The sequence below is a fragment of the Macaca mulatta genome, chromosome X, assembly GCF_049350105.2.
Source record: "Macaca mulatta isolate MMU2019108-1 chromosome X, T2T-MMU8v2.0, whole genome shotgun sequence".
NCBI classification, from domain to species: domain Eukaryota; kingdom Metazoa; phylum Chordata; class Mammalia; order Primates; family Cercopithecidae; genus Macaca; species Macaca mulatta.
The window spans coordinates 26,287,927-26,360,015 of record NC_133426.1 but is presented as its reverse complement, the minus strand read 5'-3'; the positions used below and the strand labels follow the sequence as shown (position 1 = coordinate 26,360,015).

Sequence of the window (72,089 nt, the reverse complement as noted above, 5' to 3'; positions counted from 1 at the left end):
TAAACTTTTTTTCTGCACAGAATTATGATAAACAGTGAAAGATGGGTAAGTTTGAATAGAAAACATCTGTAATAATAATAACATGGTATTTTATTATCTAGAATGAATAATTTTAACAAAACAAAGAAATCAGTTCACAGAAATAAAATTCATTAAGGAAATTAGAAATGAAGAAAACGAGATTGTATTTAAAAGTATAGATGGCTTCAAAGACATGGGAAAAATAGTAAAATAACAATTGTCTAAATTTAAAATAGGAATATCAATTGAATGGAAAGTAGGCTAGGGTACTAAAAAGGAGAGCAAATATATTTCACAATTAAAATTAAGGCCAAATTGTTTAGAAATATAAAGTTGTGAAAGTGAAGAGGCAAACTAAAATATCAACTTTATGTTTCTAAAATCATGAATAGCATCAAAAAAGAAAATATCACTGAAGAAAACATACATTAACAGCATGTAAATAAAGCACACCATCATTATATTAATAAGCTGAAAGAACGGTTCTTCAGGCATGATACATTACAATGTTCTATTAATTGTTCTCTTTGCCTCCAAAATCACTCTCCTCCAACATATAGATGATATGTTTGCCATTGTTTTGCACGTCACTCTTCCTCATCAAAATCTTCAATGACTCCCCGTTGAACCGTGGTATTTTAGAACTAAAAGCATCATTAAGTCCATCAGTTCCACTAATCGTTATCTTACACATGACAGCAATGAGAAACATCAGTTGCAATAGATTGTCTATGTGGTATAACTGAACAATGGACGTTAAAATCGAATCCTGAGCTCCCTAACAACCAGGTCAGTGTTTTTCTGCCACAGTGAGCTTTCTGCAACACAGCTCCCTTTGATCTTCACTTTCATTGATCTATTATTTGAAAACACTGCTCTAGATGGACTAGTTTTCTAGGTTGCTGGTACAATAGCATGTTTGGCTGTAAGAGTCACACACTGTCTATATTTTTCTGCATTTTATCTTTCTTTCAAGATAAGATATGGTGAAGAACTGTGCACAATGTCTATTACATAGAAAGCACTAGTGAAGTTAACTATATTTAAAGACAAAATATAAAGCCCCATTCTTCCTCTATGAAGCTCTGTGATCTCCCTCCTTTCTAAGTTTCTTTAGAAAATGTGGCCTGATGTATTCATTTGACTTTTGGCACTTGCTCCCCTGTATTACATTTTGTTTTTTTTCTCTAGTTATAAGTCTGGTGTTATCCAAGTAGATTGTGATTCCTTAATGAAGAATATGATGTGTAACACTCTAAACATAACAACTGCTCAGTAAATGCTTATTGAACACAATACAGATTAAAAGTGTGCTTTTAAACTCCACAATAATCACTATATAGTTAGTTGTGATAGCATGATAATGAACTGGAAAATAAAGAAATTACTCAAAGAATACTCTAAAAATAGTGTTTATCTACATGTAAAAATATCTTTAGTATATTTGAGAGTAAACAAAACCAAAAAAGGTAATCTGCTTATTCAATTGGAATATTGTTTTTATTTTTATTTATTTAATATATATATATATATATATATATATATATATATATATATATATATATGTATATTTTGAGATGAGGTCTCACTCTGTTGCCCAGGCTGGAGTGCAGTGGTGTGATCTTGCCTTACTGCATCCTCTGCCTCCCGGATTCAAGCAATTCTCCTGCCTCAGCCTCCCGGGTAGCTGGGGTTACAGGCGTGTGCCACCACACCCTGCTAATTTTTGTATTTTTAGTAGAGACAGGGTTTCACCATGTTGGCCAGGCTGGTCTCAAACTCCTGACCTCAGGTGATCCGCCCACCTTTGCCTCCCAAAGTGCTGAGATTACAAGCGTGAGCCACCACGTCTGGCAGAATATTATTTTTATTACAGGGATAGCTAATAGACATTGTGATTCAATTCCAGACCACTGCAATAAAGTGAATACTACAATAAAGCAAGTCACATGAATTTGTTATATATCTGGTGCATCTAAAGGTTGTGTCTACACTATGGTGTATTCTACTAAGTGTGCAATAGTATTATGTATAAATATATATATAAATACCTATAAGTACTGTATTGTGAAAAAAACGCTAATGATTATTTGAGACTTCAGTGAATCATAACCTTCTTGCTGGTGGTGGATCTTGCCTCAATATGAATGGCTGCTGACTGATCGGGGTGGTGGTTGCTCAAGGTTGGCGTGGCTGAGACAATTTCTTAAAATAAGACAATTAAGTTTGCCACATCAAATGACACTTCCTTTTAAGAACGACCTCTCTTTAGCATGCAATGCTATGTGATAGTATTTTATCCACAGTAGAACTTCATTCAAAGTGGAGTCAAAATCTGCTACTTCTTTATCAAGTAAGATCATGTAGTATTCTAAATTCTTTGTTTTAATTTTAACACTGTTCACAACATCTTCACTGGGAGTAGAATTCATCTCAAGAAACCGCATTCTTTGCTAATCCATGAATAACAACTCCTCATCTATTCAGGTTTGATCATGAGATTCCATCAATTCAGTCAAATCTTCTAACCTCACTCCTAATTCTAGTTCTCTTGCTGTTTCCACCACATATGTGTGACCTCCTCCACTGAAGTCCTGAATCTCTTAAAGTCACCCATGAGGGTTGGAATCAACCTCTTCCAAACTCTTATTAATGTTGACCTTTTTGACCTCCTCCCATGAATCATAAATGTTCTTAATGGCATCTAGAATGGTGAATCCTTTCCAGAAGGTTTTCAATTTGCTTTTCCCAGATCCCTCAGTAGAATCACTATGTATGGCAGCTACAATCTTATGAAATTTATTTCTTAAATAACAAGACTTGAAAATAAAAATTACTCCTTCATCCATTGACTGCAGAAAGAACATTGTAGATGTGCAGCCATATTTCTGGATTCTCTATCCTGTTCCATTGATCTATGTGCCTATTTTTGTACCAGTACCATGCTATTTGGTTACTGTAGCCCCATAGTATAGTTTGAAGTCAGGCAACTTGATGCCTCCAGCTTTGTTCTTTTTGCTTAGAATTGCCTTGGCTATTTGGGGAATTTTTTTTGTTGTTGTTCTATATGAATTTAAAATAGTTTTTTTCTAGTTCTGTGAAGAATGTTATTGGTAGTTTAATAGGAATATCATTGAACCTATAAATTGCTTTGGGCAGCATGGACATTTTAACAATATTGATTCTTCCTATCTATAAACATGGAATGTTTTACCATTTGTTTGTGTCATCTCTGATTTCTTTAAGCAGTATTTTATAGTTCTCTGTGGAGAGATTTTCACCTCCCTGGTTAGCTGTATTCCTATTTTATTTTTGTGTGTGTGTGTGGCAATTGTGAAGGGGATTACATTCCTGATTTGGCTCTTGGCTTGACTGTTGGTGTATAAGAATGCCAGTGATTTTTGAACATTGATTTTTGAATCCTGAGACTTTGCTGAACTTGTTTATCAGTGTAAGGAGCTTTGGGCTGAGACTGTGAACTTTCTAGGTACAGGATCATGTCATCTGTAAACAGGGTTAGTTTGACTTCCTCTCTTTGTGTTTGGATGACACTTATTTCTTTCTTTTGCCTGATTGTCCTGATCAGGACTTCCAATACTGTGTTGAATAGGAGTGGTGAAAGAGGGCATCCTTGTCTTCTGCCAGTTTTCAAGGGGAATGCTTCCAGTTGATCTTCAACAAAGATGACAAAACAAGCAATGAGGAAAGGACTCCCTATTCAGTAAATGGTGCTAGGACAACTGGCTATACCTTCCTTACACCGCATACAGAAATTAACTCAAGACAAACTAAAGACTTACATGTAAAAGCCAAAACTATAAAAACCCTGGAAGACAACCTAGGCAATACCATTCTGGACATAAGAATGTGCACGGATTTCATGACAAAGATGCCAAAAGCAATTGTAAGAAAAGCAAAACTTGACAAATGGGATCTAATTAAACTAAAGAGCTTCTGCACAGCAAAGGAAAACTATCACAAGTAAACAGACAACCTACAGAATGGGAGAAAAGTTTTGCAAACTATGAATCTGACTAAGGTCTAATATTCAGCATCTATAAAGAACTTAAACAAATTTACAAGGAAAAAAAATCAAACAACCCCTTTAAAAAGTGGGCAGAGGATATGAACAGACACTTTTCAAAAGAAGACATATGTGAGGCCAACAATCATGTGAAAAAAAGTTCAACATCATTGATCATTAGAGAAAGGCAAATCAAAACCACAATGAGATACCATCTCACACCAGTCAGAATGGCTATTATTAAAGTCAAAAAATAACTGATGGTGGCGAGGTCGTGGAAAAAAAGGAAAGCTTATACACTGTTGGTGGGGTGTAAATTAGTTCAACGATTGGGGAAGAGAGTGTGGCGATCCTTCAAACCCTAAAAAAAGTAATACCATTTGACCCAGCACTCCCATTACTGGGTATATACCCAAAGGAATATAAATTGTTCTATTATAAAGGCATATGCATATGTATGTTCATTGCAACACTATTCACAATAGCAAAGACATGGAATTAACCTAAATGCCCATAAATTGTAGACTGGATAACAAAAATGTGGTATATATGTACCATGGAATACTATGCAGCCATAAAAAAAAGAATGAGATCATGTCCTTTGCAGCAAAAAGGATGAAGCTGGAGGCCATTATCTTTAGCAAACTAACACAAAACAGAAAACCAAATACCACATGTTCTCATATGTAAGTGGGAGCTAAATGATTAGAACACATGGACACATAGAAAGGAACAAAACACACTGGGGCCTGTTGGAGGGTGGAGGGCCAGAGAAGTGAGAGAATCAGGAAAAATAACTAATGGGTACTAGACTTAATACATGGATAACAAAATAATCTGTACAACAGTCTCCCATGACACAAGTTTATCTTTGTAACAAACCTGCACATATACCACTGAACTTAAAAGTTAATTTTAAAAAAAAACCTAGGCTAGACAAAATTTTTTTAATAAAGAAAACAACCTTAATCTCATTGTGTATCTTCATCAGAGCTCTTGGAGGACTAGATGCATTGTCAATTAGCAACCATAATTTTAAAGGAATTGTTTTTTTCTGAGCACTAGGTCTCAGCATTGGGCTTAAAAGATAAAGTAAACCATCCTCCAAACAGATGTGTTGTTATCCAGGCTATATTGTTTCATTTATAGAGCAATGGCAGAGTGGCATATGGCATAATTCTAAGGGTCCTAGGATTTTCAGAATGGAATATGAACATTAGCTTCAACATAAAGTCATTAGTTATGTTTGCCCCTGACAAGAGAGTTGGTCTCTCCTTTTAAGCTTTGAAGCCAGAGATGACAGCTGTCTATGAAAGTCTTAGATGGCATATTCGTCCAATAAAAGACTGTTTAATCTACATTGAAACCTTGAAAATTCATTGTTTAGTGTATCCACCTTCATCAATGGTCTTAGCCAGATCTTTTGGATAACTTGCTGCACCTTCTACATCAGCATCTGCTGCCTCACCTTGTAGTTTTAAGTTACGGAGATGGCTTCTTTCTTTAACCCCCATGAACCAACCTCTACTAGCCTCAAACTTTTCTTCTGCAGCTTCCTCACCTTTCTCAGCATTTATAGAATTGAAGAGAGTTAGGGACTTGGTCCAGATTATGTTTTGGCCTAAGGGAATGTTGCGGCTGGTTTGATCTTGTATTCAGACCACTAAAACTTTCTTTATATCAGCAATAATGCTGTTTTACTTTCTTATCATTCATGTGTTCACTAGAGTAGCACTTTCAGTTTCCTTTAAGACCTTTTCCTTTGCATTAACAACTTGGCTAATTTGGTGCAAGAAATCTAGATTTTGGCCTATGTGTGGGGGAAATAAAGAGAGATCAGGCTGTTACTGTGTCTATGTAGAAAAAGGAAGACATAAGAAACTCCATTTTGATCTGTACTAAGAAGAATTCTTCTGCCTTGAGATGCTGTTTATCTGTAACCCTAGCCCCAACCCTGTGCTTGCAGAAACATGTGCTGTGTTGACTCAAGGTTTAATGGATTTAGGGCTGTGCAGAATGTGCTTTGTTAAAAATGTGTTTACAGGCAGTATGCTTGGTAAAAGTCTTCACCATTCTCCAGTCTCAAGTACCCAGGGACACAATGCACTGTGGAAGGCAGCAGGGACCTCTGCCCAAGAAAGCCTGGGTATTGTCCAAGGTTTCCCCCTACTGAGACAGCCTGAGATATGGCCTCATGGGAAGGGAAAGACCTAACCGTCCCCCAGCCCAACACCCGTAAACGGTATGTGCTGAGGAGGAGTAGTGAAAGAGGAAGGCCTCTTTGCAGTTGAGATAAAAGGAAGACATCTGTCTCCTGCCTGTCCCTGGGAATGGAATGTCTCCGCGTAAAACCCAATCATACATTCTATTTACTGAGATAGGAGAAAACCACCTTATGGCTGGAAGTGAGACATGTTGGCGGCAATACTGCTCTTTACTGCACAGAGATGTTTGTGTAAAGTCAAACATAAATCTGGCCTATGTGCACATCCAGACACAGCACCTTTCCTTAAACTTATTTATGACACAGAGTACTTTGCTCACATGTTTTGCTGCTGACCCACTCCCCACCATTACCCTATAGTCCTGCCACATCCCCCTTGCCGAGATGGTAGAGATAGTGATCAATAAATACTGAGGAAATTCAGAGACCAGTGCCATTGCAGGTCCTCACTTGCTGAGCGCCGGTCCTCTAGGCCCACTTTTCTTCCTCTATACTTTGTCTCTGTGTCTTACTTCTTTTCGCAGTCTCTCATCTCTACCTTGCGAGAAATACCCACATGTGTGGAGGGGCAGGCCCCCTTCACTATGTCAGCTTTTGACATGCTTTCCTCACTAACCTTCATCATTTCTAGCTTTTGATTAAAAGTGAGAGATATGTGGCTCTTTCTTCCACTTGAACAGTTAGAGGCCATTGCAGGATTATTAATTGCCCTAATTTCAATGCTATTGTGTGTCAGGAAACAGGGAGGCCTAAGGAAAGGGAGAGAGACAGAGGAATAGCTGGTTAGTGTAGCAGTCAGAACATACACATTATTTGATTAGGTTTACCATCTTATGTAAGTATGGTTCGTGATACCCTGATATGGTTTGGCTCTGTCTCCACCCAAATCTCAGTTTGAATTGAAGCTCCCATAATTCCCACATCTCATGGGAGAAACCCAGTGAGAGGTAATTGAATCATTGGGGCAGGTCTTTTCTGTGCTGTTCTCATAATAGTGAATAAGTCTCATGAGATCTGATAGTTTTACAAAGGGGATTTCCCCTGCACATGCTCTCTTGCCTGCTGCCATGTAAGACATGTATTGCTTCCCTTTTGCCTTCTGCCATGATTGTGAGGCCTCCCCAGCCATGTGGAACTGTAAATCCATTAAACCTTTTCCTTTATATATTACCTATTCTTGGGTATATCTTTATTAGCAGCATGAGAAAAGACTAATACATGCCCCAAAACAATTACAATAGAAACATCAAAGATCACTGATCATAGATGACCATAACAGATATAATAATAATGAAAACATTTGAAATATCGTGAAATTTATTCAAATGACACAGAGAGACAGGAAGCGAGCACTTGTTGTTAGAAAAATGGTGCCAACGGACTTGCTTGAAGCAAGGTTGCCACAAACTTTAATTTGTAAAAACACAATACCTGCAAATTGCAATAAAGCAAAGTTCAATAAAATCAGATTTGCCTATATATTTGTGTTAGTGCATTGAGCTCACCCTAGACGTTTTGAATAAAATATGCTCTAATTCTAGATTAACAAAACTCATATTTTATGAAAAATAAAAAAATATTTACAATATAGTTAATTATGAAGACTTTCTGTATGAGAGTGGCAATAACATTACTTGATTGTAATTCCATTATTTTGAAGCCCCAGCTTAAGAAATTCAATGAATCAGAAGAAAGAGCAGCAGGTCAGAAAGTAGCATGTAATTAAAGGTGTTCAATACAATCTATTACCACTTCATTTAGAGGGCAGGATCATAATCTATACCTTGTGGCTTAAATGCATTTCTAGATTTGTAGCCCATTTGTACCATAATTTATTTATTTTACTTTTCTTTTCTTTTTTTTTTTTTTTTGAGACAAGGTCTCCGTCTGTTGCCCAGGCTGGAGTGCAGTGGTATAATCTCGGCTCACTGCAACCTCCACCTCCTGGGTACAAGTGATTCTCCTGCCTCAGTCTCTGGAGTAGTTGGGATTACAGGTGCCCTCCACCACGCCCAGCTAATGTTTGTGTCTTTAGTAGAGATGGGGTTTCACCATGTTGGCCAGGCTGGTCTCGAACTCTTGACCTCAAGTGATCTGCCCGCCTCAGCCTCCCAAAGTGAGATTACAGGCATTAGCCACCATGCCTGGCACATAATTTTTAATATATAAATTTAAACATAATTAAGCTTAAGTCTAAAATAAACATCAGACAGATTTACATGCAAACAACTGATATATTCTTTGTATAAACCTGAGCATATTTTGTACATACAAGTTCAATTGAAAGAGAGAACAAGGTGATAATTTCAGGAACACAGCACACACACTTCTAAAATCCTGCAAATTCCAAATGAGTTCTCATTATAATGTGTATATCAAATGCTTGTATTTGTCTGTCATAAAACCTTCATATTTGGGTTTATACCTAATATTCTATTCACTAATAGAAACATGGTAAAGATACCAAGAAACTAGTTTTGAGGTATTATTAATAAAATAAATTATGAGTAAAATATTAGGATTTTAACTGACCCCTCCACCCAACCAAAACTTATTTGTGAAATTAAAAATAAGTACTATTTTCATTTCCAAATTATTTTTACCCTTAATATTTTACCCTTAATGTTTTAACTTTTTAACAAGTGTGAACTTCAGAATGTTACATCAATTATCAATTCATGGCCTCATCTTTTAATTTTGGTCTTTCGTGCATATGTTGTAATTTATTACAATTGGATACCCCTGATATATCTTTTTAATAATATAAGTATTGTCTTTAATGTTTCAATGAAAATGTTATGGAACAACTCTGAAATATTAAGAGAATAATTGGCTTAATGCCTCATCCTAAAATGACCAGCATTTTAGTTACTTGTGATTAATGTTCTCATAAAGATATAAAATTAGATACATTTTTGGAGTTCATATAAACTTAATTACCTCTACCCTCAGGCAGCTCTTGAAACTCCAAGAATGAGCAAGATTTTCAGTGCAGAAGATGAAACTATCATAATGGCTGATCATGGTCGACAGGCCAATAGAGAACACACTGAAAACAAAAAAATGTAATAAAAAATATGAAAGGGAAATAAATCTTGGGACCCCAAACTCACTAAGCCAAAGGGAAAAGTCAAGCTGGGAACAGGGACAAGCAAACCTGCCTCCCATTTTGTTCCTAAATAAGATATCTACAAAGATTTAAAAACAAAACAAAACAAAACAAAACTACATACCTCTCTCACAATTTGCCCACAAGGAAATTCCTTGTGGACTCCAAGAGCTTTACCCTAAAACACTTCTGTTGAATTTCACCCTGGGAATGTAAATTGATAGCTTATCTTCACAGGTAGAGGACAAAGGACAGAACTCAAAGAGCCTGCTCACCTGAGACAAATGCATATCTGATTGCTTCTTCCTCTGCCCTATGTTTATGTTATCTTATGTAAAAATGCAGATTCACTGACCTAGATAAATGCATAAGTGACTATTCCTCTACCTTCCTCTCACATGTAAATTGTGTTTTCAGTAAACTGCTGATCAAAGACCAGAAAAAATGCAATGGCTGGCCTCCAATCTACCCACACCCTTTTGAAAAAAATTTCTTCCTCTTTCCCGGATACCTGTTCTTTTCTCTTTAAATATTAAGGTCCCCAGACACTCTGGAAAGAGCATGGACCACAATTTTTCCTGTGGTGGTGTATTCTTTCTTAGGCATGTCTTTAACCTTGGCATATAAACCTAAAATGATTGAGACTCGCCTAGGTCATTTTCTTTGATTTACAAAAGTAATTGAAGGCCTGAGGTCCTTGATGAGAGCAACAGAACATTCAGAAAATATGGGGAAAATAACTAAGAGAGTAAATTTCAAATGTCTCATTATCAAAAATTATAATCAAATAAAGCAATGAATACTTTAATTAGCTTGTTTTAATCATTCCATGTATACATATATCAAAACATCACATTGTACCTCATAAGTATATACAATTATGATTTGTCAATTAAAAATAATATTAATAAAAGATGGCAAAAGGGAAAATGCCAAAGAAAATTGATATAAATTATCAGTGAATAGACTAAGGTACTTCTGTTTCACCACCATGGCAGACCTGTTGCCTAACTGTACATGCATTCCATTCCCCATCACAATCCTTTCCTAATGACATACTGTATTCCACATCCAAAAATAGAGGCTGACAATATCTCAGTCTTTCTTGAAGTTATATATTGACATGCCCACCAATACTGAGGAAAAATACTTGAGTGGAACGTCACTGATGGCATTCTTGAAAGAAAAAATTCCTTCACTAAAAGGTAATTTATGAGGAGAAACTCCCTTTGTGACAGATGCAGCTGTGGTGGCCGTACTGTAAACGTGTGAAGATAAAACAGAAGTGAATAGCCAACATGTTTAGAAAGGTAGTCCAAGAGATCACTAGGGACTGGATTTTTGAAATTATAATTGACCTAAACCAACCTTACATCATCTGGTTTCCAGTCTTTTTCTAATACAAGATTATAATGAACATTTGCACTAATGAAACCGCCTTTGCAAAATTATGACCGAGACAGTTGACCTTACTTAACCAACTCCATCTTGCTTCTAACCTCCAAGCTGTCCTTGTTCATTCCTGGGCATAGGCTGAACTAACTTTGGGAGAAACTTACTTTATAGTTCAAACAAAAACAAAGGTGTGCCCTTTTCCAAAGCCTGGGGACTAGATTGCCTTTTTAGGACTAACAATAGCCACAAGATTAGAAATTATGGTTTAGGAGTCATGCAGCTGGAGTCTACAACATTCTGACCCTCCCTAAACTGCTCCTGAGATCAGTGCTTGAGATATTTTGCAGACCCTGCGTATGACGGATCAGCTGGTACCACCCAGACTGATAAAGTGGCTCATCTGATCTTGAGGCCCCCCACCCAGGAAGTGACTGAGCACAAGAAGACAGCTTCAACTCCCTACGATTTCATCTCTGACCAATCAACACTCCTGGCTCACTGACTTCCCTAACCCACCAAGTTATCCTTAAAAACTGTGCTCCCTGAATGCTCGGGGAGACTGATTTGAGAAATAATAAAACTCTGGAGCTGGCTCTGTGTGAATTACTCTTTCTCTGTTGCAATTACCCTGTCTTGATGAATCGGCTCTGTCTAGGCAGGGGGCAAGGTGAACCCTTTGGGCAGTTATGCTAACTTCTATTTAATTATGCATGTTAAGAAGGAATCTTAAGGAACGTTGAGTACCGATTATCAAAGATTTATTCATTCCAAGCATTAAAGTTGTTCTTTATTTCTGGGACTATTGAGGGAACTATGAGGTGAAGATCAAGAGTTAGAGGAAGAAGCGACTATGGAAAAAAGGCACAGAGAGATGCAATGTGGCTGGCTTGGAAGGTGAGGTCGAGGTCTAGAAATCAAGAATAGTGAGTGACCTCTAGAAGCATCTCTCCAACAGTGTATGTACAAGGGTTCCTTTTTCTCCACACCCTTCCCAACATTTGTTAGCTCCTGTCTTTTTTTATAATAGCTATCCTAACAGATGTGAGATGAGATCTCATTGTGATTTTGATTTGCATTTCAGTGATGATTAGTGACACTGAGCACCTTTTCATATACCAGTGGCCCATTTGTACACATTGAAGAAATTAAAGACAAATACATGGAAAGATACTCCATTACTCAGATCAAGGGTTCTAAGTAATAAGTCAGAAGAGTAATGAAGATTGAAATATTGAATGAGAAAAAGAAGTCTCTTAAGGATATGAATCAATAATAAAAATTATATTTTCAAGCACCTTTTCTCAAATGTGAGGGAAGAATATACAAACAAGTTTCTTGCAATTAAGAATGAGTACTTGAAAATTAATTGTATCCTACTGCCTCCAGTTCAATGCGTAAAATATCATTGATTGTTTATTTACCGTATTTTATTTACTAATTCATTTTAATGAATACTAATATGTTATTTATGGAGAGCATAGATTCATACTCCAGCTCCATTATCCATTCCAACACACACTACTTCTTCATTTCCCCATGACATCTTGAATTTTAAATCATGGGCTTACTTACACAGGGATTTTCAGGAATCTATTCCTCACAGCTTCATTGTTTTAAATTTTCTTGGAGAAAATTCAACCTCTGTCTTTTGTTTTTATTATTGATCTCTTTGTTTTTATGTTTAAATCTATTTAATTAAAATTCTGGAGAGACAGACAAATAGTCTTCTAACACTGTATACTTTCCCTGATGACATGTGTAGAGTAGTAAGCACAATGACAATTTATTTATTAATAATGCTGATTATAATAAATATACTAATCCAATTACACATTGTAATTTTGCTTTATTATGTTTGGTAACATTTTTAGCATTAGAAACTGACAATGTATTTTATTCCCTATGTGCTTAAATTAGCAATGTGTTTCATTTTCAGTATTAGATTTTATTGCTGCTGTAACAAATTACTATAAACGTAGTTATTTAAAGCAACACAAATTTGTTGTTTTACAATTCTGTACTTTGGAAGCTAAAATCAAGTTGTCAACAGGGCTACATTCCTTTCTGGAGGTTGTTGGAGAGAACCATTTCCATGTTTTTCATCTTCTAGAGATCAGTCACATTACTTGGTTCCTGGACTTTTCCTCCATCTTCCAAGACAGAAGCATTGAATCTCTCCATACCTTTCTTCCTTAGTTACTTCTTCCTCTAACTTTCTCTTCAGCCTTCCTCTGCCACTTATCACCTTTGTGATTATACTGGACCAAACTGAGTGGTCTAAGAAAATTTCCCTACTTTAAGGTCAAATGACTGGCAATCTCATTTCTGCCGTATCCTTAATTCCCCTTTTGCCATGTAACCTAACGTATCTACAAGTTCCAGGAATAATCTGGACATCCTTAGTGGGGCCATTATTACACCTACCACTTTTCCCTTAAACCTAAAGTTCTTTTGGATTAAAAAAAAAAAGCAAAAATTTTAAAATGGGGCAACATTAAAAAGCTTCTTCACAGGAAAGAAAACAACCAATACAATAAAAATGCAGCCTACAGTATAAGAGAAAATATGTATAAACTATATATCTGATAAGGGGCTAACATCTAAAATATATAAGAACCTTTAAAAATGCAATTGAAATAAAGTTTTAAATGGTCAAATGATGTGAATATTTTCCTAAAGAAGACGTAAAACTGGCTGGTAGTTGTATGAAATAGTGGTAAACATCACTAAACGTTAGAGAAACACAAATAAAAAACATAATGAAACATCACCCCATACCTGTTAACATGTCTATTGTTAAATTTAAAATAAAGTGCTGTTGAGGAGTTAGAGAAAAGGATACCCTTGTTCATTGTTGGCGGGAATATAAATGAGAACAACCACTATGGGAAACAATATGAAGATTCCTCAAAAAATTAAAAATATAATTACCATTTGACCCATGAATTCTACTTCTGTATATTTATCCAAGAGAATTAAAGTCAGTATCCCCTAAGAGATATTTGCAATCTTATGTTCATTGAAGCATTATTCACAATACCCAAGATGTGGAAACAACCTCAGTATTCATCAATGGATAAATGGAAAAAGAAAGTATGGTATTTATATAATGTATAGCATGGTGCTATTACGTACGCCTCCCAAATTCATATTTTGAAACCTAATATCTAATATGATAGTATTAGAGAATGGGGCCTTTGGGAGGTACTTAGGTCATGAGGGTGGAGCCCTCAAAAATAAGATTCCTTTATGCTCTTTAGGCTCTTCTGCCATATAAGGAGACAGGGAATACACAATTGTCTGTAGTCCCGTAATTGGGTCCTCACTAGACGCTGAATTTTCTGGTGATTTAAATTTCTTAGCCTCAAGAATGTTAAGAAATACATTTCTGTTTTTTATGTCACTAGATCTATGGTATTTTTGTTGTTGTAGCCTGAATGAACTGACACATAGTGATTGTCGGTAAAAATACTGTACCTGATACTTGAAATCTGCTAAGAGTATATATAGATTCTAAGTATATTCAGCACACACACACACACACACACACACACACACGCACACATACACACAGGATCACTCTGTGAGGTGATGGATATGTTAATTAGTTTGATTGTGGTGATTATTTCACAATGTATATGTATATTAAGCCATCAAGTTGTTTTGTATCTTCTTTGGAAAAAAATATCTGTTGAAGTCCTTTGCCCATTTTTAAATTGGGATATTTATTTCTTTGCTATTGAGTTGTATGAGTTCCTTACATATTTTGAATACAAACCCCTCACCACATACGTGGTTTGCAAATATCTTCCCCCATTCTGTAGGTTACATTTTCATTTTGTTGGTTGTTTACTTTTTGTTGGCCTTGTTTCTGGGCTCTCTATTCTGTTCCATTGGTCTATGTGTCTGGTTTTTTACAGTATCATACTGTTTTGACTACTATTTATTTGGAATATATATTGTTGGGATTTGTTTTGCACCCTGTGATCTCTTCTGGATAATGTTCCATGTGTACCTGAGAAGAATGTGCATTCTGCTGTGGTTGGATGGAATGTTCTGAATTTGAATATGCCTGCTAGGTTCATTTAGTCTATAGTGTTCAATTCTTCTTTTTCTTTATTGATTTTCTATTAATCTATCTAATGCTGAAAGTGGCATACTGAAGCCCCCTATCATTGTTTTGCTATTTATTAATACCTTCAGCTCTGCTAATATTTGCTATATATATTTAGGTGCTCTAATGTTGGGTCCATATATAATTACAATTGTTATATCCTCTTGATGAATTGACTGATTAATCATTATATAATGACCTCTTGGTCTCTTTTTACAGTTTTTGAGTAAAAGTCTATTTTGTCTAGGTATAGCCACACCTACATCTTTTGTTTACCATTTGCATGGAACATCTTTTTCCATCCGTTCACTTTCAGCCTATGTATGACTTTAAAGCTAAAGTGGATCTCTTGTAGACAGCATATACAGTTGACTCTTTAACAATGCAGGGGTTAAGGGTGCCAGCCCCCTACACAGTCAAAAATTTGCATACAACTTTTGACTCCTCCCAAAACTTAGCTACTAATAGCCTACTGTTGACTGGAAGTTTTACCAATAACATGAACAGTTGATTAACACATGTTTTGTGTGTTATATATATTGTATACTCTATTCTTACAATAGAGTAAGCTAGAGAAAAGAAAATGTTATTAAGAAAATCATAAAAAAGAAAAAAATATATTCTCTATTTATTAAATGGAAGTGGATCATCATGAAGATCTTCATTCTTATAATCTTCACATTGAGGAGGCTGAAAAGGAGAAGAAAGAGAAGTTGGTCTTACTGTTTCAGGAGTAATAGAGGCAGAAGAGGTAGAGATGGTGGAAGGGGAGACAGAGGGGCAGGCACACTTGGTGTAACCTTAGGGAAATACATTGCAATTTCTGTCTGAACTTTTTGCCTTTTCATTTCTCTAAAATGTTTCTATATGATACCAATCCTTCTTCCACTATTTGCTTTAGTTTTAGTGCTTGTATCATAGAAAGATCTATGTTATAAAAGAAGTCAAAAACAGTCTTGAATAATCAGAACCCTTCTGCCAGATAGTCTGATGTCAATGTGTTTTCTGGCACTGCTTCTTCTACATCTTCTTCCTCATTATCTGGCACTGGTTAAGAAGCCACTTATCTCCATCAACATTTACATTTGTAGTAATTATTGATAGGTAAGCACGATTGTCATTTTAATCATTTTTCTGACTGTTTTGCAGTTTCTTTCTTCCTTTCTTGATGCTTTCCTTTGTGATTTGATTTCTTTGTTTTTGGTAATGTTATGTTTTGATTCCTTTCTCTTTATCTTTTTTTTTTTTTTTTTTTTTTTTTTTTTGAGACGGAGTCTCGCTCTGTCACCCAGGCTGCCTTTCTCTTTATCTTTTGTATATCTATTACAGATTTTTTTCATTGTGATTACCATGAAGCTTCCATAAAATATCTTATAACAATCTATAATAAGTTAGTTACAACTCAACTTCAATTATGCATGAAATCTCTATACTTTTACTTTCCCTTGCACATATTTTACTTTATTGATGTTAGTATTTACATCTTTTTATAATGTGTATCTGTATTATGCCATTTGCTAATTGCTATAGAGAAATACCTGAGACTGGGTAATTTATAAATAAAAGAGGTCTAATTAGTTCACAGTTCCACAGGCTGTACAGGAAGCATGATGCTGGCATCTGCTCAGCTTCTGAGGAGGCCTCAGGAAACTTACAATCATGGTGGAAGGCAAAGAGGGAGCAGGCAGGTCGCATGACTGAAGCAACAAGAGAGAGAGATTAGGGAGTGGCTATACACTTTTAAACAACCAGATATCACAACAACTCACTCACTATCATGAGAATAGCACCAAAGGGATGGTGCTAAACCATTCTTGCAAATATGCTCCCGTGATCCAATTACCTCCCACCAGGCCCCACCTCCAACATTAGGGATTACAATTCAGAAGGAGGTTTGGGTGAGAACACAGATCCAAACCATATCAGTATCCATTAACAAATTTTTGTATCTATAGGTATTTTTACACTGTTTTCTTTTGACTTTTATACTAGTGTTAAAGTGATTTATGTACCACCATTATACTATTAGAGCATTCTGAATTTGAATATTTATACTTTCTTACCTTTATCAGTATGTTTTATATTTTCATATATTTCCATGCTACCATTTAGTGTTCTTTTGTTTCAACTTCAAGAACTCCTTCTGCATTTTTGTAGGGCAAATCTAATTGTGATGAATTTGCTCAGCTTTTGTTTGCTTGGGAAAGTCTTCATCTCCCGTTCATTTCTGAAGGACAGTTTGCCATTAAAATGTTCTTGGTTGACAGGTGTGTGTGTGGAGTGGTTGGGAAAGGGTATCAGCCAAGTGGGAGGAAGACAGTAGGTGAGGCATCACATTGAGTTTGTGAAAGGGCCTCTTGGTGAAGGGCCAGCCAGTTAGTAGGATCTTTGGCTGTTTAAGAACTGTGGTGTGGTTGCTATGAGCTTCCACCCCTTTCCCATGCTCCTGCCTCCCCCCATATTATTCTGTTCCCAGTTCCTCGGTGATCTAGGTAGGGCAAGGCAGAAGTGGATCTCTTGAGCAATATCCTACAATGCTGAGGAAGCTAGGTACTCTCCGTCTTTTATTTCACCCACTTGTTGGGGAAATCATAGGACAAAGAGACCTCTCTTGGCACTGTGCAGGGCCACCTTGGGGAGGGGTGATGTAGGTAAAGAGAAACTGTTCTTATCTTCTTCAATGAACTCTTTCCCAGACTTTTTGCTTAATGGGGTCCTGGAATCTTCTCTCCACTGGACTCCAGGTTCCCACACAGGTATTCCCATCTGTGGATTGTTGTCAAAAATTGATGTTTCTGTCGGGTTATAAAGGCTGGAATCTTCTATTCAGCCACCTTGCTTATGACACTTTCTGATAACTTTTATTTTTTATATTGTATAATTGTGAATTGATACAGTTGCTTACTTTGAACATGTTTAACTTTTCTATAAAAAATAAAATTATATGCATCCAATAAAATTAATAAAATCTATAAAATTTTACTCATGTTTGAAGATTTTTGAGAAATATTGGTGAATTTTTAAAAATCTAGTCAAAAATATTTAAATAGTGTGATCTCAGTTTTGTAAAATACATGGTTAGCCTTGGAAAAAAAATAGGAATGTTAAAACATCATGTTGTGCACCTTAAATATATACAAAAAAGAGAAAATAGTTAAGATAAAATTTCAAGGAAAGAAGAAATGTCTGGCTTCCTACACAATGGATGAAGTAGAAATCTTAGAAAGGGGCTGAAGAAAGAAAACAAGCCATGCATTCACAGAAAGGAAGAATAATATTATTAAATTTACATAATATAATATGAAAAAACATCTGAGTCCATATGTTTGTACAGGTACAAAGAAGAGACCACAACTCTGGGGGGAATGCACAGGATGGAGATGCCTATTAATGCCAGGAGAGAGGAACTTAGAAAGAAGAAGGTTAGAAATTTACAATCAACTTCCTGTTTCTCTAATTTAATCTAGTACCTATGCTATGGCATTGTTCTCATAAACTGGGAGATCATCAGAAATTATAGTAAATAGTGTAGCTGCAGCTAGTAGCTAATTCACTCCAATAAACACCGTCAGATAACTCAGGATTGTTTCTATAATGTTAGTTGTGTGAGAAATTAATGATGAGATAATTTATGTCTTTTTCATATGTTTACCTACCTTCATTTAATTTAAATCCAGGGCATTCAGATACTTTCTGTGTTACTTGTCTACTAAAAAAAAATGGCTACTGGGTTTGCTTATGTAAAATAGCATTTCATTTATAAATTTTAAAATGTGACATTTCAAACTACATAAATACAAGTCATTTAATTAAACTCTCAAAAGGCTTTTAAATCATAGGAATGCAGTACCTTAATCTAGTGTTGTTCAATATGTGGACCCTAGACCAGCTGCATCAGCATGACTTGGGAATATGTTAGAAAAGAAAATTCTCAGACTCCTCCTTGGACCTACTGAATGAGAAACTTCAAGGTGGGATCTTAGCAGTCTGTGCTTTAATAGGCCTTCTAGGTGATTGTGATGCTGGCTAAAGTTTCAGTAGTACAGCTTTAATCCATAAGGATCCAAATGATGGGCAAACGGCAGGAAAAGGGACAACAGAAGACATGAATCTAACTTTTCTTTCTAAGTGATTTTGAAGCAGCATTGTTTCTTTCGGAAAATACCCAAGGTTTGTTGTCTCGTGCTAAGGAAATTGAAGACGTGGACACACACAAGAAGGTTTAAGAGCAGAAGTTTAATAGGTGAAAGAAAGAGATCTTCCTTGTGCAGAGGAAGGGGGCCAGAGTGGGCTTCCGGGTTTGGGGCGAGGTGGTGTCTAATTTACATAGGGCATTTTGGATTGGTTGGAATAGGTGTGCCATTTACATAGCATGCGAGGCGCCTGGCCATCCCACCCTGATCCTTTATTATAAAGATGGGGCCTCTACTTCACCGGTGCCATGACACCTGCACACATGGAGACAAAGAAAAGGGAAGAGAAAACCTCCATGTTAAATGTACCTGGCTTCCAGGTATCCCTTTTCTATTGGCACAGCTGCTGGCATTCACCTATGCAAGCTTCCAGCTTGCTTATCTATGCTTGCAGCTTGATTTTTCAGGCTGTTTTTGTTAGAAAGGAAATTATATAGGGGCTGCTTTTTATTAAAAGGAAATTCCACCAATAACTCTTTTATCCTTACTAACTGCCTAGATAATTTCTTATTAACTCCTATATCAATTTGAGATTTTATAATTAGAGTAGAGGTCCGAATCCTCAACTCTCCTAGGGTTCCTAGCCAAGCCTGAAAATAAAACTGGGGGAAACTTCATCCAGGCCTGTTTGTTCAGATTCTTTCCTGTGTCTCTGTATGACCTTTAATCTCCCCATGTATGGACACAGATCACCTGTCCATACACCTGTCACCTGAGCATCTTTAAGGGGAAAGAAGAGGTCAGAAACTGACCTTCTTATGTTTTATGGCTTGCTTTTGGAAAGGGAAACACAAGTTTTATAACCCACTTCAGGGGGAGAAAGTAGGGAGGGAGAATGGGAGGTCAGCGACAACTTCTTCCTTCTGGGGCCTGCCCAATTTCTTTCAGCTTAAAGTACTCAGCATGCTAAGGTGCTATGCTTTGGATTATTATAGCCCAAGCTTTGACAGGCTTATCATTCCTTATATTTCAGATTCACACCTGTGAAATACTTAATTTTCATTTTTTCCATTACTGAGCTGAGTGTGGACAGAGCAGATTCTATTAAAAGCAAACAAAAAAACAAACAAAAACACTGCTGTCTTCTTTTTCACTGCTGAGATGCAGAATGGGGAAGTTGAAAGCTCTTCCTTACAATACACTGCTCTATCGCCACAGAATCTGGCAAATTATGAGCACTGGGGCTCTAGAAATTTTTTCTGTACTAATGCACAAAGCTATTTCACACCATCTGGCTGTGAGCCAAATTGCCTCAATATCAAAAGCTGATGGTTGGGTGGACACATTAAGGCTGGGTATATTGGCACTGTTCTGTGATAAATGTCCCATGGGGCAAGCTTGAGATATGTCTTATTCAATTCACAGTTATTAATGAATCCATTTCCATTATTATGAAATCCACCTGCAAAGGCTAAAAATCCAAAGTAGTTTTTTTTCTTTTTAATAAAATGTAATGTGGATATAGCCTCTTTCAAAATGCAATTTCACAATTTCTTACAAAGCAAAAAATAGTCTTACCAAATGACCTAGAAGTCTGACTGCTTCTAGGTAGCAGTTAGGTAGATACCTAACTGATTTGAAAACTAATGTCCACATGAACACCTGTACATGAATGCTTATAGCAGGTTTATTTTTAATCACCAAAAACTTGAAGCAACCTAGATGTCCATCAAAAAAAGAAAATAGATAAATAAAATGTGTTCCAACCATATGGTGGAATACTATTCAGTGATACAAAAGGGTGAGTTACCAATATAAGCAAAGACATATATGAATCTTAAATGCATATTGCTAAGTAGGACAAAAGAGTTGAAAAGACTACGTACACCACAATTCAATTTATATTACATTCCTGAAAAGGAAAAGCGGTAAAGATGACAAGCATATCAGCACTTGCTGCCAAGAATTTGGGAATGGAGGAATGTTGAGTAGGTGAGACATAAGGGATATTTTAGGGTGGTAAAGCTATTGTGTATGACACTGTGGTGGTGGGTTCATGACCCTGTGCATTTGACAAATTCCATAGAATTTTACAACGCAAAGAATGAGCCTTAATGTTCGCAAATTTTAAAAATATTTAAATGATTAGGGAAATCCCAGGATGAAATGCATACTGTTATAGAGTCTGCATCTATGAAATAACCTTATTGAAGGGAGTGCGGTTGGGAGTGGAAGGTGCTGACTCACATAACTTTGGAAGTGGGTAGAGAATTTAAGACTAAAGACAAAAGCAACTGTACTCTAGTACAAGTAATAAAATTATTTATCCTGGGGTATGGGTTACCAATTCTGAAATTACCATACATATATAGTGGAACTGAAAAATTAAGGACATGGATGTCAGATGGTGGGACCGAGGTTTTTCACTATTGGAGGGAGAGGATACAGATAAACAAGAGGGAAAAGCTAGAATAATCAATGTGGTATTGGATTAAAGTTTGAGACATTAGTATAAATTGTGTTTCATTACTGTACATACAAATGAATACACACAGAAATATTTATAGATATGTGTGTGTGTGTGTGTATATATATATATATATACACACACACACGCACACACAGGTTAGTACATGCACATATATTTCCTTGCTCTGTTAGCTTAAAGGGCCTGAAAATAATAACACACATGTAACAATGAGCACATCCAGGGCCCAGATCTTGGTTTCCAATTTCATTCCCAAGAAAAGGAACCAGGGCTCCTCAGAGAAATAGCTGATTATAGAATTGAGGCTGGGAAAATACAAGATGAACCTGGTACATTTTATGGTGCCAAAAAATAAGGTAGTGCTAAAAAAAATCCACGATACGGTTATGTCAAAGTGATACAGGAGCTTACTGAAACAGCTTCCAATGGCCAAAGCCAGAACAATTTGAACAACAAAATACACAATGTAGTATTAAAGACACCGCACTGAAATAAATGATTGAATGAATAAGTAAATGGAAAAGAATAGACAAAATTTCTGTGTAGAAAAATTCCAAATAAATTCTATAGGCTTTCCTCCTCTCCAGAAAGTGGCATTGCTGGGCGTGGTGGCTCACACTTGTAATTCTAGCTCTTTGGGAGGCCAAGACAAGCAGGTTACCTGAGCCCAGGACTTTGAGGTTACAGAGCGCTATCATCGTACCACTGCACTCCAGCCTGGGCAACAGAGTGAGATTGTGTCTCTAAAAGAAGAAGAAGATGGCACATAACTTCCAACCTCTTAAGTATGGGCTGTGCATAGTGACTTCCTTCCAAAAATACAGTGTGGATAGGGGGAAAAAGAGTTACTCAACAGTGGAGATACCTGACAAATATTACCTCAACTTGGTAATCAACGTTAACATCAGCAGTGATAAGGCATGATGATAATACCTTGAACTCTTGACATGATATGATGAGAATGACACTTTACCTCTGTGGTCTTCCTCCCAAAACCCATAACCCCAGTCTAATTAGGAGAAACACATCAGACAAAACGAAATTGAGAGATATTTTACAAAATAGCTGATCAATACTCCTCAAAACCTTCAAAGGTCAGCAAAAGCATGGGAAGTCTGAGAAACTATCACAGGGTAGAGGAGCCTAAGGACTACGTGATGACTAAATGTAATATGATAACTTGAATGGGAACCTGGGAAGTAAAAAGAACATCAGCTAAAAACCGAGGTAATCTGAATAAAGTATGGACTTTGGTTAATAACAGTGTATCAATACTAAGGGTAACAAATATATCACACTAATGTAAGTTAATAATAGATGAAACTTAGTATGGAGTATATGAGAACTCTCTGGATGTCCTTACAACATTTTTGTAAATCTAAAATTATTCTAAACAATATTATATTAATGTTGAGTATGAATATTTCATGTAGTTAGTGTGGATGGGACATATTAAGAATTGTGTGATTATTCTTGCCTTGTTTAGAATGGATTACATTTGGGAAATTTTGTTATACTTGTACTTACCAAGGTGGTGATCATAGCTCAGGTGCATATTTTGCAAATATGACAGGCATGGTATTATATTAATGGGTTTTATGATCAAAATATAAATTGAAAAAACTCAGTGACTGATGAGGAAGGTGGAAAATATTTTTCCCCTTCCTGGCAGGATTTTGATTTATTTTAGATAGGAGAGGTAACCAGAGGATAGTATGATGATGGAAGTTGATCCATTAGAAAAGGGAAAAGCAGGCCGGGCGCGGTGGCTCAAGCCTGTAATCCCAGCACTTTGGGAGGCCGAGACGGGCGGATCACGAGGTCAGGAGATGGAGACCATCCTGGGTAACACAGTGAAACCCCGTCTCTACTAAAAATACAAAAACTTAGCCGGGCGAGGTAGCAGGCGCCTGTAGTCCCAGCTACTCGGGAGGCTGAGGCAGGAGAATGGCGTGAACCCGGGAGGCGGAGCTTGCAGTGAGCTGAGATCCGGCCACTGCACTCCAGCCTGGGTGACAGAGTGAGACTCCGTCTCAAAAAAAAAAAAAAAAAAAAAAAAAAAAGAAAAGGGAAAAGCAATGAAGCATAAGAGAAGGAAACATCTAAGAGAAGGAAACATCTTCAGAAAAATACCATGGAGTAAGAAAGGAGATGGAATCTAGTGTGCAAATGGAGAAATTGGCTTAGATAGAAGTACCACAGACAGTTCAATCATAGTCAAAATGGGGAGAAAAGAATGACCAATTTAGTGGTACCAGGTCAGTGTGAAATTGTTTTCTGACTTTTTTATTTTTCAGTGAGATAAACAAAATCTTTAACTGAACTTGAGCAGCAGAGAGGATATAGGGAGGCTCAAAAGGGAGAAGGAAAGTTGTAAACTAATACAGGTAACCTAAATTGCCCTGCTTCAATTGTGGTGTTGACAGCTAAAAGGCAAGTTTAGGAACTGTATTCAAATATCCATTCCCCAAAACCTTATTGTATAAATCAAGATGAATTTATTTGTTTAATTTCTAATAAAGATTAGCAGGAAAACTTTTCTCATTGCTGTTACTCAAGGGCCCAAGTTAAAGAAAGATCCTCCTGAAGTGTTTTAGCGATCACAAAGGCAGGGGATGAGCTGAGCTGATGTGTCTCATACTGACACACATCATCGTGGCCCATTCTCATTAACCAGAACTACTCATATAGTTATATTTATCTTTAAAAAGTTGGGAATAATTTTTACATGAGGCTCAGAAGAGAAATATCCAGATGCCAGCCATTATTTGCAATATATGCCACAAGAGCCATCTGATATTAATTTAAAGAAGATTTAAGTGGAAAATCCAGAGGAATATTACTTCAGAGTAAGAAGATTCTGTAGTTATTAACTTGCTAAAGTGCCTTTTTTCAGATATTTTCAAGAGTAAGAGTAGACAAGCAATGATTCCTCCAATACGAATAGATTTGATTTCGAAATAAATATTCATTTTGGAAAAGAGAAGTGATGTGACAGTCATGAATCTTGTTCCTCACAACAAAGCTATGAAGTCAATATGTCCATCTAAATAAAAGAAGAGGTGATGAGATATGTGTAAAATAGCCATTCATTTAACAAATATTTATTGACAACTGTGTGGCAGTAGGAACAGAACTAAGATTTGAACACAGGGACATCTAACGCTACATCCAGAGCAGTTTCCTCTATACCATATAATTTTCCTTATTAGCAAAGTCTAGCAGATTTTATGTTCTATGTAGACTGGGGTAAATAACATAGGGCATCAGTTTTGTTTTGCAATTAACTATTTATACTACCTTCATAAAGACATATTCCCCCCTCTGTGCTTCCTTTCTTATAAATTGAAGGGAAAGAACTAAATGATGTTTAGAAGGGCTGTGTATCTGATATATGGGCTGTGGGAATGAATCGAGCTAGACTCAAGCTGTTGCCTTAGTATATCCCAGCAAGTAATCGACTCTCTATTCCATCTGTATAACATTCTGGGTGTTAGTCTCTCTCTCTCTCTCTCTCTCTCTCTCTCTCTCTCTCTCTCTCTCCATATATATATGTGCGTGTGTGTGTATATATATGTGTGTGTGTATATATATACACATATGCACATATATATATGTTGTATAAATTTAAATGAGTTTGTATAAAGGCACTTAGTATAACCTCACATTCTTTCAAATATCCATGTATTATCTATTTTGTGGCAGCACTATTTTAGGCAGTTAGAACAGAGTAGTGAATAATACATACAAAAATGCTTACTTTCATGTAACATAAAAACACAAGGAAAAACTATAAAATCTTTCCTTTCCTTTTCTCCAGACACTATTGCTTTTGCTTCCAAAACTCTGCTTATATTATCTCTCCTTTCCTTTCTCCAAACCCTTTCTATGTTTTTATTAGTATGGAATGATGGGCATGGTCCACATTTTTGTTAACATATAAAGATAAAATAAGACTTTATAACTTTATAATCTACCTATGGTATGGAAAAGGGCTGATCCATTTTAAGACTACATTTTGTAACCAAGTAGCTGAGAAAATCTGAGAGTGCCACAACATAATAATAAAAACTTTCATCAAAAGATGACTATTTTAAAACATTTAAAAACGTTTACTGGACCTATGCCTATATCTGTGGCATCATCTTTGCTGAAGCACTTGAAATTAAATTGTAGATATGATGACAGATCATAAATACTTTATCCTGTATCTCCTAAAATTAAGGACATCCTACTACATAACCTCAGAGTACTATCACACCCAATAATTTTAACAATGATACAATTGTAGTCAACACAGAGTCCATATTCAAATTTCCCCAATGCTCTTTTACAAATCTTTGTTTCTACCCCAATATCCAACTGAGGATCACTTACTGCATTTGATGATCATATCTCCTTAGCTTCTATTAATCTAAAAATTTCCCACCACTGTTTTTGTCTTTCTTCATGGGGATATGTTAAAGAGTCCAGGTCAATTGTCTTGTAGAATGGCTCACATTCTTATTTATCTAAATGTTTCCTTGTGATTATATTCATGTTAAAGATCATTTTATAAGAATCCTACAAATATAATGTGTGTACTTTTCATTATAGTGTATCAGAAAGCACATAATGCCAGTTTGTCTCATTGTTATGGTAAGTTTGAAGACTGGATTAAGATGGTGTTTCTAGCTCTCTTTATTATAGAGATAATTTTCTCATTGTAATTAATAAGCAACTTGTGCCTTCATACTATGAGAATATATTACTATCTTGGCCTCCTACTACACTTCGCCTAATGGTTTTAGCATCTGTTCATTATTCTTGCCTAAATCAGTAATTGTATTAGTGGTTGCAAAGGACATTGGTGATTTTCCAATTGTATTGTTACATCTAAATGTATTAGACAGCATGTTTGTGTAATGAAGAACTTTCCCTTTTCTCATTTTGTTTTGTGTATTACTGTGGACTTAGGAATCCTTTTTTTTTTTCTTAATTTTGAATCACCTAGCACATGTTTATTGAATAGAATCACATAATAAACTTTTAATAATTCAGTAAATGGTCATTCAGTATTCATTCAGACATTTTGCTTCACTTCCTGCTCTCTGGTCAATGGCAAGATGTTTCTTTCTGGCCCTTTCATAGAGACAAGGTTTGATTTCTGGCTCCATCCACAGAGTATGCTGGTGCTTTTTATTTTTAATTATTTATTTATTTATTTATTTTGAGACAGAGTCTTGCTCTGTTGCCCAGGCTGGAGTGCAGTGGTGTGATCTTGGCTCACTGTAACCTCTGCCTCCCGGGTTCAAGTGATTCTCCTGCCTCAGTCTCCTGACTAGCTGGGACTACAGGTGCATGCCACCATGCCTGGCTAATTTTTTATATTTTCAGTGGAGACAGGGTTTCACCGTGTTATCCAGGATGGTCTTGATCTCCTGACCTCGTGATCCACCCGCCTTGGCCTCCCAAAGTGTTGGGGTTACAGGCATGAGCCACCGCGCCTGGCCCACTGGTGCTTTTAGCATTGTTTAGCTGTCGACTTTGAGATGGTATCAGAGATAGGTTTGTTTCTCTTCTTTACAGCAGTTTTAGAAAACAATTCCTCAAATTCATGACAATCTATAGATGGCTCTTCAATTTTTTCCCAAATAAGTGAAGCACTGGAGTCTCTTTTACTAAGTAATTGAATTCTTGTCCAGTAAAGAGGCTTCATTGGTCGACAAGGCTCTCTGGGCTGCTTCCTACTCCCTTTGTCCTGATTCATCCCTAATCTAAACAAGCCATTTGGCAATGGAAGAGGAAGAAATCCACACACCTGCGGTGTTGGTAAAATGCTCCTCCCAACTTGTGGGAGGAGTGGAGGGCCTGATGGAGGAAGCAGAGTGGGTGGGGAGATTCCTCTCTCAGGTGGAGTAGGAGGGGGAGCTGGAGCAGTTGGAATCCCCATACCTGGCAAGGGAGGAGGCGGGGGAATCCCAGCACCAGGTAGAGGGGGCAGAGGAGGTAGTCCCGCTTCAGGTAGAAGGGGTGAAAGGGTTATTCCCACTCCAGGTAGAGGGGTAGAGGGGTGGAGGATGTATTCCTGCTCTGAGTAGAGGGGACAAAGGAGGTATTCCCACTCCAGGAAGTTGGGGCGGAAGAGGTATTCCCGCTTCAGGTAGAGGGGGTGGAAGGGGTATTCCCACTCTGGGTACAGGGGGCAGAGAGGGTATTCCAGCTCCAGGAATAATGGGGGGAGGCGGTATGCCCACTCTGGGGAGTGGGGCGGGGAGGTATTCCCACTCCCGGTAGAGGGGACAGAGGAGGTATTCCCACTCTGGGTGGGGGTGGGGGGGTGGAAGCATTTCTGTACCCAGTAGAGGAGGAGGTGGGGGAATGGCTGTACTGGGCAGAGTAAGCACTGTCATGCCAGGGAGAGGGGGAGGTGGGGGAGGCACGATGCCCAGGCCAGGCATGGAGCTGGAGAACCCTGTGCAAGGCAGAGGTGGTGAGGATGGGTTGTTACAGCTGTTTTCAAAGGCGGAGAAAACAGAGTATTCATGGCTGGTGTCAAACTCGGTAGGGAGAGAAGTATGGGGTGGCTGTGACCCATGCTGTCCTTGACCATTAGACCACAGAAGGGATGGAGGTGGTGGAGGCTGTGAGATGCTCTGTGTGGACTGATGGCTGTTGAGCTGGACTGGTATTTGCTTTGAAGACACAATTAATGAAATCTCTGAACAGAATTTTGTCTGAGGTCCACTTTCAGCCCTGAGGGGGGCATGGAGGACCCCCCGGCAGCGCATCCACACGAGGCAGTGTCAGTACCCTGACTTATTCTGTCCAGGAAGCCTGTATTGATTTTGCCTCTAAAAAATGGATAGGGGCGAAGAAGGGGCCCCGCAGTGGTAGTGTCCTCCAGAGGGGAACTCTCTAGGCCAGCCAAAGGGTCAGTGGGTCGGCCAGGGATCCTCAGTAGAAGTTGTTTTTTTTAATTTTTTTTTATTTTTTATTTTTTTTATGAGACGGAGTCTCGCTCTGTCACCCAGGCTGGAGTGCAGTGGCGCGATCTCGGCTCACTGCAAGCTCCGCCTCCCGGGTTTACGCCATTCTCCTGCCTCAGCCCCCGAGTAGCTGGGACTACAGGCGCCAGCCACCACGCCCGGCTAGTTTTTTGTATTTTTAGTAGAGACGGGGTTTCACCATGTTAGCCAGGATGGTCTCGATCTCCTGACTTCGTGATCCACCCGCCTCGGCCTCCCAAAGTACTGGGATTACAGGCTTGAGCCACCGCGCCCAGCCTAGTAGAAGTTGTTAGTTGAGCTCATTTGGAGTTCCATTTGTAAGACCATCTATAGCTTGATGGCATCAATCCTGGAGGAGACAAATTTGACAAGGAGGTTAAAAATACAAGGCCCCCACCCAAGGCGAGTAATAACAAGATGGCTGTCATGGAACCTAGAAAGGGGAGAAGCCATGTCGCCCAACTCCAGAGGTTGGTATAAGAGTTTGAAAGACATTGTCTGATTTCAGAAGCCTTTTCCTGTAAATGCCGGGCAGCATCTCGTACTATCCCTGACTGGTTAGTGTAAAAACAACACTCTTCCCCTAAGAAGGTGCAGAGTCCTCCTTTCTCAGCAGTGAGGAGGTCTAGGCCTCGGTGGTTTTGGAGAGTCACTGCTGCCAAAGAGTCTATTTGGGATTGTAGAGTAAGGATGGATTTCGTTATTTCTTTCGTTATTTATTTCTTCGTTATTTCTGATTTCCACAAGATTAGAAGTTATGATAATACATGTTACACTGTTAACGTTTAGCAAACTTTACTTTTGTTGAAAACCTTGTAAGTTTGGGATTTCAATTATTCTTTGCTATTAGTAAGACCTCGTTCAGTCCATATTAACTGAAAATTGGTATAGATGGCTCTTTCCTGATTCTGTAAGTACTTTAAGGCTTGGCTGAGTGCAAACAGCTGGCACGTTTGAGCAGACCAATTATTAGGCAATTTTCCTAACTCTGCTTCTCCAAGAGTTTCCTTATCACTTACTGAATACTCATTGTGTGTTTTCCCCTTAGTCTTCTGGGAGGAACCATCTATGGTCCTGTCCTGAAGGGAGTTCCTACTGGGTCTGGTGGGACCTTTGTATGGTAACTAATTAAGATTTAGATCCCCTGTTAGGAAACCTGCTGGGTTAAGGATTTTTGATAGGAAGGTTTTTAGTGACCTCAGTGCTTTCAGGCTATGCCCTTGTTTACACTAACAACAAGGTGCTATTAGAGTGTTATAGGGTCATGGAGAAGACCTTCAATTATCAATTATAGGTTTTAAATTTACCCTGGCTTTTTTTTTTTAATTTTAATTTTTTATTTTTTTACCCTGGCTTTTAAAGGAATAGGATGCACTGTTTTTTCTTTACTACTCTCTCTCTTTGACTTTCTCCCTCTCTCTTTCTTTCTATCTTTGACTTTGTCTCTTTCTCTCTGACTCCCTCTTTGTCTCTCTATGTCTTCCTCTCTCTCTTTCCTTCTCTCTTTTACTTTCTGTCTTTCCCCTCTCTCTTTCTTTGACTTTCTGCTGGTCTTTCCCTACCTCTGCCAGCCACTTATGCTGCTCTTCTCCCTTCTCCTTCCCCTTTGGCTTTGGCTTCGGCAGTATAAGACTGCCACTTTCTTGGGTTTTTGCACTGCATGCAATAACTCTGTGATTTCCTTATGGTATTTAATGGGTTTCCCCTTAGGTTAGGAACTCCCTTTCTCTGCATATTGCAGCATGGGCATGCAGGATTAGATAAGCATACTTGCTATCTGTATACACATTTATTCTTTTTCCCATTCCCAGTTCTAAGGCTCAGGTCAGTGCCACTAGTTCTGCTAACTGGGCACTGGTCCCTGGGGGAAGAGACTTACTTTCAAGTACTGTTACATCACTAACTATGGCATAACCTGCCCTTCATATCCTATTCTCCACAAATGAACTTCTATCAGTATATAGGTTAAGGTCAGGATTAGTTAAGGGGACTTCTAAGAGATCCTCTCAGGCAGCCTAAGTTTGGACGATAATTTGTTGGCAGTCATGCTCGATTGGTTCCCCATCCTCTGGGAGAAAAGCGGCAGGGTTGAGGGATGCACACGTGTGTATTTGAAGCACCAGTCACTCAAGGAGTAGCGCCTGGTATCTAAGCAGGTGGTTGCCTGATAACCATAAACTTCCTTTGGCACCTAGTATGCCATTTACATCATGAGTAGTCCAGGCAGTGAGATCCTTTCCTTGTATTATTTTGATAGCCTCTGACACTAAGATGGCCACCGCCGCAACTACCCATAAACAGTGAGGCCAGCCTTTTGCTACTATATCAATTCCTTACTTAGGTATGCCATTGGTTGTTGGGTTGTTCCACGAGTCTTATAGGTAAAAAGAGAAGTTTTGTCCTGTGGGAAGTTTTGTCCTGTGAGAAGGCTTAAGGCTAGAGCTTATACTAGGGCCTGCTTTAAGGTTTTGAAGGCTGTTTCTGCCTCTGGTTCCCATTCTACTAGATGAGTATTTGCCCTCGGGGTCTCCTTGATTAGAGTATAGGGGGGCCTGGCTATCTCGCTGTATCCGGGGATCCATAGTCAGCAAAAGCTGGTGATTCCAAGGAACCCCCGCAACTGTTTTAATGTCTTAGGATGAGGATAAGCCAGTATAGGCTGTATTTGTTCCTTGCTGAGAGCCCTGGTTCCTCTGACTAAGATTAGGCCTAGATATTTGACTTGTAGGCAGAACTGGGCCTTTGGTTTAGACACCTTGTACCCTTGATTAGCTAGAAAGTTTAAGAGATCTAGAGTAGCCTGCTGGCATGAGGCTTCTGAACTGGTAGCCCAAAGTAAATCATCCACATACTGAAGGACTAGAGTGCCTGGACTTGAGAAGTAGCCTAGATCTTGGGCCAGTGCCTGACTAAACAAACGAGGGTTATCCCTAAACCCTTGGGGCAAGATCATCCATTAAGTTGGGGTTTGTGGTCTGTGGGATCCTCGAAGGTAGAGAAACTGGGAGTCAGTATGCAGGGGAATACAGAAGAAGGCATCCTTGAGGTCCAGAACAGTGAACCATTCTGCTTGCTCTGGTATTTGAGAGAGCAGGGTATAGGGGTTGGGTACAACTGGATATAGAGGAATTACTGCCTCATTGATTAGTCTAAGATCTTGCACTAGTCTCCACTGACCATTCAGTTTTTGTACTCCTAGAATTGGGGTGTTGCAGGGACTGCTGCATTTTCTTACTAAGCCTTGAGCTTTTAAATCTCTAACAATATCCTGTAATCCTTTATGAGCTTCAGGCCTTAAGGGATGTTGCCTTTGATAAGAAAAAGTGGTGGGGACTTTTAGCCTGATTTGTACTGGGCAGGCATTTTTTTGCCCTTCTGAATTGTCCTTCCAATGCGCAGACTTCAGGGTTGATTCCCTCCTCAAGTAGGGAACAACAGATGGGTAACTTGTTCCCCATATTCATATAGATAATAGCTCCAGCTTTGGCTAATATGTCCCTCCCTAATAAGGGTGTGGGACTTTAAAGCATAACAAGGAAGGCATTTGAAAACAGCAAAGTTTCCCAATTACAACTAAGGAGGTGGGAGAAATACCTGGTTACAGGCTGTCCCAGGATTCCTCAGTTGGTAACGGACCTTGAGGACAGCTGTCTGGGACAGAAGCGTAACACTGATAAAGCCATGCCAGTGTCCAGGAGAAAGTCAATTTCCTGGCCCTTGATAGTTAAATGTACCTGGGGCTCAGTGAGGGTGATGACACGAGCTGGCGCTTGCCCCAGGCACCCTCAGTCCTGTTGTTGGATCATCTGGTTGGGGGCTTCTGTCCCAGAGAACCTTTGTCCTCTGGGGCAGTGTGCCGTCCAGTGATTGCCTCGGCGTAGTAGACATGGGTAAGGAGGCAGCTTGTTTCTCGTTGGAAGATCTTTTTAAAAGTGTCGTTGCAAACCACACAGATAAGAAGCCCTACTGGGTGATTGGCCTGCTCCGTCCTTGCAAACCACACAGATAACAAGCCCTACTGGGTGATTGGCTTGCTCCATTTTCTGTCTTCTCTGAACCACCAAGGTTTGTTTGTCTGAGGGCCATGAGTAAGGCTGCAGCCTTTCTCTGATCTCGCTTTTCCTTTTCGGCCTGTTCCTCTTGGGCCCTACTATAGAACACCGAGGTTGCCAGGTTTAATAATGCCTCCAGATTTTGTTCAGGGCCCAGGCCTTGCTTTTAGAGCCTTCTCCTGATATCTGTGGCTGATTGGGTAATAAACTTATCTTTTAGGATCAATTGACTCTTGAGGGAGTCGGGTGACAGGGGCGTATATTTTGTTAGGCCTCCCGTAGCCACTCGAGGATGGCAGAAGGATTTTCTTCCTTTCCCTGAGTTGTGGTAGACATCATTGAATAATTCATGGGCTTTTTCCTTAATTCTCCTTAGTCCTTCTAGAACACAGGTCAGCAGATGTTTACAACTCCAGTTCCCATGATCTGAGTCAAGGTCCCAGTGGGGGTCCACACTGGGAACAGCTTGCTGACCAGTAGGGAATTTGTCCCTTTCTTCAGCTGTCATTCTGTCATTTACTTGACTAAGATACCAGTTATCTCCAAACTCTCAGGCTGCAGCTAAAGCTGCATTATTTTCATTAAAGACCAGGGTTTGATCTAACAATAGCATGACATCTCTCCAAGTGAGGTTGAAGGTTTGCCCTAGACCCTGTAGGACATCTATATACCTATCAGGATCATCTGAAAACTTTCCCAGGTCTACCTTGATCTGCTTTAAATCAGAGAGGGAGAAGGGGACATGTACCCGTGTTGGGCCAAATTCCCCTCGCCCTACAGCTTGAATGGGACATAACTGATAGCCAGGGTTTTTTTGTGGTCCTTTGGAGATTTCTTTGCTTGTTTCCTTCTGGGCGGGGGAGATTAGAGGAGGCTTATTATTAATAGGAAGGGGAGCTGTAGGAAGGCTAGGATATGGAGGTAAGCTGAGAGGTCCTCCTGTGGGATGTAAATTGCAAGCTTTGCATAGATGTGGATTCTCCTTCAATGGAAAGAAAGCTTGGACATAAGGTATTTCACTCCATTTGCCTTCCCTCTTACAGAAAAGGTCAAGCTGCAAGATAGTATTGTAATTTATACTTCCCTCAAGTGGCCATTTCTCCCCATCAGAGAGAGAATATTGGGGACAGACCATAGTACAAAAAAAAAAAATAATAATAATAAGCTGCTTCTTTTTCAGGGTTTGTGGGTCAAATTGGTCCCAATGGCTTAGGATGTATTTCAAGGGTGAGCCTGTTGCTGCCTGAGTGTTTCCCATGTGAAAGAAAACACCGCCTGTGGTTTTGGTTTGTTTGTCCCCCCACCCCCTGGCCCGAGAACTGGCAACGGTCCCTGGACCCTGCTGATCAGAACAACTGTGCTCACAGAAGCAGTAGCAGAAACACTAGTTTTCCTCTTAGACCACAAAGAGGACTGAGGAAGGTCAGATTTAGTGGCCCTTACCGATGCATTCTCAAAAACCTGCACCCTCGCCTTTCCTCTTAGACCACAAAGAGGATCGAGAAAAATCAGATTTAGTGGCCCTTACCGACGCATTCTCAAAAACCTGTTAGAGTCCTAAGCACTTTTTCCTATTAGTATTGGGACCTTACCCTTGTCCTCTAAAGATGATATGTCCCAAAAACTGAGTGGAGGGCCATACCCTGAGGGAGGGAAGGGATTTCTAGGGTTGGAAGAGTGATGCCTTTTGTCCTCACTTCTCATCATATGGATAGGAAGGATATCATTTCTCAGGCTTCCCATATCCTAGCTTCAGGAATAGCCTTTGTTAGGCCTGCTTGTCTGAGGAGGGATCCTAAAATTCCAGATAGTCTCCTGCCTGATGGGGCTTTGGGCAACAATTATGTCTGTCTGATTGGTGAGCCTGGGTGCCTAAAGAAGGGAACAGAGTCCTGAAGTTTATACTAGAAATCATTCTTATAGGAGAAACTAGAAAAGCACCAGAGACAGGGAGTGGTTTTTAGAAGCAGGACTGGCCTGGGAGAAGAGAGGCGAGAGGAAGTTTGTCTGACAGGCATTAGGACCCAGGAGGCAAGGGTCAGGATAGATAGGATAGATGGGTGAGTCTTGCTTGGGTGACGTGACTTTGAGAGTTCTGCTCATGGCTGCAGGGTCAACCAACTTTTTGTTGGGACCACAGAGCTGAATGGCTTTCCTCTCTCTCAACTCTCGGCTCAGCCCCGAAGTACTGGAAAAGTGGAAGCTGGTTCCAGGCAAACCAATGCTCCCAACTCTGAAGAGTTGGGGTTGTTATAGAGCCCTTTCCCAGAAAGCCTGACACCTGTGACTTTAGTCTGGCGGCCACGCTAGTTACTTTTAACTGGCCAACAAGTGCCTGATGTTTAGCTCCCAAATTCTACGGAAAAACAGGACAGAATGGTAAGCGAAAGGGGTCCAGTGGTAATTACCACTTGGTGATAGTCCCTTCCTGGTGGCCAAGATGTGTCCGGATTTGGTTCCTTCCAGTGGGTTCTTGGTCTCACGGACTTCAAGAATGAAGCCACAGACTTTTATGGTGAGTGTTACAGCTCTTAAAAGTGGCATGGACCCAAAGAGTGAGCAACAGTGGGATTTATTGTGAAGAGCAAAAGAACAATGCTCCCACACTGTGGAAGGGGACCCAAGCAGGTTGCCGCTGCCTGCTGGGTTGGCTAGCTTTTATTCCCTTATTTGTCCCTGCCCATGTCCTGCTGATCAGGCCATTTTACAGAGTGCTGATTGGTCCATTTTACAGAGCACTGATTGGTCCATTTTACAGTGTACTGATTGGTTCACTTTACAAACCTCTAGCTAGCCACAGACTGCTGATTGGTGCATTTTCACAGAGCACTGATTGGCGCATTTTACAAACCTCTAGCTAGCCTCAGAGCGCTGATTAGTGCGTTTTACAATACTAGCTACAGAGTGCTGATTGGTACATTTTACAATCCTTTTGTAAGACAGAAAAGTTCTCCAAGTCCTCACCTAACCCAGAAGTCCAGCTGGCTTCACCTGTCAGGCTGATGTCTTGTTTCATCAATAATCATTTTACTTCTGTGTACAGAAGAGACTAGCCAGTTTCCATCCACATTATTTGTTGACTACATCTGATGGATGGCTGACCTCAAATTTTCTTTTGTAGTTCATCGTATCTACAAGCATCCATGATCTTTGTATCTTGATATAAGCTTCTGTGCAAAGTTTTGTTCAAATCATCAAATGAAGCTGCACTCGTCTGGACATTCTGATTACATGGTTCCCTGAAGAAATCACTAAAAGAAAGAAAAAGACCCATGGCAATGATCCCTGAGCAAAACTTCTCTGCTTCTTCTGGAGGTCCCTTCTCCTACTGCTGAATAGCTTCTCCAACAGCATTTGCCCTCAAACTCATGGTCTCAAGCCAACCTCCTGCCTCAGCCTCCTAAGTAGCTAGAGCTACTGGCACACACCACCTCACTTAGCTCCCTTTTGGATTTAATTGGTAAATCCAGTTTTGGATTTAAATTTGGATCCAAAATGGTAAACCCTTTGAATGTAATTACAGATGGTTCTTGAAGGAAGCAGTTAGTAACCCAATATGCCACCATTTCGACTCAGAAATGTCAGTGACTGACATTCACAGTCCCAATCATGGCAATGGGGAGAGGACAGAGAATGAAGAGACAAAGAGGCAGGCAAAGGCACCAACCCACATGAAGTGAGGACAGCTGGCCAGACAAAATAAAAAGTCACTCAGAAAAGGGATAAAAATTCACATTTCTCTTAGATGCTCCTTAGAAATATAACTCTAGCATAGGTCCGGACTTAAGGACCTTTTTAAAAAATTATTTATTTACCTTAAAAAAAAGGCAAGAGAGGCATAAGAAGAAGACACTGGCTGAGGATCCTCAGGAATTCTTTTTTATATTCAATATAATATAAACCATTACCATTATTATTCTTTCTGATGTTCAAATTGTCCCAGTTTGACCAGTGGGAGCCCTGTCAAGGCAACTCTTGTTCCCCTTTGGTGTGTCCTAATATGGGTATTTTAAATATCAATGTAAAACATTATTTATTGAAACATTATAACAGATTTTATTATTCCAGCAGAAAAATGTCTGTTCCTTTGATATTTCCGATAAAAACTTAGAAATAATAAATCTAATCATAATTTCTCCATTTAATGCAACAAAATGAGTAGTATAAAAAAATGATTTAGTCACTTCATGCATGATGAGCTATTACCAACAAACCAAACATCAAACACCTGTGTCTTAGCTGCATTCATGTCATTGGTGGTCATTCTGAAAAAAAAACTGCAACTTTCTAATGAGAGTTAATTATAAAGAGGAAATTTTTCACAGAGCTCTCAGGAAGGTTACTAATGTTCTTGAATGGTGTGTGATGGGTAATGATGATTTATCATTCTACATAATTGCTGATAAAGCAATACTCAGTAAAGTCTTAACAATTTGTTATCCTTGATGTAAAGTATATTATTATTATTATTTGATTGGCCATATCATTCATAGCTGAGAAACAGGACACAGCATCTATCAGGCAGAAAGCTTATTTAAAATTGCTGCTGTGTGCAGTAGTGTATGTTTAATCCTTGATTTTCTGTGACTACTGAAGTTAGCTATTTCACCATTTCTGTGTTAAGAGTAAATGCTAGTGATTTTGAGTGTTCGTTTCCTGGTATTTTGTATAATTATTTAAAATTAATGTTTACCCCTTGGTCTTAGCTACATAAAATTATTTTGTCATCTGAGTATGACTTTCACAAGAAAATACGTGATTTTCTTAGTTCCAGCTCCATATGTAGCACTAATAGATAGATATTCAATAAATATTTGTGTAAGGAAACAGATGGAGAATTTAAGAAAGGGAAGAAGATGGAACGGTGTGTGATAGTGTCTAATAAAGGTGTACCTTATGTTCTTGGCTGACCTTTACTGGTAGCCAAACCTCAATCCTTCATTCCTTTGTTATAAAACCTTACCCTAGGTAAGCTAAAATAGGTAATCCAACAGATATGGTGGGAGATGTAGAAAAGCTATACAAGACTTTCATTCAAGGAAAAAGAGAAGGAGTCAAGGTAAAGGCTAAGTGAGAAATAACTCATTATTGTGAGCATCTAACTTAAAGAGTACCGTAGTCATACAGATTAAGTATACCAATTCAAAATTAGGGGTTTGCTGTGGGGAAACAGTGTTTACAAAATACTGAAGTTCTGAAGCCAGAGATATTTTTCATGGACACTGCTCTCTTGATTTGGTTTTCTTCCCTTGACTGAAGATGTATCCCTGCTGAGTCTGAATTTGGTGTAGAAATCCAGAAAGCCTAGAGTTTATAGTCGTTCTCCTGGACATAATCACTTGGATTATCAGAGTAAGTTCTTCTAAAACAATGAGGAAACTCTTTATATAAAAATATTAAAAAACACTTTGAGAGAATTAGGCCTTTTTTTAACCTCAGTAAGACCCTAATTATCCAGACATCATCGCAGATGCTCCTGTAGGGAAGGAGAAAAGAAAGCTTATGCTACTGTTGCTGCTGTCAATCTAGGTTGCTGTCTTGTTTTTGTTAAAAAAAAAAATAGGAGCTCACATCATGTTTCTTCCTTACCTGTAATCCTATGAGTGGTTTCTTGATAAGGATCCAATTTAATTTAGGAGCAATATCTACTCATAGCTATTGTATCTTATTGACTGAAATTATTTCATAGCACTCATCATTACCTGAATGATTAATTATATTTTAAACAATGTACATTCGTTTGATAATTTAATGATTAGTCTCATCTTCCATTGGAATACAAGTTCCATGAAGGCAAGAACTTTATCTTGTATACAATTGTGTCACCAACCCCAGGAAATTTAGCCTGGTGTAAAGTAGATGGTTATTGTTGAATGAAACACTGCTGTTTACCTGATTTATGGGCTAAAAAGCATATGGACTCTGTCCTGTTCTTTACTCCATCCATTTACCTGAAGCAGAGTACAATGTTCTCCTCGCAGAAAAAGGCAACAAAGATTTATTTGGGGCATCTTTATGGGGGTGGATGATGAATTGTGGATAAAGTGAGATATTTGCCATGGTAACTGAATTCTCTGTCTTTATTATGAGCATCTTACCTCTTGCTCTACATTCTTAACCTCAAACTTCAATTTTGTAAATGAACTGAAATATAACAGTTTTGGCTTCCCTTCTCTATTATTCTTCATTGTTATTTTGCTCTTCTGTGTATCTATGGGGAGGAAAGAGCATTGGATTTCCACTTTGTAGCACTCAACATTTGCTTGGATCGAGAGATGGCTTACTCCATGAGAAATGCAAGTCATTTTTATAGGCCAATTGAAAAAATATTTTTTCTGCTGAGTATCCTGCTGAAAGGTTTGTATAGAATTCAGTTTATTTCCATTATTATAGCCCTCAACCTATTCATAATTGGGTATCTTCTATAGTCCTGTTATTTCTAACTAGCAGGTAATTCATCCTAGCAATTTAGTCAGCAGTAGTAGATATGGCTCTAAGATGTGAACTACAGAGGGAGGTAATTCAAATTGTAAAAGAGAGAAAACTCCCTTTAGAAGTTCCGTCCTCCAAAGTAAGAGATAAAAATGCTTCTAGACTTTAAACTCTGGATTTTCTCCAATAAATGAATCAAGCTCTTCTGATTTCCAACACTGCCTCACTTAGAATTACACCTAGTTATGTATTTACCCAACTTGAGTTTCATAAATAACTACCTGTGCCTTTCTAAAAATTCCTAATGTAAGAATTCCAAAGAAACGGATCTAAACTGTTTCTTTCACAATCAGTGTTAGGGCTTTTGATAGAAAGGAACCTGAAGTGAAAAGTGAGCACGAGATTGCATTTCATAATCTAGAAAAAGGAAAAAGTAAAGGCACAGGAAAGAGTACTAAATAGGAAAAGAAAATCTTCATAATGTCCTTAATGATGTTACTATTATAAATAATTTCAACATCCAAAGCCCTTCATTATCTTAAATCAAATTATGATGATAATTTTTTAGTAATGTACTCATTGTTCTGGCTCTACATTGAATCATGCTTAATATGCATATGTATGCTTACATGCATTTGCTAATAATGTTCCCTCTACCTTGAATTCTTTTCTCTCTCTCCTTTCTCCATCTAGTAAAATCATCTTAATATCTTCAGCTTATATAAAGTGTATGGTATCGTCTCATGTATAGATATGAAAACAAAAGTTAATAAAGTTTAATTTGATTTAATTTACCAATTTAATAGCAATTGACACTAAGTCTACACTGGCATAAAATAACATGTTTGACTTAAACATATTTCTGGATAGAGAAGCTATGGTCAAGGAAATGTTAATTATAATTTATTTATGGATCCCTCTTTCACTTAACTTTGCTCAACATCAGATTTTGTAGTGAACATAAAAAGAATGATGAGGACACTGGTGATTATCTCTCCTTTTGTTAATTGTTAAATAACAATAGGAAAAATTATCAGCTCTTGGGGCTTAGAAAAACTCATTTCAGAAGACATACTCTGAGCCCTATATAACCTGTCTGGAATCCTCTGTTTTGCCTTTAGCTTATCAACCGTGCTAACCCACCTACCTATATTATTCTCTGCTCTTTGTCCATTGTCCTATTTTATCTGTCAAATAGCTACCAAAAAATCAGAATAAATTGTGCTCAGAAATGTGCTACAACTCAAGCATGCCCAAGCATTTCATGTAGTCCAGAACTCCTGGGGAAAAAATCCAAATAAAAGCAAATTGACAACCGTACACGATAATGACAATAGTAATGATACTAACAATAACAATGATAAACAATAAAAAATACTAAAATGAAGGCAGAACATGTTTTTCCTAGTTATAATGTTTTCATTCTTCCCATTTCTATTTTTTCTTGAAGAAAATTCTCTTTGAGTTCTATTTGTACATTTTGGGGATAACATCTTTTCTTATCACGATGAACCAAGCATAATTAGAAAAAGTAAAACCCACATAATGACTTCAAAATAAAGAAGAGAAATTAGAGCTTGTCCTTTTAAGCAATGACTTTATTTTTAAGCACAAATGGCAGGGTGTAAATAAATAATAGTTATGACAAGATGAAACAATGAGTTTAAACAAAGATGGGCACAGCATCCAAATAGAATTTCATCGAAGAAAAATGTAGCTGTAGGTAAATTAATCAACATTTACCTTATTTATTCTAAAGCAATCTTGTATTCTGTTTTTTTCCATCTAGTGCTAGATTTATGCTTTTGTTTCCTATTGGAAAAGATTGACTAAATATTGCCCCAGTGTAATTTTCCTGTAGCATTAATTATAAATGTCTTGCTGGAATAATGTGAAAGCAGAAACTCATTTGGAAAGCTGATCACCTAGACTGCATACTAATAAATTAAAACCAACAGATGAGAACCTAACACCTTTCACACAAATAAGAATATCTTTCTTGGTTCAATTGAGTTCACATATCACAAATCCACAGTCTAGCATTTAATTTCCATAATACATTAATATTAGTAATATGTATTAAATGCATTTAAACTCTGTTACAAACATGCTAGGCCATAGAGTACATCACATCCACATCAAAACTGTTAAATTGTGATTCTATAATTCAGATAAAATGCTCATCTACTTGATGTACAGTATTTAAATCTGAAGTAGAAAAAAGAAGATGGAGAGGATACACACACACATATGCTCACATATATATGAGTGCAAGTAAAACTGGGGAAAACTGAAGATCATCGTATTGTATCACTGTCAGTTTTCTGATTGTGATATTGTGTGGTTGCTTTCAAGACGTTACTTACCATTGGGGGAAACTGGGTGAAGAATGCACAGGCTCTTTCTGTATTTTTTCTTACAACTACATGTGACTGTAAAATTGTCTCAAAATAAAAAATTTACTTAAAATATAGGAGAAAAAAATTATCTTGTATTTGGCAGAGAGAAAAAGGGAGCTTTGGGCAATGGGAGTTAAAGAGAATCAAAAGAGAAGGACTTAAAATCACTGACATAGGGCTGCATTCAAATGTCAAGAATGCTTATTCAAACAAGATAGTTTAGAAGGTCCTATAAAATTTTATTTGACTCCAGCATGAAGTTTCCCTGGCTAAAGTCAACAGCTTCAACAGCTTACATAATTTTACTTTCGGGCCGGGCGCGGTGGCTCACGCCTGTAATCCCAGCACTTTGGGAGGCCGAGGCGGGCGGATCACAAGGTCAGGAGATCGAGACCACGGTGAAACCCCGTCTCTACTAAAAATACAAAAAATGAGCCGGGCGCAGTGGCGGGCGCCTGTAGTCCCAGCTACTCGGGAGGCTGGGGCAGGAGAATGGCGTGAACCCAGGAGGCGGAGCTTGCAGTGAGCCAGGATCACGCCACTGCACTCCAGCTTGGGCGACAGAGCGAGACTCCGTCTCAAAAAAAAAAAAAAAAAAAAAAAATTTACTTTCAGGAATGTTCCCATGGATTTCCTGGTTTTGTTTTGTTTTGTTTTGTTACTTAAGCTGTAGTAAGGTCAGTTCCAACATAAGCTTACCCTAAATCATCCATGTTGCTTTCAATTTCAATGGCCATGACAGGAGGTAGAAATTAGCAATGTATATAATTGAGAAAAATCTGAAAGACTTATCTAATCTGTTGGTTGTATCTTTTCTATCATGTTGATAGTTTTGAAATTTATAATTGTTTAAGAAAATGTATAAAGTTTATACAGATGTACATTGTCTCTAAAATCATCTATGATTTTAATGTAATTTCAGTTAAAGATACCAAGATTATTATGGAAAAGTCTCACCAAGAATAATATTTTTGTTTTTGCAAAAAGGGGAGGCTTATTTTTTAAACATTTCAGATTCATGGGGTATACATGATCCTATCACTGAAGTAGTGAGCATAGTACCCAATAAGTAGTTTTTCAATCCTTGTCCCCATCTCTCTCTCCCTCCTTTTGAAATCCCATGTTTATTGTTCCCATATTTGTGTTTGTGGTGTTCATCTCCCACTTTTTTTTTTTTTTTTTTTTTTGAGACAGAGTTTCACTCTTGTTGCCCAGGCTGGAGTGCAATGGCACAATCTCCGGCTCACAGCAACCTCTGCCTCCTGGGTTCAAGTGATTCTCCTGCCTCAGCCTGCCAAGTAGCTGGGATTACAGGCATGTGCCACCACACCCAGCGAATTTTGTATTTTTAGTAGAGACAGGGTTTCTCCATGTTGGTCAGGGTGGCCTCAAACTCCCGACCTCAGGCGATCCACCTGCCTTGGCCTCCCAAAGTGCTGGTATTACAGGCATGAGTGATCGTGTCTGGCCTTAGCTCCCACTTATAAGTGAGAATATACACTAGTTGGTGTTCTGTTCCTGTGTTAATTCACCTAGGATAATGGCCTGCAGCTCTATTCATGTTGCTGCAAAGGACATAATTCATTATTTTTTGTGGCTGTGTAGTATTCTATGATGTATAAGTGTCATATTTTCTTTATCCAATCCACCACTTATGGGCACTTAAGTTGATTCCATGTCTTTGGTATTGTGAATAGTGTTGCAATAAATATACACATGCAGGTGTCTTTTTGGTAGAATGATTTATTTTCCTTTGGGTATATACCTAGTAATTGGATTGCTGGGTTTAATGGTAGTTCTATTTTTAGTTCCTTGAGAACTCTCCAAGCCACTTTCCACAGGGGCTGAAATAATTTACTGTATTAGTCCATTTTCAAACTGCTGTAAAGAATATCTGAGACTGGGTAATTTATAAGCAAAAGAGGTTTAATTGACTCACAGTTCTGCATGGCTGGGGAGGCCTCAGGAAATTTACAATCATGGCAGAAGGTAAAGATGGCAAAGCAGCCAGCCGGTTCCCACACTTGTTTAATCAAAAATATTTACTAAATATCATATCCCACCAAAGAAATAATATCACACACACAGATAATACACAGAAATGCAAACACACAGAGAACTACAAAAAATGGCAGAAAATGTAATAAAATGACTTCTTGGTATCAAGTAGAAAATCAAATGTTTGTAGATTTTGGTTGTTAACTGAATGTGTGTGTTTCATATGAAAGCAAACATGAGAACTTAAGTATACATGCAAACCAGACCTAAAATTTTGTTCCATTTTTCTAACAATACTAGGAATCCTAATATTACATATTGACTAATGGTACTTACTGTTTTGCTTCCTTTCATGTTTCTTTCACCCAAAATACCCCTATTTAGCCCCTGGCTTAAAGGCTGATACCTGAGACACTGGGTAAGAAGAGCCTGATGTCTTCCAGCCTGTGCACAAAAACCCTGATGCCTTGTACCTCCTGATACTCGGTTGTTCTCATCTCTACAGGATGGATCTATGAAAGAAATAAAAATCTGAAACTTTCAGAAGGAAATTTTCTTTCCTCTGAATATACACACACATACAAACACACACTATACACTATACAAAACAAATATATTCTACTACAAGTATACTATACAAGTATAGTGTACAAGTATACTATATATTACACAAACTGTGTTTGTATAGTATATGTACACTACACAAACACAAATACACACATATCTTCTTTATATGTTTATATATAATTATTTATAAGTACATTCTATAATACATAATAGTATCTGTTGTATCTTCTTGATATATTTAAAAGTATTCATTTGCAAAAGTTATATGTAACTTATGGAAAGACTAGAAATAGAATAGCAATGAAAAAAGTCTAATGAAAGTAAGGAATGTAGTAAACTAAAATGATACAGTGGAAGGCCAAAAATAGAGGAAAAACAATAATGTGTTTTTTATTATAAATAAATAAGAAATATGGGGGGCAGAAATAACAATAAGCATGTAGATAAATAAAAGAATAACAGTATTATCAGACTGTTTTGCTTTCTTTCATGTTCCTTTCACCCAAAATATCCTTACTGAGACCCTGGGTTAAAGAATGAGGTCTGGGAATTAGATAGGAAGAACTTGATAGCTTGCCCAGATGCCTTAATAAAGTGAATTAATAGTCAGACCTTAATATTTGATAAAATAATAATAAAAACTTTTAACACACCGTTTAAAAATTTTTTTAAAGTAAATGGATGTTTTTTATTTGCTCTCTTTTATTAAATATAGATGATCTAATTCTATAGAATCCATGATTAACTTTTATTTTTCCCTCCGGTTGCTGCTCACAGAATCTTTCAGAAAGTGGCTTTTTCTGGCCTTCTCATTTCTATTGCACTTCCCCTCAATTTATTTCCCATGCTTTATCTTTAGGATCTCAATAGCACTTGGCTATTGCGTGTTTATTAATTTGTATATTCTTTGTCTTTCCTACTGGTTTGCAGTCTCCAGGATGCAGTGCTTAATCTGGCTCCTGGAGAGGGAGGGATGGCAGCTCTCTTCTGAGAAACAAAAAAAGCAGGCAATAAAATCATTCTAAGTCCTCTCTAATCCAGTGATTAATCTCCACAGGAGGTCCCATGCACTTTATTTAGCCTTTGTTGAGGGATTTTTAAGTGCCAATATCCCATTCCTACCTCCAAGCTAAAATAAAAAGGATCCAGATTTAGGGTACCAGATTCTCTTCTAGAAGCTGTCTAGACTATACATTTAAGTTTATGTGTAGAGTACCTTTTGCCTTCAAATGGGATGGAGGCATCCCTGCTATGGTATAAGGGGGTAGGAACCTCTGCTTGGTACAAAGTCAGGGAAGGCAGACCTGTGTATCCTTCACAGACAATTTTTCCTATCACTCAATTTGTACCCTTCATCCAAGCCTTGCTGTATGAATCCCCTTCCACGATTGGCAATTTCTGTGGACTCTGAACCTTTGTGCTCCCCAGAAATGCTTATTAATTAATATGATCCCATATGCTTCCTCCCCTCCAGAAATTTATCAGATCCCTATTTTCCTTCCCATTTGTCACTTTTATAAATCTATAACAATTTTTAGCTTTTTCGAAGTATATTTTATATAAAAAATACACTAAAATATGTTAAGAGGACAGATTTTATGTTGTGTTCTTACACAGACACACACACACACACACACCCCTCATGCTGCTAATAAAGACATACCTGAGACTGGGTAATTTATAAAGAAAAAGAAATTTAATAGACACACAGTTTCACATGGCTGGGGAGGCCTCACAATCATGGCAGAAAGTGAAGGAGGAACAAAGACACATCTTACATGGTGGCAGGCAAGTGCATTTGCAGGGCACTCCCATTTATAAAACGATCAGATCTCATGAGACTTGTTCACTGTCATGAGAACAGCATGGAAAAAACCCACCCCCATGATTCGATTACCTCCCACTGGGTCCCTCCCATGACACATAGGGATTATTACAATTCAAGGTGAGATTTGGGTGGGGACACACAGCCAAACCATATTATTCCAACCCTGGCCTTTCCCAAATCTCATGTCCTCACATTTCAAAACCAGACACACCTTCCCAACAGTCCCCCAAAGTCTTAACTCATTTCAGCATTAACTCAAAAATCCACAAGCCAAAGTGTCATCTGAGATAAGACAAGTCCCTTCTGCCTATGAACCTGTAAAGTCAAAAGCAAGTTAGTTACTTCCTAGATACAGTGGGAGTACAGGCATTGGGTAAATACACCAGTTACAAATGGGAGAAAATGGCCAAAATGAAGGCATTACCAGGTCCATGCAAGTACAAAATCCAATAGGGCAGTCATTAAACCTTAAAGTTACAAAATGATCTCCTTTAACTCCATGTCTTATATCCAAGTCATACTGATGGAAGAGGTGGGCTCCCATGGCCTTGGGAAGCTCTGCCCTGTGGCTTTGCAGGGTACAGCCTCCCTCCTGGCTGCTTTCATGGGCTGGCATTGAGTGGCTGTGGCTTTTCCAGGTGCATGGTGCAAGCTGTCCATGGATCTACCATTCTGGGGTCTGGAAGATGGTGGCCCTCTTCCCACAGTTCCACTAGGCAGTGCACCGGTGGGGGCTCTGTGTGGGGGGCTTCAACCCCACATTTCCCTTCTGTACTGCCCTAGCAGAGGTTCTCCATGAGGGCCCTGCCCTGGCAGCAACATTCAACCTGAACATCCAGGCATTTTCAAACATCTCCTGAGATCTAGGTAGAGGTTCCCAAACCCCAGTTCTTGACTTCTGTGCACCTACAGACTCAACACCATGTGGAAGCCGCCAAGGCTTGGGGCTTGCACCCTCTGAAGCTACAGCCCGAGGTGTACCTGGCCCCATTTAGCCATGGCTGGAACTGCTGGGATGCAGGGCACCAAGCCCCTAGGCTGCACACAACAAGGAAGTCCTGGAATCAGCCCAGGAAACTTTCCAGAAAATGGGTTTTTCTTTTCTATTGCATCTTTAGGTTCCCAATTTTCTTATGCTCTGCTTTCTCTTGAATGCTTTGCCACTTAGAAATTTCTTCCCCCAGATACCCTAAATCATATCTCTTAAGTTCAAAGTTCCACACATCTCTGGGATAGGGGCAAAGTGCCACCAGTCTCTGCATAGCAAGAGTGACCTTTACTCCAGTTTCCAACAAGTTCCTCATCTCCATCTGAGACCAACTCAGTCTGGACCTTATCGTCCATATCACTGTCAGCATTTTGGTCAAAGCCATTCAACAAGTCTCTAAGAAGTTCCAAACTTTCCCAAATCTTCCTGTTTTCTTCTGAGCCCTCCAAGTCTCTAGGAAGTCCCAAAGTTTCTCACATTTTCCTATCTTCTTCTGAGTTCTCCAAACTGTTTCAACCTCTGCCTATTACCCAGTTCCAAAGTTACTTCCACATTTATAGCAGCAACCCGCTAACTAGTATCAATTTACTGTATTAGTCTGTTCTCATGCTGCTATTAAAGACATACCCAAAGCTGGGTAATTTGTAAAGAAAAAGAGGTTTAATGGACTCACAGTTTCACATGGCTGGGGAGGCGTCACAATCATGGTAGAAAGTGCAGGAGGAGCAAAGGCACATCTTACATGGTGACAGGCAAGAACATGTGCAGGACACTCCCCTTTATAAAACCATCAGATTTCATGAGACCGATTTACTATCACAAGAACATCACAGGAAAAGACTACCCCCATGATTCAGTTACCTCCCACGGGGTCCCTCCCATGACACATGGGGAATATTACAATTCAACATGAAATTTGGGTAGGGACACACAGCCAAATCATATCACACACACATGCACATACCACAAGAGAACACAAGAAAATTTCAGAATCTACAACTTATGAATATCTTCTATCTGTATGTATTTTCTGTCATTTTTTGTAATGTCTACTGTACCAGGTTGTGTACTTTGTTTTTTTGTTTTGTTTAGTTTTGACAAGGAGGTGAAGCAAATGCATGCAATTGTCCACCATCTTAAATAGAAAGTCTCTTGCAGTAAAAAAAGGTTCTTCTTATTTATAAATATATACTTGATACTTTTGCACATCTTTGGTTTCTCTCATTTTACCCTCGAGTAGACTGGCAAAGAATGCATTCTACTACTAATTCAAAATTCATCTTATGGTTTCCTGCTTCTGTCTTTGTTAATTTCGTTTCTGAGATTCTTTTGTATATCTGAAATATTTTTTATTAATTTTTAGAGTTAAATGCATTATTAAATTATTACCATTTTACTGTTCAATAATGAAAACATTTAGATACATTAAGTATTATTTAAAGTTTATTATACATGTAGCTCTATGACATTACTTCAGACATGTAACACTGTCATTGTCTTTACTCACCAAGGAGTCTTAACATTTTACATTTTTCCTAATTTTCCAAAGTATTATTTGGTTACTTCTTTCAGACTGTTTTTCTTCAAAGTATATGATGGCTTAATTCAATTTGTTACTATTGAATTTTATTCTTGTACACTATGAACATTTTCCCTGGGAAATTACATTTTTTATCATATTTAGTGAACATATTTTCAACATATATCTAAACTTAATTCTATTTATGAATGGTTTTAAAACCAGCCAAACTTTCTTTTAAAATTCACTTTCTTTTTTATTGTTTTTATACTGACTTATCTCTTAGAAATGGTTTTGTTTTTCTCAAGAGAAATTTATGATGGTATTATGTTTTCTGGTCTTTTTCCTAACTGAGATTATAAAACTTTTATGAGTTTTAATTTTGTGGTCACGTTCTCCCCTCAAACATGATAGAAGTCAGAGATGGAGACATGAAATTGGAAGTCATCATGATGAGACCATGTGTGCAGTTGAAATTTTATGTAAAGGGTAAGTACTGAGAGACTAGAATAAGGCTAAAAGATGAAACCATAAGAAACAACTTTTAAAAAGTTGAAAGAAGAGCATGATCCTTGGAAGGTATAGAGGGGTAAAAGTGATCAAAGAACAAAGAGGAGACTAAAGATTTAAAAAAATATCTGGTCAGCAATGTCAATATCTGTTGAAAAGTCAAGAAAGGTAAAGACAGAAAAGGCTTCACGGAAGCTAAAAATTGGGAGGCCTGTGGCTACTATAGCAAGATCAATAAAAGTAGAGCAAGAATAAAGTCAGATCGCAGGGTATGAAGAGATGAATGTGAATCAAGGTAGAATATATTGCGATTTCAAGAAATAAGTCTGTATTATGAAACAAATGTTTCGGAAAGGTAAATAGATCTGCTCAAGAGAGCAATTATATTTGTTGTTCTTAGGGTTCTGTTGGGTTTGGTTGGTTTTAAGACAAGAAAGTTTTGAGCACAAATCCTTTCCTGAGACCTCAGGAAAAAAGCCAGGAAGAGGATCAGGTTGAAGAAATGTGGAGATGGTTACTTTGAGATTTTTGAAGAGGTGAGAGCAAGAGTATAGCTATTGATTAGTAGCAATACCTTAAGAAAGGAGAAGAAAATCCCCTTCTCTTAGATGGCTGGGGTACATTTTACAATGGTTGCAAATGCAGATAGTTTGGGTGGAGAAATGACTGGTAAATTCAAGTCTGAAAAACTCAGGTTTCTGCATAAGGTACAAAGGTGAATTATCTGATAAAGACAGAGGCATAAGTGAGGTTTAGAATTAACATTTTTGGAAATTATAATAGCAAAAAGCATACAGTATATTTCTGAATGGCTCTGAAACATCACTTGACATTAGAGATTGCAAATTTCTTAGAGGCACCAGGACACACCAATTGCTTTTCTTCAGTAAAGCTGAGGAATCCAAGAGTAGTAACAGAGAAAGCAGGATTCTGAATTTATCTGAAATTAGTGTTTGCAAGGTATATATAGGTGTTAGACAAAGAGATAACGGTGTTGATGATGCTAGTAAGATGTGGTTTATCATTCACCATGGAATCTGAACCTACAAAAGAATGATATGAAGCCAGAAGCTGGGTGATAGATTAATGTAATGAGTTAATAGACTAGACACAACAGAGAAAAAAAAGTAAGTACGGTGAGATTAAACTATGAGAAAACTAGAGGAATAAGGAATTACAGGCAAAGGCTGTACATTATGCCAGTTCTTCTCAAACTTAATGAGCATATGAATTACATGGGGATCAAGTTAAAATGCAGATTCCAATTCACTAGATGGGGGATTGAGCAGAAGTATTTGCAATTCTAGCAAGCTCCCAGGTGATGGTCTGGTTCCATGGACCACATTTTGAATAGCCAGAATCTAAGTGATCTATTCATGTCAGACTTTTGAATTCATGATTAATAAAAAGTAATTGGTTTGATAGTTCTTGAACTCAGTATTTTCTGTAAGCATATACTATAAGTAATTCATTTTGATCCTTCTGGAAAGTAATAGACAACTGGAAATTTTTCCTTTTGTAACATCTTTATTGAGAAATAATTCATTAATGTGTCATAAAATTAACCAATTAACAGGCATAATTTGATGGCTTTTGGTAAATTTAGAGTTGCACAATTATCCCCATAAGTTTCAAGTATTTTTATCACTCACAAAAGAAATTCTATATATAAGCAATCACTCTTCATCCCATTCCCCTTAACTCCAAATCCTCCAACCCTTGAGAACTATACTTCATATACATATATAACTTCATATATAGGAAGTACAGTTTGCTTATTTTGTTTTACCCTTTGAAGAACTGCCAGACTGTTTTCCAAAGATGCTGTACCACTTTACATTCCCACCAGCCATGTACAGGGCTCTATATCCTCTCTACCACACGATATTGTCAGTCTTTTTGGTTATGGCCATCCTAATGGTTGTGAAGTGGTATCTCATTTTTGTTTGATGTGCATTTCCCTAATGACCAATGGCACTTACTGTCTTTTCATGTTCTTATTGGTCATTCTGTATATATTGTTTGCAAAAACATCTATTGAAATCTTTTGCCCTTTTTAATATTTTCTGTCCATTTATTATTGAGTTGTGAGCATTCTTTATATATTCTGGATACAGATCCTTATCACAGATAACATTTGCAAATATTTTCTCCCATACTTTGGGTTATCTTTTGACTTTCTTGGTGGTATTCTTTGAAGCACAACAGTTTTAAAATTTTGATGAACTCCAATTTATTCCTTTTTCATTGCTGGTGCTTTTGGTGTCATAACTAAGAAACAATTGCTTAAACCAAGGTTACAAAGTTTTCTCACATATTTTCTAAGGATTTTATTACATTTATACCTATAATCCATTTTGAGTTAATTTTTGTGTATGGTCTGAGGTAAGAACCCAACTTCATTTGTTCGCATGTTGATATCTAGTTGTCTTTGCACCATTTGTTGAAGAGATTGTTTTTTCTCTAGTGAATGGTCTTGGCACTCCTGTAGAAAATCAGGTGGCCATATATGTATGAATTTATTTCTGACCTCAATTCTATTCCATTTATCTATTTGTTTGTCTGTCCTTATGCCAATACTACATTGCTTTGATTACTGTAGCTCTGCAGTAAGTTTTGAAATGGAGGAGTGTGAGTCCTCCAACTTCTTTTGCATGATTGTTCTGGGTATTCAGGGACCTTGGCATTTCCACATGAATTTTATAATCAAGTCTTCAGTGTTTACAAAAAAAGCCTGCTGAGATTTTGATGGAGATTGTGTTGAAACCATAGATCAATCTGGGAAACATTTTCATATTTAAAAAATTTACCTCTTAGGCCGGGTGCGGTGGCTCAAGCCTGTAATCCCAGCACTTTGGGAGGCCGAGACGGGCGGATCACGAGGTCAGGAGATCGAGACCATCCTGGCTAACACAGTGAAACCCCGTCTCTACTAAAAAAATACAAAAAAACTAGCCGGGCGAGGTGGCGGGCACCTGTAGTCCCAGCTACTCGGGAGGCTGAGGCAGGAGAATGGCGTGAACCCGGGAGGCGGAGCTTGCAGTGAGCTGAGATCCGGCCACTGCACTCCAGTCTGGGTGACAGAGCAAGACTCCGTCTCAAAAAAAAAAAAAAAAAAAATTTACCTCTTATGATCCATGTGCATGAAATTTTTTCAATTTGTTTAGATCTTTAATTTCTTTCAACAACTTTTTTAAAAAAGTTTTAAGTGTACCAGTCTTGCACTACTTTTTAAAATCTTTTCTAAGCATTCAATTCTCTTTGATGTTATATAAAAGTGTTTCTTTAATTTCAGTTTGGGATTAATTGCTAGTATACAGAAATACAATTTTTTTTTTTTTTTTTTTTTTTTTGAGACAGAGTCTCGCTCTGTCGCCCAGGCTGGAGTGCAGTGGCCGGATCTCAGCTCACTGCAAGCTCCACCTCCCAGGTTTACGCCATTCTCCTGCCTCAGCCTCCCGAGTAGCTGGGACTACAGGCGCCCGCCACCTCGCCCGGCTAGTTTTTTGTATTTTTTAGTAAAGACGGGGTTTCACCGTGTTAGCCAGGATGGTCTCGATCTCCTGACCTCCTGATCCGCCCGTCTCGGCCTCCCAAAGTGCTGGGATTACAGGCTTGAGCCACCGCGCCTGGCCCAGAAATACAATTTATGTTTTACATGAATCTCACAACATTGCTGAACTCATTTATAAATTTTACTAGTTTTTAGTGAATTCCTTAAAATTTATTTTGACCTTTTTTTTTCAGAGGTAACTTTTGATGGGTCTGGAGAAAATGAAGAAAGGTCACAGTCTTGGCCCAGAAGCATTTCTCAATATAAGAATATGATGCTGCCTCTAGAGTTAGTGGTGAACGACTTGCTTCCTCCAGAGAGGTATTTGGGTGTTTACATCTGACGATCTGAGAGATATGGAAATAATCAGTATCACTTAATGCTTTCTAAATGCAGCATTTTTTTTTCAGTGTCATAACCTTTGAAGGGAGTCACTGATGTGGAAAAACAGTAAAGCTTATTTGGAGTGAGAATGTCAAAAATTGTTGGATATTGAAATCCAAATGTGACTTTCTATCAGTAAGAATGCATTCATTCTGATAGTGACCTGGTCTGTATTTCGTGCTTTCCTACACATTGTAGGAAAGAGTAGATGAATTGGACATATTTAGGATATAATTCTATTAAAGAACAAGCTCCCTTGAGCACAGAGATGCATAATTAGTTTTTGGATCTTCACAGCATCTATTTCTGATTTTCATATATTTCAGTCATCAAGAGTGCCTATTGACTGAATCAAATAAAAAGTTATCATGCACCTTAATTTAAGTACTGATGATTTTTTTTTTTTTTTTTTTTTTACTTCAAGCATTTTCTTTTTTAAAAAAAAAAAACTTTTATTTTGGGTTCAGAGGTACATGTGCAAGTTTGTTATATAGGTAAACTTGTGTCATGGGAGTTTGTTGTACAGATTGTTTCAAGACCCAGGTACTAAGCCTAGTACCCATTAGTTATTTTTTTCTGATCCTCTCCCTCCTCCCACCCTTCACCTTCAGGTAGGCCCCAGTGTCTATTGTCTCCCTCTTTCTATCCATGTCTTCTCATCATTTAGCTCTGACTTACAAGTGAGAACATGTGGTATTTGATTGTCTGTTCTTGCATTAGTTTGCTAAGGATAATGGCCTCCAGCTCCATCTATGTTCCTGCAAAAGGCATGATCTCGTTCCTTTTTATGGTTACATAGTGATCCATGGTGTCTATGTATCACATTTTCTTTATCCAGTCTTCCATTGATGGGCATTTAGGTTGATTCTATGTCTTTGCTATTGTAAATACTGCGGCAATGAACATACGTGTGCATGTCTTTATGATAGAACAATTTATATTCCTTTGGGCATATACCCAGTAATGGGATTGCTGGGTTGAGTGGTAGTTCTGTTTTTAGCTCTTTGAGGAATTGCCACACTGCTTTCCACAATGGTTGAACTAATTTACAATCCCACCAACAGTATATAAGTGTTCTCCTTTCTTTGCAACCTTGCCAGCAACTGTTATTTTTTGACTTTTTAATAATAGCCATTCTGACTGGTATGAGATAGTCTCATTGTAGATTTGATTTGCATTTCTCTAATGATCGTGATATCGAGCTTTTTTGCATATGCTTGTGGCTGCATGTATGTCTTCTTATCAACAGTGTCTACTCATGTCCTTTGCCCACTTTTTAATTGGGTAGTTTATTTTCTTGTAAATTTGTTTAAGTTCCTTACAGATGCTAGATATTAGACCTTCGTCAGATGCATGGTTTGCAAATATTTCCCCCATTCTGTACATTGTCTGTTCACTTGTTGACAGTTTGTTTTGTGTGCAGAAGCTCTTTTGTTTAATTAGATCCCATTTGTGAGTTTTTGCTTTTCTTGCAATTGCTTTTGCCATCTTCATCATGAAATCGTTGGCTGTTCCTATGTCCAGAAGGCTATTGTGTCAGTTATCTTCCAGAGTTTTACAGTTTGGTGTTTTACATTTAAGTCTTTAATACACTGATGATTTTTCTTAATAATAAAATTGCTTTGGACTTTTACACATATACACAGTCTTTTTATTAGACATTTTAACTCATATTTATTCAACTGACAAACAAGAATTACATATATTCATCCTGTACAACATGTAATTTTGAAATATGTATACATTGTGGAATGGCTAAATCAAGCTAATTAACATATGTATTTCTTTACATACTTTTTTTTATGAGAACCCTTAAAATCTACTCTTTTACTGGTTTTCAGTAATATAATACATTGTTATTTATTATAGTCATCATATTGTACAATAAAACTCTTGAACTTATTTCTACTATCTACCTAAAATTTTGAATCTCTTGACAAACATCTCCCCAGTGTGATCCCTAGCCACTGGTTTAAGTACATTTTACTCTCTGTTTCCACTGAAATCAGCTTTTATAGATTCCACATGTAGTATTTGTCTTTCTGTGCCTGGCTTATTGGAATTAACGTAATGTCCCCCAGGTTTATTCATGTTATCACAAATGACAGAATTTTCTTATTTTCTAAGGCCTAATAGTATTCCACTGTGTATATATACCATATACCCTCAATGATCTGAGCATGGGAAGTCGAGGCTGCAGTGAGCGGAGATCGAGCCACTGCACTACAGCCTGGGTGACAGAGTGAGACCCAGTCTCACAAAATAAATAAATAATTAATTTGATTAAATAGCATTTTATACTAGTGTTGACAACCATGTTCACATACATATGTAAAGAAATATTTTAGCCATTCAAGTATTTAATTCATTGTAATTTGTATACAAAAATAAACTAATGATCCACTGTCATATATTATTTTAATGGCCTATTAGCTGACAACTTCATTAGATTCACCTTAAACTTCCTGGAAAGCAATGAAGTGGAAACCACTTGCCTCACAAGACAATTTGTTATCCAATAATTACAGTCATTAACTTTCTCCAAACCAATATAATTATAGGAAATTGTCCCTTTGTTCCATATCCTGGAGGCTTTTTCCACCTGGGGCAATGTTTTGGAATAGGGTGGAGATATTCTTTCTTTTACATGGGTGGAAGGGAGTTGTGAAAGGAAAGGAGGGAAAGAGGAACCAGCATCTCCATCAGATGTGTGCCCTTCATAGGTAGATTCATTTTCAGAAAAGCTATGGAAGTTTAAGATCTAGAAATCAAGATTTTGTGCAATGCATTTATTTCTATTGTAGGGAAGTCTTTGCCAGAGCCAAGGTTACACATATTCTATATTGAAGACTTCTGACTTAAGTCAAAATGACATTCATTGTTTATTTGACCAGAAGTCCTAAGATTAGGAGTTTCTGGGTTGGTTATGTGGTTTTACAGTGTCTTCTGGTACCCACAGTCTTTCCACCCTTCACTAATAGTATTTTGATGGCTAAGGTAGTTCCAAGCACCATAGTCTTAAGTGGTGACAAAAAAAAAGCGGAGAATAAGGAAAGAAGGATTCCACCTTTTTAGGGAGAAAAATCATTCCCAGAGGCTTCAAGCAGATTTTCTATTTACCATACAAGATGAAGTTATCATACTCAAATTAAGATCAATCAAAGGCAAAGGAAATAGTATTCTTGTAAATATAACAGACCAATTGTGATCTAGCCCCTGATTATCTGGGGCTAGAGATGTTGCCACCTCATGTCCCCACCAACTTAGAATTTTTAAGCAAATAATTACGATGTAGTCGCAGAATTGTCAGCGCTTTGGGCATATCCCCTATAATTATTTTATCATTTTTGTGTCCTTTATCATTTTTATGTATACCACATGCTTATGTGCTTTCACGCCCAATCACCAGTACCTGTGTCTTTTTGTTTTGAGAACTGTCCTCAAACTGGCAGAACCTGCTTTGCTCATATGCATGAATAGCCAGAAGTGCCTAAGAATTTATTGTTTCCTTCTCTATACCCTGCCAGGAGAGGTTTAATCAATCACTGACTGGTATGGGGAGTATTAATATTCCAGCCCCTTGTGCCATGATGGAGACAGCTGTCAACTGTGATCCACATTATCATTAAAGCCAAAGTCACCCTCCATGGGCCTTTGCTTGATATTGCACCCTTGCTTAAGCCCCTCCTCATACTGGCCCCTCTTTCCCACTCTCCTAACATTTTTTTCCCAGGTATAGTTTCTAGCAAATAACTTTTACGTGAGTCCTTGCCTCAGGATCTGCTTCTGTAATATACTGCCTAATACAAAAGAGTGGGCTCTTGTCAAGTAATCAGTGTTTTCTGGATAGCCCAGAACTGAGGATCTTGCAATAGAGAGACCTGGGAAAAGAGCATATAAATAGTTCACTGCTTGCAAAATAGAGCCTACCAATGAGTCTTCAGGCAGCAAATAAATGTCAGCTTACTTTCTTAACATGTATAACTTTTAGACAAATTCATTCCCTAAAGATTCCTCAGTTTGGAATGGATAATTGTTAAAATAAATTCCAAACCTATAGTGCTATGGTTTATGAAATATAGCTGATATAATTTTATTGCATAACTCCCTGAGCTGGTTAAATGAGAGATTTTAAAATTGAGGCATTTATGAAAGTAGAACTTTGCATATTTAGACTATAAAAAATACATTAGAATTACTTTGTAGTTCCCCAGTAGGACTTAGAGTAGAAGAATTATCTTTCCATGTTATACAAACTATGTCCCTAAAATGATAAGATCGATTCTCCAACTACATGTGAAAATCAGTTTTATTATTTAAAATCTGTCTTATTACTTGATAGTAACATTTTATACAAGAGAATCTCTATGTACATTGGAACATCCAGTGGAAATGTTTACATTTAAAATATATTAAAATAACTTTTTAAATTATTTTAGTTAGAAAGAGTCAATTAATAGGTAAAACTAGCTAGCTAGCTAAATGGGAGAGACAGAGAGAGAGAGAAAGAGCACTCATGAATTGCTGATGAACAAAAAATCCCTGCATTTTACAGCATACATGTAGCACAAATGTTGACTATGCCAACATAGAAAATTGGTGAATGGAATGGTAACCGATAAAATTATCTTTATAAATTCATTTGTTCACTCTATGCAATGCACTGAATTTAATTTAATCTTAAATTCTTTTAATTTAAGACTCATAATAGCTCCCTATAAATTAAATGTAATTATTCCCATTTTGTATATGGACAAAATGAGATTCAACGAGATTAAGGTACTTTTCCAAAGACATACAACAAACCAGCTGAGATATAAACACAGGTCTGTATAAACCATAAGTATATGATACTATGCCATTGTTTCTGTGTCGTTTTATGAGAAAAGAAATTTATCTTTTTGGGGGGAATCACCTTGTATTGTTCTGCTGATGTTATGTTAGGGAAAGCATGGTGTACTTTCACTCCCGTCTATAGATGTAATCTGTAAGAACATGAATTGGGAAATAAGGAAAGAAACCAGACTAGCAGTGATGGATCCAGGAAAAAAAATTCATAATTGCTCTTACCAAAGCAGTTCATGACCTCTCAGGGTGTTCGTCACATTTGTGTTAGTTTCCATGTGTTCGGGAACATGGAAGAAAAGTCAGAGACTAATTCCCCATACAAGGTAATAAGCCACAGGATGGAGATTCTTCCAGACTCCAGCTGGTAAATCAAAACCATTACCTGAATTTCACAGAGCCAGAGTACAAAATTGTTACCTCTAAGGAAGAGAGACTTGGTTAAATGTGTGCAACTTTTTTATCAAGGAATGAGTCTTTTTCCCTTTGTGCTGCTATAACAAAATACCATAGACTGGGTAGTTTCTAAATAAAATTTATTTCCCACAGTTTTAAAGACTGAGAAGTCCAACATCAAGGCACCAGCAGTTTTGGCATCTGGCCCGTTCCTCATACAGTGCCTTCTCCCTGCATCCTCACATGGTGAAAAGGGCTAGTTATCATACCAGGGTCTCTTTTATAAAGGCATTAATCCCATTCATAAGGGCGCCATCGCCATAAATCAATCACTTCTCAAAAGGCTGCGCTTCTTAATACTGTCTCATTGGGGATTTGTTTTCAACATATCAATTTTAGAAGCACACATCCTGACAAGAGTATGTCATAGTGACATTACTTCCAGTGCTAAGTTACAAAGAAAAAGTGAGATATTCATTATCCACGAGAAAAAAGAAAGAAATGGCAAGTTGTAGAAGTAATGTATTGATATAAGAAAGAAAATATTTCATGCTACATTATCTATATTTTCATAATAAAGTAGCAAACTTAAAAACTGTACCTCACTTAAACATTCTTAAAATTCCTTTGCTAATTTTGTATTAGGAATTTTTCACTTGCTATGTTTTATCCTTTGGCCTCAGAATCCAGCCATAATCCTAGAATTTGTCCTTCCTTGTCTGTGTCTTTTTTCCCCTTGGCTACTCTGGGGTTCTTAATAGGTGACTAATCAGAGTCAAAATGTCCCCAGCTTCTTCTCTTAACAATTTCATGGATATATGATTTACACTGTACAAAATTCACTCATTGTAAGCATACAATTTAATGATTTGTAGTAAATTTATGGACTCATGCAACACACAACCCAGTTTCAGAGCATTTACATCACCCTCCAGAAAATCCCTCATGTTCATGTATAGCCAACTCCCATTTCAATCGCTAGCACCAGATAACTACTAATTTGCTTTCCATCCCTATATATTTGCCTTTTATGGTCATTTCTTATGGTGGATTTATATGATGGATAGTCTTTTGAATATGTTTTATTTCACTTGGCAAATTATTTTTGAGATTCTTCCATGTTGTAGCATGCATTAGTGCTCTGTAACTTTTGACTGATAGTGTTCCATTGTATAGAATGTCACATGTTGTTTACCCATTCACCAATCAATGAGCATTTGGATTATTTCCAGTTTGCAGCCATTATTGTCAGAGACATGTGAACCAGAGCAACTCCATCTTGAATAGGAAGAGGTAAAATGAAGCTGAAACCTACTGGGCTGCATTCCCAGAGGGTTAAGGCATTCAAAGTCACAGGATGAGATAGGAGGTCTGCACAAAATACAGGTCATAAAGACCTTGCTGATAAAACAGGTTGTAGTATAGAAGTCAGCTAAAACCCACCAAAATCAAGATGATGATGAGAGTGACCTCTGGTCGTCCTCACTGCTACACTCTCATTAGTGCCATGACAGTTTACAAATGCCATGGCAACTTCTGGAAGCTACCCTATATGGTCTAAAAGGAGAGGCATGAATAATCCACCCCTTGTTTAGCATGTAATCAAGAAATAACCATAAAAATGGGCAGTCGGCAACCCTCAGAGCTGCTCTGTCTATGGACTAGCTATTCTTTTATTCCTTTACTTTCCTAATAAACTTGCTTTCACTTTACTGCACAGACTCGCCCTGCATTCTTTCTTGTGCAAGATCCAAGAACCCTCTCTTGGGGTCTGGATCCAGACCCCTTTCCTGTAACACCTTTCTGGAGACCACAGAAGGGACTATAGAAAGAGATAGATAGAAAGACTATCTCTCATAAAATCCATCACAAGAAATTACCATAAAAGGCAAATATATAGGGATGGAAAGCAAATTAGTAATTATCTGGAGCTAGTGATTGAAATGGGAGTTGACTATACATGAACATGAGGGATTTTCTGGAGGGTGATGTAAATGCTCTGAAACTGGGTTGTGTGTTGCACGAGTCCATAAATTTACTACAAATCATTAAATTGTATGCTTACAATGAGTGAATTTTGTACAATGTAAATCATATATCAATGAAATTGTTAAGGGAAGAAGCTGGGGACATTTTGACTCTGATTAGTCACCTGATTAGTCATAATGCAGAAACCTCTGACCCAAAGGCTAACTTTGGGTAAGTGGTGGGGTCTTGTAGCATCTTTCTGGCAACCATGTAATCGACTATAGTGTGGAAACCCCTGACCCAAAAGCTAACTTTGGGTAAGTGATGGGGTCTGGTAAGATCTTTTTGGTGAACACTGAAGGGACGATACTGAGGAACTCACCCACATCCAAAGGAAATAGACTGCAGCACTGATTGGACGACTTTGAGTAAGTGGTGGGGTAATCGAGTAAAGAATGGGATTGAGTTAGAGGCCCAACTTAGGGGAGTTAGAGTCTCTCCTAAGACAGAGAGGGTTAAAGCCTCCTCTCAATAAAGAGCAAGGATGCTTGACTGAACTTGGGTTATAGGCCTGACTTAGGAGGGCTAGAGTCCCTTCTAAGAGTTAGGGATTTAGAGGGCTTAGGGGCTCCTCTCAGTAAAGTCCCTCTTAGTAAATTCCCTCTTGGTTAAGAATGGGTTTGGCACTACAGGATGTTAACTGCTATTCTCCTTCAATTAATCTGCCTTGTACTCTTTGCTGACAGCTGTGGGTGACAGGATTAGGCATGTACAAGATCATCAGACATGGGGAACTATTTCTTTCCTAAAAGGGGAAACTTGAGAGCTGATGGGACTGCTGGAAAAGATCCCTTCACGACTGACAAGCAGTTGCCTGAACTTTTCAGTGTCGCTGCAATGGGTGGGTCTTTCTCTAGCCTCCCTGAGTGCCTCGCCTTCCCTACCCTGCCACAGGCAATGCTCTCTCTCTCTCTCTGTGCAAACTGGTTGAATGGTAAAAATCACTGTTTATCTCCTGTAAAGTTTAATTAATGGAAGAAAGGACTTGTGAGGTTAATCTTAAACTGTAGCAAATTTGGTGTGCTTTGTGTGTCTTTCTGTATTATTCTGTCATAAAATAGGTGTACCTTAGGACAGAACACAGGCCTAGGGCACCTGTAATCCTGCTTTTCAAGATTGCCCAGCAAACTGGTCAGTTACAAACTTTGCTGCAAGTCCCTGAAAAAACTGGATGAGGTTTCCCTCTTGTCTTGTATGTCCTTGGGAGCTCAACCTTGAATCATGTGGCCATAATTTCTCTTTTCACAATGGCAGCCTGGGTTCAGGATTCAATTCCCTGCTTAGGGGATGAGTCCTTTATCTTCTGTCTGTGTATTTATATGTATTATGTGTGTGATGTTTATATATGAAAGAGCTTTAATTGGTTTAATAATAATAAGAGATGAAATCAGATATTTTGTCAGAAAAGTAAAAGTGTAATGCCTTTTATTTAGTTCATGTGACTTTAGTACTGAAGCATATTTGTTTATTTCTACCTGATTTCTCCAGAATTTGGAAACTATTTGTGAGTATTCTTAAATTATGGCAATACAGTTATTTGCATAAGTGCAATAAGAATCTGTTTTATTTTACAACAGGACACAATTAGAGAAATTGGTTATTTTACCAAGGCTTTGACTGGAATAGTGTGTTTTCCTTTAAGGAATTAAACTTGACTTATAGAGCCAATAAAATCCCCTTGGGGAACTGGCCTCATACCTTGCCTACACAGTCTCTTTATAGGGTTTAGGACCTGTGATAAGTAAAGGATGTCACTTTCTCACAGGTCCAGGACCCCCAACTTATCTTGGGGCCTCAAAAGGAGAGGAATTTACTCAACTCATAGGTATTTGAGGGTACAAACCCATGGTAGGACTTGGCTCTAAAAAGGTCTTATCTAAGATTCCTTCTATGGAACAGAGTTCCATCAAAGCCAATTTATAAAGAGCTTATGTAAAAAATAATTATTCTTGCTGCACTTTATACAAATAATCAGGCCAAACATAATAAAGCAAATCAGTCTTACCATGATTTGTTTTCAGTAAAAATGGGAAATTGGAGGGAGAAATATTATGTTTCAAAAACTATGGTACACTTATTAGATTCTAGTATCTTTGGTTGTTTTTAAGTTTGTTTCTGCAATTTAGTCTGACTGCTTATTCCTGTGAACCAACTAGTGATCTCTGGCTACTACTCAGAAGAAAAAAGAGGGAAGGGTAATATAAAAATCTGAACTAATATTATAATTCTGGGCACATTAGAATCAGGTAGCAACCCCATGTCAGATTGGTTCCAACAGTTGTCCAGTTCATAGAAAGCCTTCTAATTTAGTTTACTTGGGATAATTTTACTTCTTTTGCTTTGCTGTTGTAGAATATATTGCAGCTGTACTCTTTGTATAGGAAGGCAGAATAAGCTTACTGCATGTTTTCTTAAATTGAACACTTATTAATCTTTCAGATAGCACCTCTTGCTGAAACTCATTGTTATGAATGGCCCTCACCATACTGATGCTTTCTTTCTTTCTTTTTTTCTTTTCTTTTTTTTTTTTTTTTAAGACAGAATCTTGCTCTGTCACCACGCTGCTGGAGTGCAGTGGTGCGATCTTGGCTCACTGCAACCTCCGCCTCCCAGGTTCAAGCGATTCTCCTGCCTCAACCTCCCAAGTAGCTGGGACTACAAGTGCGTGCCATCACACCCAGCTACTTTTTGTATTTTTAGTAGAGATGGTTTCACCACGTTGGCCAGGATAGTCTCAATCTCTTGACCTCGTGATCCACCCACCACAGATTCCCAAATTGCTGGGATTACAGGCGTGAGCCACTGTGCTGGGCCCATACTGATGCTTTCTGACTGAGCTTCTCTCTACACTGAATACCAGAGACCCTCATAGTTAGGTGGGAATATCATTGGCCCCATTCAGCCTGAAGAAGTTACAGAAGATGGATCTTCATCCCTCTGCAACCCTTAGGATTAAGAGTTCTCTTATAAAAGAGAGGGGGTAAATGTCAGAGGTATGTGAACCAGAACAATTCCATCTTGAATAGGAGCTAGGTAAAATGAGGCTGAAACCTACTGGGCTGCATTCCCAGATGGTTAAGGCATTCTAAGTCACAGGATAAGATAAGAGATTGGCACAAAATACAGGTCATAAAGACCTTGCTGATAAAAAAAGATTGTAGTAAAGAAGCCAGCTAAAACCCACAAAACCAAGATGGTGACCTCTGGTCATCCTCACTGCTACACTTTCATTAGCACCACAACAATTTACAAATGCCATGACATGTCAGAAAGTTACCCTATATGGTCTAAAAAAGGGAGGCATGAGTAATCCACCCCTTGTTTAGCATGTAATCAAGAAATAACCATAAAAATGGGCAGCTAGCGGCCCTTGGGGTTGCTCTGTCTATGGAGTAGCCATTCTTTTATTCCTTTACTTTCCTAATAAACTTGCTTTGACTTTACTCTCTGGACTCACCCTGAATTCTTTTTTGCATGAGATCCAAGAATCCTCTGTTGGGGTCTGGATCTGGACCCCTTTCCTGTAACATTATGAATAATGTTGCTATGGCCATTTGTGTGGAAATCTTTATGAGGATATAAATTTTTATTTCTTTTTGGTGGATACATAGGAGTAGAATTACTGAGTTGTATAGTAAGTTTAACATTAACATTTTAAGAAATGTCAAACTGCTGAAACTAATTAAAGTCTATTAGATGAGGATTATGGGAGGTACCTGCATTCTGCTAAGGTGTAGGCATAGCTTCTTATAATCCCTTACTGCTCAGGAGGCAGTTATGTGGCCAGAGATCACAAGATTTGTAACTTCTCCAATTGCTCCTATAGATAACATGGCTATTTTAGAACCTAAGATTGGTCTTTTGAGATATTTTTCAGCCTTTTGCATTCTCGCAACCAGCTGACCCCACCCAAACTCATGACTCATGATTCAACCAGTCCTGTAGCCCCCACCCAGAGGCAGACTTAGAGCATGAGAAGCATTTTTCACACCCTTTTGATTTTACCCCCCACCAATCAGTAGCACCCATTCTCTAGCCCCTTGACCACCAAATTAACTATAAAAACCCTGGCCTCTGAGTTCTCACAGAGACTAATTTTAGTAATAAACTCCATCTTCTACATGGCTGCCTTCCATTAATTAAACTCTTTCTTTACGACAATAGCTTGACCTCAGTGAATTGGTTTTGTCTATGCAGCAGGCAGGAATAATCCATCTGATGATTTGTAACTAAGAAACAGTAGCTAAGTTTAAAATGTCCCCCTATTAAAAGTCCACTAAATATACCTTTTTGGTATTTCACTAGCTATCTTAAAACACTTTTGTAAAATAAATTTACATCTGTACAGGAAATTTCCATTTGTAATGTTGTCTGATTGGGAGAACTGGGTAACTAGAAACCTTTACTATTGTTTTAAATTTACATAACAAGGCTTCCCTTGTTTAAGGTAATTTCTGTGGCCATTTTGTCTTAATTGGGCCTTTATGAGCCTTTATGTACAATTTTTCTCCTTGGTCTGAGCACATGATGGTACAATATTTAGGTCAAAAGTCTCAACTCTGTGCTTTTGAGATATAAATTTTCCACCTTGTTCCACCTAAGAGGCATCCCTTTAGAAGACAGATTGTGGCATAGTTAACAATTATTTACAGTAATAAAACAAGTAGTTGCAAGACTGATAGACTAAATGTGGAAAAGAAAAACTATTTGAAAGATGACAATTGAGAATTCATTATGGAAGCTGTAAGACTTGCTTATGTTTGTTATGTCTATATGTGTTATGCATATGAGATAATACTCGCTAAATAAAGCTAGTTTTAAAATTGTGGTGGATCCACAGCAATTTTGGTCCTTGCCTCCCCAGAGGAAATAATTCAGCTGAGAAGGCAGAGATGGGTTTTAAGGGACAGGTAAAGGTTTATTGAAAGAAGCAAAGTACACTTGGAAGAGGGCCAAGAAGGCAACTTGAAAGATCAAGTGCCCCACTCAGTTCTTGACTTGATTTCTATGCATTAGGCTTAGTTCTAGGGTTTTCTTTTCTCCTCCCCTGGTCCCTCCCTTGGGTCAGGCTGTTGCTTAATTGCTGCATGTACAATGATTGCCAGTATCTGGGGGTTATATGCATGTGCTGTGGGTTAGCTGATGTACACATGCTCACTTGTGTCAAGTGCCCCCAAAGGAAGGTCGTATACTTGTCAAACTCCACCATTTTTCCCCTTACTTCACATGCTTAAGACCTTATCGGGAATTGCAGTTTGCTGGCTCCAGATGTCTACAATCTGTTGGGAAGCTCCCCTTCCTATTTATACCAGTCATGGCCACTTATCATTTCAGACGGACAGTTTTATGACTGCTTGACCATTGGTAGGTGAAGAGCACCTACCATTTCTGGAGGTCCTTTCCTGCCCTGCTTATATCTGTCTAACTATCTACTCTAACATTTGCACCATTTTATGTTCCAATTGCAATGTGTTAGGGTTATAGTTTTTCCAAATCCTTGCCAAAACTTTGAGTTTTTTTAGTAGTGTGATCTGAAGCCCAAAAGTTTTAAATATTCTGTCTAAATTATCATTTATTTATTTATTTTTGAAGTAGAGTCTCACTCAGTCACCGAGGCTGGAGTGCAATGGCATGATCTCGGCTTACTGCAATGTCCGCCTCCAGGTTCAAGCGATTCTCCTGCCTCAGCCTCCCGAGTGTTTAATTTAATTTAATTTAATGTAACTTAATTTAGGAGAGCTAAGTAATTAAACATGAGGCCAAAGTACGTAAGAAAGTGGCAGTCTTTTATTGCAAATATGCACACACTCTTGAGCGAGGTTCTCTGGTCCTCAGGTGTGGGGGGCCAGGGAAGTCGCGCCGGCGCTCTCAGGTGATGTTCTCTGGTCCACAAATGCGGGGGCCGAAGAAGTCACACCGGCGCTTACCGGCAGCAGACTTTTATGCATTGGTACTGGAAGGGGGAGGGCAGTGGGCGGGATAAGGGCGTGAGAGAGGCGTCTCCGTAGGCATGGCCGGGTAAGTTTCCATCTCTTCAGATTGACATCACCTGGCGCATGCTCGGTTGATCTGCATCTTCCCGGGGCAGGCTGCATTTTCCCATGCACGGGAAAGTTGGTGAGGAAGAACCCAGAAGCAACATGGATTGTGCCTTCTTGTTCACCTTCCTCCATCTTGTCCTTTCTCCCTCACCCAAACACCGAGTAGCTGGGATTACAGGCATGCACTACCATGCCTAGCTAATTTTTGTATTATTAGTAGAGATGGGGTTTCACCATGTTGGCCAGGCTGGTCTTGAACTCCTGACCTCAGGTGGTCCACCCTCCTTGGCCTCCCAAAGGGCTGGGGTTACAGGCATGAGCCACTGAACCTGGCCATCATTTTTTTTATTTTATGAATTTTGCTTCTGGTGTCTTGTCTAAGAAATCTTGGGCTAGCTCAAGTTCATAAAGATTTTGTTTTTTCTATGTTCTCACCTAGAAATTTTATAGTTTTGATAATGGAGGAGGTCCCAAAATGCCAGTGGGACATTGACTCCAGCTGGTATCCAGGTTCGTGACACCATCACAGAAGGAATTCAAGGATGAGTCATAAAATAGTGATGATATGGAGATTTATTGCAAAGTAAAATTACACACTTAAGAAAGGAGCATGGGCATACTTGAAAGAGTCATGTGCAGAGGGTTTAGGGGTTGCTACCTTTATGAATTGCTTTATCCAAGGGGTAAAATATTCATGAAGATTCCTGGAAGAAGGTGGAGATTTCTCAGAACTGTGGTGCCACCCATGTTTGCACCAAATATGAGTGTTCCTAGAACTGTCATGGTGCTGGTGGCTGTGTGATTTAGTATATTAATATATATAGTATAGTATATATAATATAGTATATATATATAATATATAATATAGTATAGTATATATAATATAGTATATATAATATACTATATTAGTATAATATTAATATACTATATATATTAATATACTAAATCACACAGCCACCAGCATATAATAAGCTCTTATTATTTTTATTATTTTTTATTTTGTTATTTCTAACATGGTTCAGTATGAATCATCATATAAACATACAAACATTTATATAAACATAAATATAAGAGCCTGTCTCATTTCTGGCTCTTATATTCAGATCAGCAATCCTTTTTTTTTTTGAGATGGAGTCTTGCTCTGTTGCCCAGGCTGGAGTGTAGTGGTACAATCTCAGCTCACTGCAACCTTCTCCTCCTGGGTTCAAGCAATTCTCCTACCTCAGCCTCCCCAGTACCTGGGATGATAGGCGCATGCCACCATACCCAGGTAATTTTTGTGTTTTTAGTAGACTCGGGGTTTTACCATGTTGGCCAGGCTGGTCTCGATCTCCTGGCCTCAAGTGATCTGCCCACCTTGGCCTCCCAAAGTGCTGGGATTATGGGCATGAGCCATAGCGCCCAACCTTACAATCCATTTTGAGTTCATTTTTGATGTGATGTAAAGTAAGGGTCTAAATTCATCATTTGTATGTGTATATCAAATTGTCTTATAAGCATTTGCTGAAAAGATTGCCCTTTCTCAATTGAATTGCCTTGGCACTTTGATAAATGGTCAATTGTTTATGTTGAAGTATAATGATTCGTTTCTGAATTTTTAATTCTGTTTCACAAATCTATATGCCCATCCTTATGCCAATACCACATTGCCTCAATCACTGTGTCTTTATAATAAGTTTGATAATGGGAAGTTTAAGTCTTCCAATTTTGTTCTTCTTTCAAGATTTTTTAGCCTATTCTAGATCTTTAAATTTTCATATACATTTGAGGGTCAGCTTGCTTATCAATTTCTACCAAAAAAAAAGGCCTCCTAGCATAAGGATTATGTTGAATTTATAGATAAATTTAGGGAGAATCACCACCATAATAATGTGGTATTTTCCAATACATGACTACAGCAAACTTTCTCATAAGGAAGAGTGAGTATACTCAATACAAGAAGAGAAATGATTGGCATTAGATTTATAGACAGTCCATCCCTTCTACCAACATTAAGGCCCATTATAGTGAGCAGTTTGATAGAAGAAGAACGAGAAGATTTTGTTCTGATCCCTTTCATTTTTCTCAGATAGATTAGTAACAAGGTCATCACATGAGAGATAGAACAAGGAATGGAAAGAATTTATGAAATGGTCTTCAGGGAGTAAAGAATGAATTGACTAAAGGCATATGAGAGTATTATTAAGAATACACTGTTACCACTTTGAGAAATCTTGTGACTATTGCCATGTGAATTGGCCCAAGCAAGCTGGCTATATTCTCTTACCCCTATCATCTCGAGCAACAGCCAGCGCCTGCTACAAGATATGTGAGGCCAACTAAATTCACACGAGTGAGCCCTTCCAAGACCAGCAGAACTGTTCACCTGAGTTCAACCCAAATCACTGACCCACAAAATCATAAGCTAAAAAGAATGTTTACTGGTTTAAAGTTTTGAGATTTGTTTCCCAGATTGATTATTAATCAGTATAATATAATACTTACTATGAGTTAAGCATCATTTTGACTACATTGATTAGCTTGTTCAAAGGTGACCAATTTATCCTAGTTTGTTCAGAAACTGGTTTTAGGGATGAAAGCTACATATCCCAAGAAACCCCTCAGTCTTGGACAAACTGAAACAGTTGGTAACCCTATATTTAGCCATCTCTCATCTTCTTATGACTTCAATCTACTGTGTTGCATGTAATGTACATAGAAACTTAAATGTAGACATCTAGGACAGAGCCTTTGATATACCCTCTCCATCATCATCTGGATAATCTTGGGCAATTAAGTTAAACATAGGGTCTCAGTTTCCTTGTCTGTATCTTGGTGATAATGATAGTACCTACTCACAGCACTGTGGGGGAAGTAAATGAGGTGAAGTGTGCTTAGAAGAGTTCCTGGGTCTATATCTATTAAATATTATCAAAACTGCTGTTAGTTTTGGTCAAGTCTCTGTATTGATAGAGTATGGGCAAATTTGAAGATGGTGCTACTTTAAGTACCATGGGTACTGCTTTCAATAGCATGCAAATAATTATTTACAGATAAACTGACATTTTAGCTTTAGTTGAAATCTAGTATTTCAGATCTCTGGTAGTGGTAAATTGAGTTAATTTAGGAGGAGGAAAGACTTTGATTCAATACTTGATAAGCCTATCTCAGAGACTGCACATGGCACAATTTGTTCATGTGTGCCTGGTTAGTGAAAGTTATGAATTTTAACTAATAAAATGTAGTCTTAATCATAGTAACTCATCTATTGTGGACTAAATATTAATAGTAATTTTGAACAAAATAAAATTATTTTTGGTCGGAGTATCAGTAGCATTTTAATATTTTTAACATATCTTTCAAGGGAAATAACTGATTTAAGAAAAAAAACATGAAAGTCCCTATTATTTTAGAGAGGAATAGTGAATGTAAATTTTTCCATGTTACTGATATTATTTAAATAGAATCATAATTAAAATCTGCCTTCTGGAAGAAATATTTTACCTCACTCACAATGCTAGCCAGTGATTATGTGTGTTTGACTTGTTCACAGACTATAACCTAACAACAAGAAAATAGAAAGTAACTACTCCTGCCAATTAAGAAGGGTCCAGGGGAAAAAAAGAAAAAAAATAGATATTACAGAAAAATAAAAGTGGATATATATTGAAAATTTTTATGTTGGCTATTTTAAGAGAAAGAATCATGGTAGAATTATACAATACTCCATTACATCTATCTCCCATTCCATAGAGTTGGCATTCCCCAAAGCAACATACAATTTGTTCTGATCTTTACCTAGTTTTCCTGAATTAGAAGTTCCATGAAATAGCAGAAGCACTGAGGATGTATTGTCTTCTGCATTGTGAAGAGAATGCCTATTCTACTCAAGATGGGGGTAAAAAAAGAAAAGATGTAAAGTTCATATGTGAAAAATTTAGGCAAATAATAAAAATTTAAGTACATACATGCATGCGCGCGCGCATGTGTGTGTGTGTGTGTGTTTGCCACTGATTTCATGAGCTAGCCATTCATGAACTGATTTATTGCCATGAATATTACGTAGAGTTTGCTTCACATCTTAGGACAGCCTCAGCATGATTGCAACATTCTTCACCTTACTTTGTTTCAGTAGATGGACCATAATGATCAGTTAGCTCTCTTCAAATAAGGTTGGCATTATGGTGTACCAAGGTATATTTTCCTCCAAACTTTTCTGATTGTAATTTCCTTTCTGCAGATTTTACTTTGTCTTTCTGAAGTCCCTTTGGAATATTAGTGTTTGCTTTACCCATTTTTCAATATATTAACAAGGTATGTAGAGTTGTAAATGTAGAATTTCTAAAGACACATATAAAAATCCTTGCTTTAAAAATCTCCTATTAATGAATGTTTACTCTATTGTTTTAAAGGTTCTTAAACATACATTATTTTGATCTGTTCGATGACAAAGTAGATTTCTAAATAATATGGAAAATTGATTGCCTCGGTCACTGCTGTGTAATGTTTGCTGAGATTAATAAAATATATTAGTTTTCTGGCAATGAAAGAAACATGGTTATTTCGGAAAACTAACAAAAATCTATATATATATTTGTAAAAAGAAGTAAGTGTAAAAATAGAAATAATTTAATTTCCATTACGTGATGTTTTATGCCTTTTTTCTGCATATTTCCCCACAAATTGGAATGGTATCACATGTACTTACTCATAACATAGGTTTTTCTGACTTTACATGTCACAGATTATGCTTCTAATATTATAATGTTAGTTTCACCATGATAACAATAGCCACAATATTCTGAGTGCCAAGTTCTAATTTAAATAATTTGCAAGCACATTTCAATAATCTGCACACTAATACCTTGAGACCAGTAATATTATCTTCATTTTAAAGATAGAAAATTAAATCTTTAAGAGAATAAGTAACTTGGTCCTGGCCACGCAGATAAAATGTGGTAGAGAACTGACTCAAATACTGAAATTATGGTTTATAAAATATGCATTTTTCGTAACTCTCTTTTAAAGCCTTCTGCTAACATTAAATTAGATGAATAAAGAAGAATGTGTTTTACCAGTCTTCTTGTGATGGCTATTTAGTGCAGTTTCAAAGTTTTCAATGTTGCAATTTGCCTTGTATTGAGCATTATTTATAAGAACCCGTATTCACAATTCTGGTTATCTCATTGAGATAAATTCATATACATGTAAATACAAAGTTACACCTGTGAATGGTTTTCAGACTTTTAATGTATATTGTCAAAATGTACTAAGTAAATATTTTTTAAAAATAAATACCATTCCACTGGCAATGTTTTATTTTTTTTGCAAATGTCACTTTAAACTCTTTTAAGGTGATCTATATTTATACAGATGAATATTCATAATTCTATCATCCACAACACTGGGGATATATATATCATTGGTCCAAACCAATGATAGCCTGTTATTTACATTATATGTCTTTCATCACTTAAAATTTGTTGACTGTAGTTCTTTTTTTACATTTTCTGTTTGTATGCTTTGCTTTTTCTATAATAATGTATTTATCTTTTTTTAACTGATTTTAAAAACAAACTCTTGTTGAATTAAAATTAATTGATGTTAAGGATCATTTTGCCCTTTCACAGTATTATAAAATTAACAGGGCAAATAACCTTTCAGAATAAAGAAAACTTGTCTCTTGCAGCTGATCACAGAAATGTAACTAATTTCTGATCAGCAAGGTATAGTGAAAACACTGTGTGGTAGACTCTTGGAACCTTTTCTTGGTGACTCAGTTCTGTCATGTGATTTTCAGATCCATTCTCGAAACTGCAACTTATTAGTCAACTTTTGCTCAAAATTTCAGTTGTGTAGCTTACTTTGTTCCTCATGGGTTTGTGAGTTGGTTGTCGCAGCTCTTTTTCAGGCAGCATATCAGGTTCAATTATACTTCATAGAGCTATCATTCTGAGATCCAGGCTGAAGCAGCAGCAACACCCTAGGGCATATTCTCCTCCTGATGGATGGCAGGAACGCAAGAGAATGAGTCAAAATGCAAGATTCGTCTTAAAGCAACTACTCAAAACTG

General features: G+C 37.7%; 1 pseudogene; it reads right to left on the bottom strand.

Annotated features, from left to right (window-relative positions):
- Positions 1–27,011: 27,011 nt before the first annotated feature.
- LOC144338505 (formin-2 pseudogene) lies at positions 27,012–36,115 on the bottom strand (annotated as a pseudogene).
- Positions 36,116–72,089: the final 35,974 nt, after the last annotated feature.